Below are 72,089 nucleotides of genomic sequence, written 5' to 3'. Positions count from 1 at the left end.
ATAAATATATTTTTCTCAATAGCTAGAAAATTTATCATAAAAACACTTCGGAAGGTCCAGTCTTATTTCTATACTTAGTTCTATTCTGGTTTTATAGAAAAAATGTAAGCTGGTTCTTCCAGAAATTACCGTTAATATGGCAATAATTCTTATACTCTCTGGTCTCAGGAGAGCAGAAAGTGATGGTAACAATGTCACTCTTCCTCTGCTGCACTGATGTCAATCAACCCTTTCACGTGATCACTGATGTTTCACGATTATTGCCCATTCCTTCGGCATGTTCCTTTTCCACCTACTTATATGCACCTAAACACCCGCAAACATATGTATGGAGACATGCTGTCCCAATCTGTCGCCTGTTTGTCCACATATAAAATTATTCTAAAGTTCAAGTCTGAATCTGCAATGTCTCCGTCCAATTTTTCTTTTTCTATCTCTAATAAATGTAATCTATCAACCTCACCCCTATCTGAACTCATTATCTATAAATAATGGCCTTTCCCAAACCACATTAGTACTTCTCTAGGAATGTTGCCCTTTTAGAGGTCTGATTAACTAGACAAACAGGGCATGGAACTCTAGCCACATTTCCAACATGAAAAATAGCCTTTTGTTTTAAATTATGATTTTCTCTAGTGAAAACTGAATATGACTTATGATGACCAAGGCACAGTTCCTCAAGGCAATGATGGAGTAACATTTTTTCTTATTCTGAAAGTCAGACTTTTTGAAAAATCTAGCCATCTTGAACACAGATACGAGTGCAGAAGTAAGTTCGGCATTACTGTGGAAAAATCCATATTGTTAAGTCAGACTGTATTCCTGACTTTGTATTCATTGAGTCAGCTGCTTATGGAGAATGCACCAAGCATGTTTATGCCCAGTACTCATGGCTTTGCCCTTGCAGTAAATCAGACAGGAGAAAAAATTACTTTCAAATAAAATGCCAATTCAATTAAGAACAAGTAAGGCTTTAAGGCAGATTTAAACTAAGACACTAGCCATAAGTCCACAGAAAGTCAGCAATATAAAAACATGTGGATGCTGCCATTCATTTGAGATTGAGATTCCTATATCATTAAAAAAAAAAAAATGAGCAAAAATGTAGGCAGCACTTACCAAGGACCTGGCACTATTAACCCCATTCATCCCCACAGGAACCTCCTGGGGTAGATGCTATTTCATCCCCATTTTACAGATGAGGTCAAGGGTGAGTAACTCAGCCAGGATAATCAGCAGTTAGAATCAGAGCTGCACTTTGTTTTTTTTAAGATTTTTTAAATTTATTTGACAGAGAGACAAACAGCTAGAGCAGGAACACAAGCAGGGGAAGTGGGAGAGGGAGAAGCAGGCTTCCCGCTGAGCAGGGAGCCAGATGCGGGGCTCGATCCCAAGACCCTGGGATCATGACCTGAGCCGAAGGCAGACGCTTGATGACTGAGTCACCCAGGCGCCCTCAGAACTGCACTTTTAACCGACTAAGTGAACCCCCTGAGTCTGTTATTCACCCCTACACCATCTGCTTTCATGAGCAGGAGAAATAAATCTTTTCTTTCTGCCTGGTGATGTGGCTTTTTGTAAGGACTTTGAAGTGTTAAAATATGGTATGCATGTTGTTCCTTTCTTAAAAACACTTCTGGTCTTATGTTCATGAATTTATAGTTTATATTCAGGCAAGCTTCCCTCCTCTGCTATACAAGGACATGAGCTGAGTATTTAGGACAAGTCTTACCATCAGGCAAAGATGACAGTCCTCCCTTCAATGGGATTTAAGGATGTCCACTTCCCCAAAACCTCTCTCCCATCCACTGATTACACTGAGTAAAATTGCATCCCCAGAAAACGTGTGGAAATGGCCACATGCTGACAGTTTAATGTAAATGTGTCTTCCACTTGATTTCTCCCATCCCAATTACTCTGTAGCCAAGGGCACTGGGGGACGACGGGATGCTGTTGCAGCTGTGGCAGGTCATAGGTGGTGTTCCCATCACCACCTCTTCAGCCCCTGGTAAGGAAGGAATTCCCACCTGAGAGTTATGCAGGTGGCCAAACACGTGATGCACAACACAGACCAGATGACAGCAAGAGCGGTTTCTTAGTCACACATATGCACAGCCTAGGGAAGGAGGACACCACTCCTGCAGGGTACACAGGGGTGGCACTTGGGAGCAGAATAAACAAGCAGAGGCTGCAGGAGCCTGACTTTGTAGTAACAAGGGGGTGAGGTGGCTCTTCCCTCCCAAGAAGGTGTGATGAGCTTGTTTGATAAGTCTGTGGACTGGCAGGGAACGCAAGCCTTCCACTCAGAGATAAGCAGGACCAGTGCAGGTCTTCATGATAAGGACTGGCTAGGGCACCCTGCTCAGGGCAGCAGAGAGTAGGGGGCGGGGGGAACATGCTGTTTGGCCCTTCAAGACACTCCCAGTTTCCCCTAGATATGGAGGCAACACATAATACTGGGCCTTAATTTTAAGCCTTACTCCACAGATGGACAAGTATGGAGGGAAATGGAAGAGAGATGAGAGTAAGGAAGTTAGTAAGGAAGGAAGGAAGTTAGGGCCTTGAAACTGCAAGACTAGATGATCCGAAGAGTGGGCGGGAAGCAGCTCCTAGCAAACTCTATGGAAGACATCTCAAGGGCGGAGTCTGTACAGAGACGTAGTGAGTGGTGTGTTTCTTCTTAATCACTACTTCCGGGCTGAGGAGCAGTAAGTTAATGACAAAGCCAGTTAAAGGAGGCCTTTGATAATATTTAAAAGAGGATGATGTGCGATTGGATTCATCTTTCACTTTTCAACTGATAGCATTAGCAGCTTAGGTGCGAGAGAAATGATGTTCAAGATAGCACAGCCCTAGGGGCGCCTGGGTGGCTCAGTTGGTTAAGCGACTGCCTTCGGCTCAGGTCATGATCCTGGAGTCCCGGGATCGAGTCCCGCATCAGGCTCCCTGCTCAGCAGGGAGTCTGCTTCTCCCTCTGACCCTCCCCCCTCTCATGTGCTCTCTCTCTCTCAAATAAATAAATAAAATCTTAAAAAAAAAAAAAGATAGCACAGCCCTAGACGTGTCCATTGAGCACAGACACAGTTCATTGTTGATAGTTTGGTCATTGTTTTCCATGCAGTGTGATGTCTGCCCTGGAGATTGGCAAGATGGTGTTAGGTGCTTCCGAGAACCAACAGGAATTGCACAGTTGTTGCCTCTTCAGTGTTCTTCAATCCAGATTAAAGGCAGGTTAAAGTCCCAGCTCAGTAGCTAGGTCTTCGTCCCATTCTAACTAACAGTGATCTTTCTTGAGCCAGTGTGCCTCTCATCCAGAGCCAGCAGCAGCCCACATTATTAGTCTAGAATTCAATTGTCTACTGTCTTCTGGTATCTCCTATTTATGGCAAGTTAGAACGATTTTCCATTTTGATAGTGAAATAAAGTTTCCTTTTTAAATAAATACACCTCAGTAGAAATAAATAAATCAGTAAGCAAATTTAAAGAGAACATTAAATCAACAAGCCCAGGTGTTACATGAATACAGCAAAATTATGAAGTTTCTATGTGAGTAACTGAAAGAAAACTTTGAATTAGAGACATTTTTAATATATGTACACGTGTGTATGCATACATATCTATTTATTACATACATATATATCCTGATCAGTCTCAAATCTTCTTAAGTCTAACAAAGGGTAGCTTTTTTTTTTTTAAGATTTTATTTATTTATTTGACAGAGAGAGATAGCGAGAGCAGGAACACAAGCAGGGGCAGTGGGAGAGGGAGAAGCAGGCTTCCCGCCGAGCAGGGAGCCCGATGCGGGGCTCGATCCCAGGACCCCGGGATCATGACCTGAGCCGAAGGCAGGTGCTTAACGACTGAGCCACCCAGGCGCCCCGCTATGAGTTATCTTTAAATATACTTATTAACTGGTGAAGGTAAATATGCTAAGAAACTTCTTCCCATCTCTATCTTCCACCTCTACCATTTCTTTTTTTTTTTTAAGATTTTATTTATTTATTTGACAGAGAGAGACACAGCGAGAGAGGGAACACAAGCAGGGGGAGTGGGAGAGGGAGAAGCAGGCCTCCTGCGGAGCAGGGAGCCCGATGTGGGGCTCGATCCCAGGACCCTGAGATCATGACCTGAGCTGAAGGCAGACGCTTAATGACTGAGCCACCCAGGCGCCCCCCACCTCTACCATTTCAAAAAGGTGAAAATTCCCTTATACTCAGCAAACCTATTATCAGAAATACAAGTGGGATGAAGAATGGTGCACACAGCGGGAGTACACATGTTCCCACATGTTCAGGAAAAGCCCTGGAAGGTCTGGGGAGAAGTTAAAAGCTTAAGCATATATGGCTGGGTGTTTTGCTACATAAATCACAAAGATCTTTGATTTTTGACTTTGTCTACTGACTGAGTGCTCAGGTGGGTTATTAGCTTCTTCCTCATTTGATTTATTAGTTCCCAGTTGGCATGCTCATTTCTGGGCCCTATCAGTTTTTAGGCATCTGTCCCATATACAACGCTGACCCAAGGGCCTTGGGCTTCCCAAGTCCTCAGAGATCACACAAGACTCTCTTCTAACTCTTTCATAAGCCCAAACTGTCTCAAGGAACAATGCAGAGCCATAGTCTAAGATATAAAAACGGAGCCAAAATTCAAAATACTTTTAGGATCAACTCAACAGAACCATCTGGATCATCAGCAGTATTTTGGTCTTTTCTTGCTTTTGAAAGTTGTGATGGCTTATAGATGGTATGAAATCTCTCCTAAGTATGAATTTGCTGTTGCTTCAGAGACTAGGGAGAGAGAAAAAATTGGAAGAATTTGATTCGAGCATCAGAAGGACTTCGTATGAGTGAATCTGAACTATGGAATATAGATGGTTGGGTAGCCAAAAAAATGGGGGCCTTCAAAGAAAGTAACCAAGATTTCATCAGAGTTATAGACCACTGACAGATCCAGTTATTTCCTTGAAGACCAAGATTATAAGACAATATCAATCAAGCTAGGTAGCATGACTAGCCAGAATTTCTCCTGAAAACCAGATGCCAGGTTACATGAAGAAACTACCAACATGAGTGTTTTGTTAATTAGAATAACCCATGTACTTTGCAATCTTATACAGATTGTTTTCATTGTATCAAAAATTTGATCATTGAACAAGCTTGAGTATAATAATAGTATATTTTTAAAGTGCCACAGAGGTGAATGAAACATCTTTTTGCATGATTTGTGTAAATGAAGAATAGTAAGGATTTTTTTTCTAATTACCAAAATATAATGAAGATATAGGTAGATGTGTAGGTATAGTGTGCTAGTGCATGCTATAATTGATGAAAATTATGAACACATTTTTTCCCATTAGGAAAAAAAAATACCATGATTCATAAAAAGAAAATCTCAAAGAGAATCATGTGTATTTCCACTGGAAGTTTACCAAGTCACCATGCATAACATATAGAGAGAAGATAACATTTATGTTACTTTACTATAGGGATTTTGCCAGAATAAACTTACTTTCTAGTTATTTAAGAACTTTAATAGATTGATTATAGACTTGGTATGTAAACTCCCAGTTCCTTGTTTTAAAAAAGATAAAGCTATTTAATAATTATTAGTGGGTCATTAGAGAGGCTTAGAGAATTAAGTAAGAAAATACCAGCTCTTCTAATCAGGCTAGAGCAGCCCAATGAACTTCCTATGGGACCTTCAGAAAAAGGCTGAAACTCAGACTCTGAAACAGATGTTTCTAAGAACTCATGAAGAACCCAACAGTAAATGTTACTTTGTCCAAAGAATATTAAGCAAAATAAAGGCCTTGCTTATTGCTTTTGTTTTATCCAAATTTAAATTGAGTAACAGTATTTTCAGCAAGATCGCTATAAGGACATCTATTCAATGACTGCCCAATCCCATGTGAAGACTATTGGAGATCCATTGGAATCTATTCAGACATATGAAGCTTAATGATGCCATTTCATTCAACATCTCCATAAAATAATAATGCTTGGCTTCAATCTGTGAGTCATAGATGTTTTTCATTTATAATATTTGAATTAGGACAAGCACTCACATTCCTTCTTTTCCAAATATGATTTACATTTTAAAATCGTTAATAAGATAATGGATTATGTTGCTATCAAACACAGGATTGGCTACATTAATTGAGAGAGTCAAAAATGGCGAGGCATGACACAGTTTCAGTGGTTCTAGGATGATCTTCATTAATAATACTGCCCTACCCACCCAAAGTCACCCCACTCTTCCCCAAATATCTGTTTCTCCTCTGCCTGACCATTTACCTGAAATTCAACAATTGAGAATCATTTTTACTTAAAATTATTTTATCTCATTTTAAAAGGCAAATAAGACCGGGAGAGGACATAGATGTCATATTACATAAATCATTTACATCTCATCAAATATTTTTAAACTACTTACTAAGTGTGAGGCAACATTCAAAGTACTAGAGATAAGGAAATGAGAAGAAATGTCCCCGCCCTCAAGTCACTCAGCCTAGTGGGGAAGAATCACAGGGCAGTAAGTCAATGTAATGTAAGTTGAGGTTGGCTGGGAGGGAGCTGTCTGCCAGCGACAAAGGGACCTCCCAAGTTGTTATGCTCTAGTCTTCTTGAGTCAGAATGAGAAGAAACCTATAGGCACTGGGTGGTAGGGGGTGGTGAAGGCAAGAAACACACAGAGGTGGGGACTGTGAAGGAAGAGAAGTCCAGGCAGATGCAAGGACAGAGCAGTGATAACAGGTGAATTTGAAGAAGTCCAGTAAACCTGGAGTTTAGGGAACATTTCACGAAATAGGACGAGACAACGCTGCATATTTTCTTTAGTCCCTTAGTAGGTTCCAGGTCCTGTGCTTTAGATCCATTATGTGATTTGAGCTTGGTTAGGTGATATTATTATTCCCATTTTACAGATAAGGAGGATGAAGCACTAAGAGGTTAAGTAACTTGCCCAAGGTCCCTGAGCTCATAAAGTCTCAGAGATAGGCTTCAAACCAGGGGATCTGCCAGCATCTTCTAAATGCAGTTTGGGAGAGAGGGAAAATCAAGAAGCAAAGTTGACTGGAAGTCTTCAGAGAGATTTCAGGTGATCAGAACAGTGTGCGTAGCCCAGATTCAAAGCAGGTTCACCCACCTGGGCTTTATTTGAGGTCCAGCCTGCAAGGTCTACTGAGGAAAAGTAGTGGATATCTTAGAGAAAATGAAGGGTTTCTTCCTTTCTACTCATTCGGGTAGCATCTAATTCCAAGAAGTCACCACCCACAGCGATTCAGGAACAGAATTAGTCACCTTTCTACCCATTGCTTGGAAAGACCTCACGCCAGGTCTTACGAAATAAAACCAATGGCCATTAGGGCCAGAACTCACCGTCCTCAAAGGGAGTGATGGACCCTGATCTCCATCTCTCCTCTCTAGTCATCAGCCAAAACCCAATGGTCAGCTATCATGGGTTCCCTCTTGCTGCGACTGCCTCACCCCCATAATGCATTTTGCTTCCTTGCCGCAGACTTAGTTTGCTTCCCCCCCACTCCTCCCAACCTCTTCCACTACATGCCCTCAACTCCTTTTTACCTCAACGCTCTACTTAGAGCACCCCTTCTACATCCCTGCCTTAACGGAAGCCACTGGGCACGTGACATGTGATATACACAGAATGAATAAAGACCACACCAGACTTAACCCATAAAAATATGATTTTGCTTTAAAAGATAAATTGATCATAAAAATCAGGGTGAGGGGAAGGATGAAATTGCCCCAATCTTCACTGTCACTCGTTCCGGAAGGAAATGCACATCACAGTAGCGCATCCATTTAATGAGCATTTAGGTACTAGGCACTGTGCTAAACATGACCTTCATTTCTCACCACTAGCCCCTGAGACAGGAACATTCTCTACTTCTCAGATGAGCATTTTCTGAGGTTCCAAAAAGTTAAATCTGTCCCCAGGTCACAGAGCCGCCTGCATATAGAGTTGGGACTCCAATGACTTCATCTGCCATACACCGAGGCAATTTGTTCTCTCTCCTTGATTCACACCTTAGCTAACTCTGTAATGTAATTTGAATATTCTCAGGAAAACCATCTTGAATTCTGCTGCCCCTCCCAAATGGTTTCCATACATCGTATATGTGTTTTATTCTTTTCCTACAAACAAGGCTGTCTTCTCTAGGATAATCTGGGTCTCAGTTCCATGGGTATTGCCTTTGTATTTCTAAGGAAACATTAAGAAATGTCTTCCCATTACATATTCCTGTGTAATTTAAATAGACAATCAGGCCAGAACTTATGATCCTAGCCTTTTTAAGGAACTGAAACCTCTGCTATGGTTTATGGAGTATATCTCATGAGCTGGTTACTCCTAGGTTGTACTGAAAATATTCACATCACAGCAACTCTATTGTTGTTATTTTTTTTTTTAAAGATTTTATTTATTTATTTGAGACAGAGAGAATGAGAGACAGAGAGCATGAGAGGGAGGAGGGTCAGAGGGAGAAGCAGACTCCCCGCCGAGCGGGGAGCCCGATGCTGGACTCGATCCCGGGACTCCAGGATCATGACCTGAGCCGAAGGCAGTCGCTCAACCAACTGAGCCACCCAGGCGCCCCTCTATTGTTGTTATTATTCCCTTTTTTTTCTAAGGAGGTCAGGGAGCCTCAGGATGTTAAGGAATTTACTTAAAATGAGAGTATAAGCCACAAAATCCAGATTTTAACCCGGTGTCTTTGCAATCTTGTGGAAGTTACACTATCAAAGTGAATCCCCAAAGAAGGACTTTACAAAACTCCTCCTATCCCTCCACCTTCTGTAAGAACTACCGAATCACAGTCATGGCTGGGGGCCTGGAAAGTTTTTATCTCAACATCCAAGAAGAGTTTATGTAACCAGGTTGTATGGCATCTAGGAACCACTGCCCCACCTTCTGGAACAGAGCTTCTTGCGGTGTAACATTCAAGATGCTCTTTTAATAAGCATCCTATGTCAAAAACTATTTCAAATTACCTTGTATCCTGAATGTATCCTCCCAATCTCCCTGTTACAGATAAATCGGGGAGTGGGGGCAGGGGGAGAGAGATGCGTAAAGGACGGGTACGTTCCAAGTAAACTTCTGAACCAATGAATATAAGGGTCATGCAAAATCAAAAAGAACAGTACACTTAAAGTGTATTTAAGAACTACACACTTAAAGGAAGGTGGAGGGGGGTAAAATGGGTGAAGAAATGAGGAAGAGACACAGGCGTCCAGTTTGGGAATGAAAACGTCACAGGCATAAAAGGTACAGCAAAGGGAATATCGTCAGCGGTATTGTAATATCCTTGTATGGTGACAGATGGTGGCTACACTCTCCGTGAGCAGAGCGCAGCATACAAACTTGTCAAATCACTTTGTGGGACACCGGAAACTAATGTAACATTGTGTGTCAACTATACTTCAACAACAACAAAACTACACATTTAAGATGTATGTCATTTTTATCGTTCTGGCCCAGCCTGAGCCCATGTGTCAAGGGAAGGAAGTAAGGAGGGAAGGAGTGGGGGAGGGAAGCGGGTGACATTACCACTTTAGAATTTAATTAGCTGACAAAAAAAAAAAAAAGGAGAAAATTTGACGGGAAAGACAAATGCAGAGGAAACAGAGTAAGGAGGGGAGGACAAAAGACAAAAAGTTATAATGAGGTTCTGACTAGCATCAGAAATGTAAGCAGCTCTTTTTTGATGTATTCTAATTAGCTTGTCTCTGAATTGTGTTATTTTAGGTTTTGTTCCTTTTACGTGTGTGTGTTTTATTTTAAAAGGTAGAATTTGCTCTGAATGTCAAGGCAATTTCAACTGCTGCAAGAGACAGCAACTGCATAGGGAGCAAGCAAAATACAGTCTCCATTATACTGGGCTAAAAAAAAAAAGAAAGAAAGGAAGGAAGGAAGAAAGAAAGAAAGAAAAGCAAAGAGAAAGAAAGGAAGGAAGGAAGGAAGGAAGAGAGAGAGAGAAAGAGAGAGAGAAAGAAAGAGAAAGAAAGAAAGAAAGAGAGAGAGAGAAAGAAAGAAAGAAAGGAGAAAGAAAGAAAGAAAGAAAGAAAGAAAGAAAGGAGAAAGAAAGAAAAAGAAAGAAAGAAGAAAGAAGAAAGAGAGAAAGAAAGAGAGAAAGAAAGAAAAAGGAAGGAAGAAAAAAGAAAGAAAGAAAGAAAGAAGAAAGAAAGAAAGAAAGAAAGAAAGAAAGAAAGAAAGAAGAAAGAAAGAAAGAAAGAAAGAAAGAAAGAAAGAAAGAAAGAAAGAAAGAAAGAAAGAAAGAAAGAAAGAGAGAGAGAGAGAGAGAGAGAAAGAAAGAAAGAAAGAAAGAAAGAAAAGAAAAAGAACCCTCCGGGGATTTGCATACTAGTCAGACTTCGGTGAGCTGCAGTGGGTGGTTCCGGCTGAGAGGCAGCTCTATTCTTAGATGTCTGAGCTGAGACAGGAGGATGAAAACTGGTCACCGCTGCTCCAGGACCTTCCGTCAGTTCTCTTAACAGGGTTCACCTGTCAGATCAAATGCCCCAAACCTGCCTAAAAGAGCGTTGTAATCAGACACATCATCCCCTTCTTTTCACAGCGAATCTCAAAACAGGGCTGTTTCTATCAGGAAAGTACTGAAATGTGGTCTTTCCTTTGCATTAATGATTGTGCTTTTTTAGGAACTGGAAGGTTTGGGGTTTTTTTGGTTTTTTTTGTTTTTTTCATTTCTCTTCCCCATTCTTTTTGTTAACAAAATTTTATTACAAGCAAATGTATCTTCCTCAAGGTAAAAATAAAATAAAAAAAAAAGGTGACTTTTTCCTTTAAGTAACAACACGATGGGCCTGGCTTTCTGGTTGTGTGGCCCTTAAGTACAGTCCAAGCGACATTAAGGATTAATTTATTCTATTATGAGGCAAGTCTTTGGTGCCTCTTCCAAGATATTTTCTACTTCAAGACATTCGTAGCTTAAAAAGCCAAAAGAGAGTGAGGTTGCCAGTAATAAGCCTTTCTTACTAGTGATTGGAACTCAGTCTTCAACATATTTTTCTTTAATTTATCAGAATATTTATGAGGTTTTAAGAAATAGATTTCTTTTTAAGTTTTAGTTTATGTTTTTTTACACCCATGGCTTCAGGGAAGCCTGTAGCCTACCAGGCTTTGCTTTCATTATCTGATACTCTGCCTCAGAATTAAGAAATAGATGTAAAATCATATTTAAGATGAGAAGTCCCCAAAACAGCATTTTTCTTGAGGGCCCCTTTACTCCTACTCTCTTAAATCCTGGGCTATCTAAGCAAAAACATTTGTGAAGAAAACAAATATGAACACTCTCTAAATGATTCTAAATCAGTGCATATTGCTTCATCATTTTGTCACTTGACAATTTAACACACTGGCCTGAGAGAGCTAAAACAAAAGCAATGGATACATTATATGAGGCCAATTAATTTATAAATGAGTGATATTAAAAGTGAACTTTCTGGACTCAGAGAGAAACTCAGGAGAAACATAAAACTATCCTCAAAGGAAAGAAAATGAGGAACACATGTTATATTTGGACCTTAAAAAAATACAAAGGTCAAGTGTACATGAGATAGAGATATATGATACTGTTATTTGATTTTTCATTTTGGTGTATACAGTTACACTAAGAGTATTCTTTCTAACGATCACAGTTCTTTTCCAAAAAGATATTCCCTCTCTTTACTTAAGTCTCTATGTAGGTAGAAGAATACAGTTTTAGAAAGAAAATTGCTCTTAATAAAATGAAGACTGAGAAAGAGTCAGAGAAATGTTCCAAAACAGTGGTTTCTGGGACTTCGAGATTTCATACATCAATAAAATCTTTTTGATTAAAAAGGCATGAAACAGGGGCGCCTGGGTGGCTCAGTCAGTTAAGCATCTGCTTTCGGCTCAGGTCATGATCCCAGGGTGCTGGGATAGAGTCCCGCATTGGGCTCCCTGCTCAGTGGGGAGCCTGCTTCTCCCTCTCCCTCAGCAGCTCTCCCTGCTTGTGCTCTCTTGCATTCTCTCTCTCTGTCAGATAAATAAAATCTTTAAAAAGCTGGGGGGGGGGGCATGAAACTTACAGGCTCAGGAAAAGGTATAGCTTTTTTTTTTTAAACCAAAGACATATATCTCCATGAAAACTCCCTACATTGTCCTTTTCACTTTTCCAGTAGCAGAGAGGGTAAAAAAAAAAAAAAAAAAAAAAAAACAGTAAAATGAAATAATAAAAAATAAATTAAAAATTAAATTTAAAAAATGAAATTAAAAAATTGCAGTCCCTGAACTAAATGTTTAAAATATTAACTACTTGGCAGACCAAAAGCAGTGCCAGCTAAAAATGAGGCAAATCTTGCCTCCTTTTAAAGGATGCATATAAAAGCTCATCTGGTTTCTCTCACAACTATTAGTGATGGTGTTATTTGGCATATTCTTAACATTACCCTCTGAGCATCCAATTTTCAGTATTGAAGAAATTAGTTAAAAGTAACAATCAAAAGAATGAAGATTAACCTCATCGATTTTGAGACAAGAAGTTGATCACCAAAATAGTAAATTTTATAAATAGCATAAATGAAACTTGACTGAAATCAGTCATGTGTCTGTCACAGCCTTCTATCTGTAAAGAAGCAACCTAAGATGGGTGTCCCAAAGCCAGCTCTTGACGGTGGACATTAAGGGATATGTTGTATCTATGTTTCGACAAAGATAGTGTATTTCAATACACCATGATGTTTCATTGAGTGAAAATTAAGGATTCAGGATGCCTTATGAAAACAAACTTCATGTAGCTGCTGGCCCTTACCAATTTACCCAACTCGGGCAGCCGAAGAATGTCTAGATCTTGTCAGCACCAGAATTGGCCACCAATTCCCTACTGTATGCTAGACCTTGGGTCTGGACCCCACTGGAAAACTCTCCAAGAATAGTGAATCGTGTTCCCGGATGGATCATGGCCATGTGTGACCTCTGCTTCAATGGACAGGGCCAGGCTGAAGATGATCTTCTCCTAGGGTTGAGGCCAGATAGGGCCACCCTGGGATGCCTGGTGCACCCCTGCTCTTTGGATTTGGGTCCATTTCCATCATGCAGAGGCAGTGTCAGCCCCTAGACAGGACCTTCAAGATTGGAGGGACAAAGCTGGTAACCTTGGACAAGTTCCATTCTTGTGCTTCCCCTGTAGTGTATGCCCATTAGGTCCCCAACAAGTATTAGACCCTGGAACCCTTCGTTCTTCATAGAGGTTGTACTCATGTGAGTTAATGGGCCAAATAGGTGGTGAGTTCCGAACAGTGCTGACTTGCCTGTCAAGCACAGCCTGTGTATTGCATTCTCTTCAGTTTAGATTGTTCACGATGCGGGTACAATCTAGGTTAATCCAAAATTAACATGGATTGCCCAATTGTTCCCTTCCTGGCTGAGCCAATTACTCCCACACATACAACATTTTCTGCTCAATATATGATTTCAGACTACATCTTAAGTTTTCTTGAGTATGGTAGAACTGAATGTCATGAACCATAGTTAGGTTAAAAGTCTGATTTAAATATTTTGGTGACCACATTTATGACTGTCTTTAATTGCTTGAACACAATTCAAAGAGTTAGAAAAGAGGACATAAAATGAATACTTGGCTCAGATTTTAATTCTCCTATATGCTACCCAACAGGTCTAAGGGTAAGTCAACGGAGAAAACAATGTCTCTTTAGTTTCACTTATCCCTAAACAGTGATTTATAGTAATAAATACTAATCCAGGAGGCTGATTTGATTGGGGTTTTTTTTTAAGATTTTATTTTTAAGTAATCTCTACACCCAACGTGGGACTTGAACTCACAACCCTGAGATCAGGAGTCATATGTTCTTTCGACTGAGTCAGCCAGGCACCCCCGATTTGATTGTTCTAATCACCAAAAAACCCAGTGAATTTTTTAACTAAAAGAAGGGGATGAAAAGACAGTGAATGTATAACATATTACTCCCACCAATCACATTTACCTGTAAGAAATGTACGGCATTTAAGATCAGTAACCATATAAATGTCCTCCACGGCTCACTGAATCTGTTCTCTCCCTCTCCGCAACAGCAACCTGCCCCCAGGCTATTTTATATCTGCCAGGACACATCCTGAACAACCTGGACATTCCTCTGCCATTTTCCTTACCTAAAACAGGTGCTTGGTGGTTAAGGTGTTTACATATTTCTTGTATGCTGTGCTTTCAAGCATTAAGTATTCAAATTCATTTCACTATAGAAACAAGAACCAAAAGTGCCAAAAGGTGATGACAGACATGAATTGAACCCACAGGTATATCTGCCCAGTATTCAGTTTGACCATTACTTCTCCCAGCATTACCCACTGGCAACATCTTAGACGTGGTATACACTACAGACCACTCAGAGGTTAACTGGAGACGAGTTCTTCAACCCATAGGAACAGGACCAGGTTCATTTGCATCCCCTGTATCCCTAATCTCTCTTTGGGAATTAATTCCAGTGTACTGACCCTTCACAAGTTCTACAGAAAATTTTCTATGTTAGGGTGTGAAGCTGTATTTATTCCTGATTAATTACCACCCAATCCCACTCCCCGCAAAATCTGTCATTTATCTGATTCAATCATGAGAAAACTTTTTGTGGCTAGAGCTGAGTTCATTTTAAAGGACTTTACATTTGAGATTTAGTTTCTAGAATCCAATTGGAAAAGACCCAAATGACTACCAAGAGATCCAAGAGACAATTTCTTCTTTTCTCGTGTTCCAGGTCCATGTGCACTCTCAGTAAAAGTCACTGCTTATCCGGGTTCTCCAAGCTCTTCCCCATCTACAGAATATATGGGATCCGAGCACCCTCAAAGAATGGAGGTAAAGTCACATCTGTCGGTGCGCACCTCTCCATCCTATAAAATTATCACCAGGCATACACACAAACTACTACATACTCCAAAGTGAAAGGAGTCTTTCCTTAGCGATCATAAAGGCTTCACCCTCTTGTAGGTAAAGCATGGAGGCCTGGAGGCTAAGTGACTTAAAAGCCATACAAGTCTATTAGTGGCAAAACCAGGACAGGAATCCGGCCACCACGAAGCCCAGTTCCATGCTTGTTCTCACAGTGCTGTTCTCACTGCCTCCTCATGGCCCTTGGGTCCCCTTTCCAGGCTTTGCATGAGTATGACAAATAAAGGGATCACACGATCATCAGTGGTCTCACAACGTACATACATAGGATATTTCTACAAGATCTTCTAATTCTCTTTCCCAGCCTTCAAGATCAACTCCACCTACTGCCTCGTTTTATTCAAAATATTTGTTCTAAGTAAATTAATAACACCCATTTTTAGAGGGTGCATATCCATAGCCAAAGTCAGTTTTCAGTTTAGCCTCTCCAAGATAATGGATTGACACTGATCCACCAGCTAATTCTTTTTAAGATTTTATTTATTTTTTGAGAGAGAGAATGAGATAGAGAGAGCATGAGAGGGGGGAGGGTCAGAGGGAGAAGCAGACTCCCTGCCGAGCAGGGAGCCCGATGCGGGACTCGATCCCGGGACTCCAGGATCATGACCTGAGCCGAAGGCAGTCGCTTAACCGACTGAGCCACCCAGGCGCCCCCTGCCTTACACTTCTATGGAAACGTCACCAGGAACATGTCCAATAGAGCACTCTGTTCTCTACTGAGGTAATTACCAAGGAGGAAGGGGTGGTAAAAGAAAACCAACAGTCTTCATTATTTCGTTTTAATTGTTTAACTTTATTACTGTTGCACCATTTATACAATTACATATAATTTCAATGCATCCATTGTACATTTTTTTGTTTTTTGTTTTTTTTTTCATTTTTTTCCATTTCCCAATGAGTGGTGTGTTGGTGTCTGTGACACAGAATGGAAGAGAAACCGGAACTGCAATGAACGCAGACTTTTTTTTTTTTTTTTTTTCATTTCCACTGACCAATAAACGGAACTACAGGTGCACCCAACCACGGACATGCATTAACTCGTCATGAGAAGTCTAGGGAGGCTAAGTAGGATGAGAGAATGTTTGTTACTCCCACGAATACCCGGGGAGGAAGAATGGAGTATTGGCATCGAGATAGATACACGTGGACTGGCTAAGTGGGCTGTCTGAAAGTTGGCATTCATCCACAACATTAAAAAAAAATATCAAAGTAAGAAAAGCAGTAGACTAAAAAGGAAACACAGAGAATACTGCTTTCGTAAAGATCTGCTTGCCGTGGCACAGGCCGTGCGGGCAGAAGCCAGCGCATCACTCCCAACCCCCTTGCAGAAGGCGACCTTCGGGCTCCTCGCGGCCGTCAGGTGCAGGTGTACCGCACTTCCAGGCGCGATCTTCAAAACCCAGGACTGACTGGTGACGCTGGCCGAAGGTATATTAGGTATTTCCCCACAAAAATACTATTTGGATTCTCCCCGCCCCCTCCCTCCCTCCCTGGGACAGCATCCTTTTTACCTATGCATCTTTTAGTTTCCTTGGGATACGTATCATTACTTCCAGTGTGAACGCGTTAGTGGAGGAGAGGGAGACAGAGGGAGAGACAAGGGACAGAGACGGGCGGGGTCGGCGGGACTCGGGCTCCGGAGGCTGTCCGTGTCACTCTCTGGCCGCGACGCTTTGCTCGGCGCAGGCGGCGGGCGCCTCGGCGGCGGCGTCTGCGGGGGCGGCGGGGGCCGGGGCCTTGGCCGCCGAACTGGGGGCTTCCGTGGCTGCCGGGCTCTCCTTGGGCGACGGGGCCGCCTCGGTGCTGCTGGGTTTTGAGTCTGAAGCCGGGGCCCCGTCGCTTTTCGTCGCCTGCGCGGCAGGAGCGGCGGGAGCCTCAGTCTTGGCGGCTTCCGCGGCGCCCTGGCCCTTGTCGTCCGCCTTGGCCTCCGCGGGCGCCTCGGGCTGCGCAGCCGGGGCGCCGGCCGCCGGCTCGGGCTCGGCCTTCGGGGGCGCGGCCTCGCCCTCCGCCGGCTCGGGCTCCGCCTTCGGGGCGTCTTCCTTGGCCGCCGCGGCCGGGCCCGTGTCGCGCCCCTGGTCTTCGGGCTTGCCGGCCGCCGCGTCCGGGCCATCCTTGCCGGGCTTCTCCTCCTCGCCCTCCTTCACCTCTGCGGTCTCGGCAGCCGCCTGGGCCTCGTTCTCCTTCGGGGTTCCCTCCTCTTCGGTCCCGGTGCCTTCGGCCTTCTTGTCTTTGTCCTTGGCCTTCTCATCATTCACGTTGTACCCCTTCTTCTTCTTGCTCAGCTTGCCTCCCATCTTGGAGCTCTGAAACAGAGCACAACGGGACACAACACAAGAGGGAGTTACTCGTGGCTCCGCGAGGGACCCTCCGTGCCCCCCCCCGCCCCACTCACGGGCTGAACCCCCCCCCAAGGTGATGGCACTAGGTGGCGGGGCCTCTGCGAGGTGATGAGGCCAGAAAGGTGGCGCCCCGCGGTGCTCGGGCCCTGGCCCCCAGGTGAGGCGCAGCCAGAAGGCCGCCCAGCACCCGCCCCCAGACACCTCCTCTGCCCGCACCTTCACCTGGGACTCCCCAGCCTGCAGCACCGAGAGAAATAAACCTCTCTCTCTAAGCCACGCAAGTCTACGGTAGTTTGTTTTGGCAGCCAGAACGGGCCCCGATGCTTCGAAGCATGAAAACTAGAAGAAGGCTACCGTTCACGAAGTAAAGAGCTCAGCATGCCACTTCACGACGGTGACCAGGGTGAAGTTCGTGTTACCTGTATTTGGCCACAATCAAAAATTCTTAAAAAGCGCATCGTAAAAAGTAAAGAGCTCCATTACACAGTGTCTAGTCGCAGCAAGGGGAAGAAATAAACTGAGACCAAAGACTCCGTGATTAAATAGCAAGCTTGTCAATGGTGAAGAGAAGTGGAGCATTATTTTTTCTTAAGTGCTTTCTGATGAGCAGCTCAGATACTAAGTACCGAGCACTTACGTACAAAATGGCAGAGGCAGCCATTTATAAAAGGCTTCACAATCTTGAAATACTTCCCAGAGAAATGGCACAGCTGTTGATGAAGCACAAATCACAAATTTCTAGAAAATAATCTCCAACTACAAACTCCTTTGAAACTCCATTGTTCATATACATGCTCATATAAGCACGTGTATCTTCGAAGACCGAAGGCAAGTAGTGGTTGGCCTATCTCCTTAGTATAAGCAGGACCAGTTAAAAGAAAACTATCACCCAAGAAATGAAAAGCCTAGAGCGTCTCTAGTTATATCTAGCTTGTTAGTTGTGTCAGACTTGCATTCATTGCTTTTTGAGATGATTTTGGCTTCAAAGAAATACTCCACAGCAACGTAAAAATGTCCCTCATGGTCAATTGCCCGACTAGAATTCAAACTAATTCAGTGCTCATTAACAGAATTTTTTACTCCAGGTGAAGTCCCCAACTTCTCGGAGGCCTTTGATTCTGACATCAGAAACTACAATTGTATTTGAATCCTTAATTTTTCTCCTCTGGCACAAAAATGAATCCAAATACATGATAAATTATAAAATTATAAATAATAAGTTCAGTCTAGAACCACTGCCAGAACTACACAGGCATGGTATTTTTATTTTCAAGTTCATTTTGATGCCATCACGTTTATCAGTGGGAACCGAATGAAACTATTGCTCTTTAGAGGAAGATCAGCTGCTTCTCCTTGATGAACATGGAAGAGATCCAATGTCAATACTCTTTAGTCCCCACAATTAAGACAAGTCTCGTAGAGAGAGCCTTGCCCTGGGCCCCAGTGGAGGTTTATAAAGTACAGATGACAGACGACCTGGTTCTGTCCCAGGTGAAGGACGACTCTGGGTTTAGTTAGAAAGTTCTTGTTGATCAGTCCCCCCCCCCCTTTTTTTTAATGTCATCCATTTGGAACAGAAAATTTTATTCCTTATACTTCTCGAACCATGACTCACGAGAGTGAAATATCTACATTTATCTCTAAAAGCTGGGTGTTACATAGGAGAGCGCTATTCTTCAGTGAAAATGTGTCTCTATCTGCTAATTTCCACCCCATATGTGAATTTCCTGTCTGGAATGCCTTTAATGTTGGAGGAGGAAAAAAGCAGTGAGTTGAAAGATGACCAAAATAATGTTCCTAGTCTGAAGGAAGGCCTTTATTATGTTCTGAAAGAATTTCTCTTACATATCTCTTTTAAAAAAAGGAATGGTTTTTGGTCATAACCCACTTCAGACACCCAATGGGTTCTATTTGACTTAATTTTTGGTTATTTTTCCCTCAGAAGTAGGGCAAATACATATGGTAAAATATAATTAAATACATTTTAATCTCATAAGCAATCACAAAGCAATAAATGAAAATATAAAGAAATAAACTGGACCAGTGTTTTAAATAGAGTTTATAGCTGAGTTCTTAATTAGCCAGTGTGCAGGAATGTCAAAATAATTTCAGCTCTGATATGTTGAGATACATTAGGTTAGAGCTAAGAAACAGGAAACCTGACAGCTCTGCTTTTTTCTATATATTCTCCAATTCTATAATAGAAACCCATACACCAACTTAGAAATTACAGAATAGAGGACAAAGTGTAAATGCAGCCTCTTTCTGACACACACAGCATGAAATTCTATATAGCTATCCCCAGAGGCTTAAAGTCATGTTGGTTTACAAACCTAAAATCTGTGTTACTAAAATTGGTTTTCTGAAACACAGTTAGGGCCACTTTCTATTCTTTAAGCCCAGCTGCGATTCATTTCTGGGTAGGAAATGAATGTACATCATCAAGTTGTAAGTAAGAAAGTCTCTATCCCTATTTGTTTTTCAAACACAAAGTTAATAAACACCCCTGCTTTTTGCTAATTTTCTTGTGTAAGTTACAGTGGGGTATCAGAGGAAGGCTTAGAGAATCCATTAGAACCCTGGAAAAGCAGGGTAGTCTGGTTTTTCCCAAGAAAATATGAGTGAAAATCCTGCATATACGCAGGGGTAAATTAAAATTAAAACTTAACACCTATTAATGGTTTCCTGAGTGTCAAGCACTATCGTAATCCTAAACACATTACTAAATTGTTTTATTTAATCTTCTCGACAGTACCATAAGGTAGTAAATATACCATTAGCATCCTCCTTTTACCAAATGGAAATTCCAACTAGCTGAGTTCATGGGGCAGAACTATAAGCAAAAGGCCAAATCCAACAAAATTAAGTAAGGCAAAAAGGCACCATCAGGAGGTCAAAGGGAACGGTCATGAACAAGCTGATAACTGGACAGAGCTCATCTCAGGAATGTTACCCAGCCTGGGTCACAAGGTTGGTGCAGATGTGGGGTGACTCAGAACTCAGGATGTCGTCAAGGTAATGATGAAATTCACAACTTCAGGTACTCTCTGCCCTTAACCTTTTCCTTGCCCCGTTTATCACTGGGGCTTTGTACTGGTATCCTTAAGAAATAGGAGAGCGATGGGCATATATTTTAATCATTTCTCTCGTATGTATTACTTCTAATTTTGAAGGAAATTAGTTGGTGTAAAAAAACCCAGCAACAAATAATCCACCTTGGAAGTCACTGAAACCTAAATCTGAGCTACAGTGAAGGCTAAGACTACCTTTGCATTTCTGCACTGCACATCTGGGACGCTCACTAGCCATTAAAAACTCAGACCCATGCCGATGGAGTGAACTAAGCTCCATGTGTTGATACAATAACCAAACACTTAAGTTGATCTCTTAGTTAAAACATGTCAAAGGAAAGCAAACTCCAGAGCTGTCCTTTAAAATTACAAGAGAATCTGATGCCACAAGGGCCAAAACTATAGACTTATGGCTTCAGATCGGCACAGAAAATAACTAACAGTCAGCAACAATAGAGAGAGAGCTTCACTGTGTGTAATCGGGAAAATTCTGGACAAGAATTATTTCATGGAGCGTTTGCATGTTGCGTCATGGTTGACTCATAAGATGTTGCTATGAATCACATTTCCCCGGTGCCCCTGCCCTGAATCCTTGGGCAGGTTACTTAACCTCATTGTCCTTTCATTCCCTGTCCGGTAAAAAATGTCAACCTTAAGAGAATTTAATGTGAGGCATCAGGACAATGTTTGACATGTCATGGGCCTGCAATAAATGTTAACTACTTTCCCCATCATTTAATTTTGCAATTCTTAGGTAGTTCTATGCTTGTAAATTCCAAGAGAATAGTAGAACGTGGGCTCGAAACACACAAGCTCTACCATGAGGCCTGAGAAGCGCTGTAATTAAAAGAGTATCTAAAAATATTTTTAAATGTCATCAAGAAGATTTTTGGTATGTGTTTCAAGCTTGCTCCTGCTGACTGGGTGTATGTGGAAAAGAAGCTGGTGCATTTATATGTTGTCACCATTCTGTCACCATGCTGCTAATAGTAAATTAGTCTACTTCAGACTAGTCACCAAATCTACTTCCTCCAAATTTGAGCTCATACGAGAGCGACCATAGAAGAATTACTTCCTTCATCTTCCCACTACCTCTTTCTTTGTTCCAAGGAAACAAGGGAAAATCCATTTCAGTCATCAGGATGAAGACAGAACCCAAATTCTGCAGTTAAAACTCATTTACCGCCTATTAATTACGTGAAAGGCAAAAAACTTGATCTACGCCTTATCTCAGCTAATAAGCTAAACGTCAATTCCTTAGGAGGGAAGGTAACACTGTCAAATGCCTCCCCCCACCCCTTTTTTTAACTTTCTGCAGAAGAATTTTTTTCTTTTATAAAGTACCAATACTTTTAATACTTTGAAAGTCCTAACGTAGCGTTTGAAATCTCCCACAGCTGTCCCGAACTTATTCCCCCTATCTTATAAAACCAAACTTCTGTCTAGTTCATCAATCCCACTGGGCTATAAACAAATATTCCAGAAGAATTAAAGTGCTGCTTTTTGATGAAGAGAGGAGATAAAGGGTCACTCTAGCACTGTTTGTTGATCAAAGCAACCTGGGATGGGAAGTGGGAAGCCAGAGGGAGGCCATGAAAGGTTACAGGAGGGACCAATGGCGGTGTATTCTCTAATGGTTCTCTTGGCCTCACCTGCCAGGAAACTCCGAGCCCACATCCACACCCACCACTCATGACACTGACCTCACAGCCCAGTTGTGAGCTTACACTACACACTCATTTCTGATACAATGTGCTTTCGTTTACTGGCAGCTAATGACTTTTCCTAATAAATGATAGTGTGTATTCATGAACTTTGATGAAAATTCCAAAGGTGTGTTTCTCTAACATCTTCAGGCGCAGGAAGGCACATAAAAGAGTAACTCCACAGCGAGGCAGGCAAGGGGAGGTGATGGGCTTTGGCCTCAGAAATAAGTACATGAAGTAAAGTAATAAATGACCTAAAAATCAGGTTTTAATTCTTTCTCCAAAGCAAATATTTTGTTGAGCCTTAAAGCTGACAAGTACTTTTTTTAAAAAAATATTTAATTTATTTATTTGAGAGAGAGAGATAGCAAGAGAGAGAGCACGAGCAGGGGCAAAGGAAGAAGCAGGCTCCCCGTTGAGCCAAGAGCCCAACATGGGGCTCGATCCCAGGGCCCTGAGATCATGAACTGAACCAAAGGCAGACGCTTAACCGACTGAGCCACCCAGGCTCCCCAAGTATTTTTTTTTCCTTATAAAACAAAATCCTGTTTACAAGCTAATGTTAGATTCTATCTATTATCCATCTATTTATATAAAGAAAACAATGTGATCCTATATATCACCACTATAGAAAGCTAAAAAAATGACTCTTGAGCACTTAAATTTTACATAAAAAATTTCTTCGGGGGATTAAGGGCAAGAAATCATTTGCAAGATTATGTTGTAATCAACATACTCTAATAGAGATGATCTCCCCCACAAAGTTCTTCCAATTCTTTTTTACTTTCGCTCTAGGAAGGCTGTCAAGGAACATGGAAGATGTTTCTTAGCCACTGAAAATCATCTAAGTCATATTTGTTTTGTACACACAACCGCCAGGATACACAGGGGTCGAAATCACCTCTATACAAGCTGAATTCAATCCAGAATTTCATTAAAAAACAATTCTTGCAAACTCGAATGTGATCAGCTCATCCAAAACTTTCCTCTTACACACTTAAAATTTTCTTACCTTAAAACAAACCAATCTATCATCAGCATAGCCTCCCGAATTAAAATTTAGTCTCTCATTTTGAGAAAATAAAGGCAGAAAGGCAGACAACAAAATGTCATTTAGAAAAAAGTTAAATTATGAATCTTTTAAGACGTGTCAAAAACAAACCACCTAGCACTCAGTATGTCGTCTGCTAAAAATGGCAAGCACGCTGAGCGCTGGTCCCAGCTGTAAATAATTTGCTTAAGACTGAGCAAATCATCTTCCCCTCTGGGTCTCAAATTTCCTACTCCACAAAATGAAGATATTTAAAGTTCATTCTCAGGGGGGGGGGGGGGGGGGATGTGTGTGTTATGTGCGTGGGTGTGTGTCTTCTGAATGATACTAACAAAATGCTACGTATGTGAAAAATGTGTTATGATCAGTATTATGGACTGAATGTTTGTGTCTTCCCAAAATTCGTTAGGTTGAAGACTAAGACTGATTAAGGAATCTATTTCCTGTATACAAAAAGCATTTATAGGGGCTGTTGGGTTGCACAGTTGGTTAGGGTCCCAACTCTTGATTTCGGCTCAGGTCATGATCTCAGGGTGGTAAGATGGAGCCCCGTGTAGGGCTCCACGCTCAGTGCAGAGTCTGCTTAAGATTCTCTGGCCCTCCCCTTGCTCTCTCTCTCTCTGAAATAAATAAATAAATATTTTTTTAAAAGCACTTGTAAAACATAAACAAACTTGCACAATGTGGAAATTATTTTCTTGCCATCATCCCCACTGCCTCATCCAGAACTAGCTGATACCAACGGTGTTTGCAAATCCTTCAGGAACACTGCTCAATGTAAATGGAGGATCTGCCTTCTTTCTAAAGCAAAATTATACTGTTTCATAGGACACTCACACTAAGCGCTTAGTCATGTGTGGCCTCCTGACAAAGTCTATTTTGTCTGCCAGAAACCAGCTTTCACCCACTTGCTACGGGTGAGAAAAATGATCTAAGCAGTGATTAGATTCACTTCTTCTTCAGTAAGTGCTAAAATTCTCAAGCTCCTATCCACAAAATCCTTCATACCCGAGAGCTGGCAAGAGGTATTTAAACTATACAAGGCAATTTTGCTTATGCCTAGGCTGATCTTCTCATGGAAAAAAAAAAGGATCTTCAATTTTATGGGAAAAGGTGGATTTAATTCCTGAGACAAAATAAATATTAAGATGGTCCAGTATCATAAAAAGGGTCTAAATTTTGCCAAAGTTGAAGGTTTTCACTGAGGACTCATTCTCTTTTCCTTCCTTTGAGAAGTCTGAAGAGTTTAACCATAAGTACTACGATCATCAATCAATTATACCACTTACTTTGGGTAGAACCATTTTTGTTTGTCTTTAATTGAGCACAGAAATATGGAACATTTCTTCCAAGGAAAAAATTCAATTTGTTCATAAAGGTCCGTATCTTTCTAGATTCTCTTATAGGTTCAGAACTTCATTAAACAGTTTTATCTAAGACATCTCTCATGAATAGCTTTTTTTTTTTTTTATCAAGGGATAATTCATTTCTGCATTTATTGTCATGGAAAAGCTATGCAAGAAAACCAGTACATATCACCATTTTAACAAAGCTATCAGAAAGCAACATTTTACATTTTCTTTGGAGTCTGTTAGTTGAGAAAGAGTTCAGGCCAGTTACAAGTATTAAATGCCAACTCTGCTTTGGGAATATCAGCATCAGGTCACGGTGACTTTAAACACAGTAAGGGCAAAGATTCATTACCTTCACGTAAAAGAGAGCAAGAGCGAGAGCGAATGAGACAGGCAAGAGAGAACATTTTTCGTTTTGAATCAAGTCTCCCTCCACCTTCCGTAAAATGCTGCTTCTGAAAATCTACTCCTCCATCAGATCCAGTCTCTTTCTGCATTGTTTAACTTACGGAAACTGAAGCCAAATATGCTCTCCTGCAAGCTTCTCTAACACCTTCAGGGCACGTAAGAACGAGAGTATCTAGCAGTCCACGATTTGTAACTTGGTGCCCTTGTGCACCAAAGCTATGGCAATGGCTTTCTCAATCAGGAAGCCCATTAAAATAGTTTCTCTGTTCTCTGGTGCTCAGAAAGGAGCCCAATCTGGCAGACGCCAGTTGCTGTGGTGAGTGGAGCCCTTGATCTGACTTAGTGCTCAGTAGCCTCCGTAGATAGAAGACCGCTCTCCCTCTTCCAGAACTGAGGTTCTCAAATCCTATATGGCTGCTACTAAGTGAAAACACATGGCTTCACCCCAACTGCCTTTGATTTCAGTCAAGAAAACTGCCAGTGTTTTAAAACAAAGGCAGGCACAGCCCTACTTACCTGGAGAGCATCGATCACTATGTTAGCCATGATGGAGTTGTTCCTACAGCTTCCCAAACTTGTCGGGTTTCTGCGAGCTATCATTTACACTTTCCTGTCTTTAGTCCCTGAAATAAAACACTCACTAAATAGTCTGGCTGGGTGCAGGTGAACAAGAAAAGGAGAAATGTTGAATCAAAAGGAGTTTTGAATAGAAGAAACCATAGCATTGTCATGACCAGCTGGAAGATTTCAGTCCTTTGAGGCAAGTCTAAGGAACCAGCCACCCCAGAAGAGTCCTTCTGGAGACCTGGGTCATCCTAACAGCTTGCTTGCCTTTTTTTTTTTTTTTCTTTTTTCCAGAACACTCTTCTCACCCGCCTCGTCCCACTGCCATCAGAACAGACTTCAGTGATGAGAAATGGAGAGGAGGAGGATTTGAGGATTCTGCGTGTTTTCAGGGTAGCACTGAGGAGTCTGCTTCTATTTACTACCTGTGTTACCTGACGAATTCCTCTTTCCCAAGCTTCACTTTCTTCCTCTACGTAGTGGGGGACCCTTCATATCTATTTTTCTGGTGCTTTAAAAAAAATTTTTAATTGAAAAACATTTTTTTTATGCCTCATGGTTCCCAGATTATTTTTTTCATTGTAGCTGATACACAATGGTACATTTCCAGGTGTACAACATAGTGATTCGACAAGTCTATATGCTATGTTGTGCTCACCCCAAGTGTAGCTGCTGTCTGTCACCACGCAACGCAATTAACAATACCACTGATTGTATTCCCTATGTTATACCTTTCACCCCTGAGACTCACTCATCCTGTAACTGGAAGCCTGTATTCCCCGCTCATTTTTTACCTATTTTTGCTCATTTCCCACCCCCTCCAAACAGCTTTCAAGAATCCATCTGCATCTTGGTGGCAAGCAAAATTATTGGTAGTTAAATGTTAATATTTATCTTAGCCCACGTACTGAATTTTAGATGTTTTAATATGCAGAGAATCACCACTTGTGATTTTTGAATCTTTATTTCAGTAGCGCTGTGCTGGTTATATCCATTAGTGATGCCCAAGTCTTTGGAACAAAAATGCAAGCCCCAACAATTACAGTATTGTCCCTCTTCAGAAAATGCAACCTTGCATAATGACATAGTTTCCAGGCATTAACTACCTCAAAACCATGGGGGATTACATGCACTGTATTCTTTCTACAATTACTACATACTCCACGATATCACCCAATTCCATTTCTTACTAGCATATTTTCACATTTTTGTTACTCTGTCAGTGAACAACAACACAATTCTAGGACAATGGAAATCACTGGTATACTTAACTGGTATATAAAGCCAAACAAAAAAAATACGACTAATATAAAATTTCTCCCATATGATCCAAAAGTTACTATATTTGCAACTTCACATGCTATTCCTATTTATGTCTTCTTTTTCTGCACTAGTAATATCTAGGCACCTCCTATGTAGGACAGTTTGAATCATACAAAGGTCCCATCCATTGCCAAGTTTTTATTTTGAAAATGCAAATCTGGATTAACTAACCATTTCACCTAGAACCAGGAGGAAAGAGTTTTTAAGGATGATAGCAAACAGATTACAATGAAGACGACGACCACCTATATAGCAAAATAACACGAGTACGCCACAGTATGCGTCAGAGACGGGACTGCTATTCCTGGTTTGACTGCTGCTTCATGATGTGATTAATACGAAACAGTCTCTTTTTGATTTTGTTTCCATTTTATAATCAGAAGAAAATATATCTGCTTCCAAAGATGCTGAGAATGAATCAATGTTTCCTGACAAAGGCAAATGTATGGCCAGAGCATATGAACTGTATCCTCAAACAAGCAATTGCGAATTCAGGGCTGCAAAGCTTCAACGGGTTTATAAACAAAGCAATCCATTATTGATTTTTTTAAAGTAACCTATAAAGACAGAACCGACTTGTGAATTGCATTGGCAGACAAATTCTTCACCAGACCAACTGGGTTTATAATGACTCTGGCCACAAAAAAAATCCAAGTTACTGGCCAAACCCAGCTGAAGCAAACTTTAGGGTAAGAGAAAAGAGGCTGGGGGGAATGACCTTTTAAGAGAGAATTTACAAAGAATGAAGAAACACAACAAATTGAAAAACTATATTCAATAAGAAGAGAGGAAAGAAAGCATTTGGTTATGTCCAACAATTTCTAATATCAACAAATGACTGTTCCTTTTCTTTTAAATAGTCATAATTTTTATTCTAAGAGAAAAAATGAAATAAAGATCCTGTAGCCTACGTGCATTTTTGGTATTCCTACCACAGTGTGCTTGGCCACAGTGATTTGCTGTGAGGTTTCATCAATGCCTGATGATAATTTCCATTGTTGGAATTATTGTTCTCAGTATCTGGTTCAGTCAAAGCTTCTATTCAGCAACTGTAACATCACCACCATGGAGGGGATGGGAATGTCCTTTGGGGAGGGAACCGTAGCAAGAATTGTCAACCTATGTCCAAGTTTCTAAAACATTTAAGACAATTTATTTCCTTGTCGTAACAAAAAGCACTGTGAAAGTGTACTATAAAAATGTGCAAGAAATATTTGGAAAAAAGGATAGACACACTCATACTTCTACAACCCAATTTTCCCAAAGAGTTTATTAAGAAGAGTTGGATCTACAAAATCAGAAGGGTCTCTGATACAAAAGAAAATGAACCACAAGTGACCTCTCCATTATTCTCCTTCATGAAGTACAGACTAGCCCTGCGGAAGCATCCTCAAGCTATCTTTGGAAATCTCACATCAAAAATCCAACAGGTAGGGGCACCTGGCTGGCTCAGTCAGTGGAGCGTGCAACTCCTGATCTCAGGTTTGCGACTTCTAGCCCCACATTGGGTGCAGAGATGGCTTAAAAATAAAATCTTAAAAAAATAATAATAATTCAACATGCAGAGAGGCCTCAAGAACTTCAGATATTCAGAAATTATTCAGAAGAAAAACAGACTTGATTTTAATGGGAAAAGAACTTTTTTGAAGTACACACAAGTGTAAGAAGTCATGCACAGGGACAAGTGAACAAAATGCCTCCTCTACTCTAGCCTGGCAGGAGAGAGAAGACACACAGAGACAATTAAAATGAGAGGAAGGGAAGTGTCAGAAGAGAGTGCAAAACAACAGTTTTCCCCAAAGAGATAATCTTTGGTTGGAGTCGGGGCACCAGGAAAATTTTATAGAGAAGATGGGGTCTGAGATGGCAGAAATATTGAAAGTACTTATACACACAGTACTTACTCTGCCTAGGACTCTTACTATTTAATTTTTATGTGTATGAACTCATTAACTGTCTCATCAATCCCAGGAAGAAGGAATTATTACTACCTCCACTTTACCCTGAGGAAACGAAGGCAGGCTGCAGGTAAACAGCTCACCTAGGATGATTATATAATCCCTGGCCTGGACATGGTGTTGAACCCAAGCACGCTGGCTCTTACCTGAGGTCTCAGCCACCATGACAAACGGCCTTGAAAGTTGGCTACGCTACCTGTAGATAAAGATGGGAAAGTAGAAAGTACGTATGTGAAAAACAGGAAGGTCCAGTCGAGATTACAAGAAAACCCTCTTGAGATTTAGGACAGGGGAGGATGTATTTACCTGGAAGGAGGGATGATGGAATATAAATCTATAAAGGTTGTCTAATAGAATAGTGGTATTTAGGTGGCAGAAAGTAGAAAACGAGCTCTTAAAAGGAGGTAGAAAAGAAGGGAAAGTGTCTCAGAAAGCAAAGGAAGAGAGGATTTTTAGGATGCAGCCTGGAGGTTTTCTTCACTACTGCGAAAAGGTTAAGAGAGATAAGGACAGAAATTGTGCAATTCGATCTGGTGACGAGTTGTCAGCTGCTGACCCTGGAGTGACCCAGGTAGAGGGGTGAGGACATATGTCTCTTAGGAAGGACTCAGACAGTGTAGGAAGAGCCAGGGACCATCCACAATGGTCAACATAAAAGAGTGTTGTTTAAGTAAAGGCAAAAGTCAAGATGAGAACTTGCAATTTTGTCAAGACAGACTTTACAGGGACTGGAAAGAATTGCAAATACATATGGGGAGGTGGGAAGAGACAAAGAATAAAGAAAGAAGCTAAAGTAGAAACAAGAAGGAGAAATCACTGATAGTTAAGGTTCTGGAAGACTCAGAAAGTCAAAATCAAGTATGGTAAAGCTTACTTACTACAGAGATGGGAAGAAAGAGAAAGGAGTGAGGGCAAACAAATCCAAGTCCAACAGTGTGCCCGGACTCCGCATCCACATCACTTTCTTTCAAGTGAATATGGTCAACTCTGATTTATTCCGGAACAAAGATTCGCTAAGATCTCTCTATAGTAAATGTTAAATCATAAGCATTTGAAATAGTTGTTTATCTTTTTAGCATTTTAGGTCTGTATTTGTCTAGTCATCTTATCACTTAGCTTCTTTCTTATTACAACATTTAGAATTTCTCAAGTGCGAGGAGGAAAAGGACAGACATTTCATCAACTAAAATGCTAAAGGATGAACACAGTGACCTCTAAACCTGGAGAGGTCTTACTGTGAAATGATTTGATGGGCAAAAGTAAGGCAAATAGGCTCCCTGCATTATAAAAGGGCTTGAGATAAGGGAATGCACAGTTGGTCTCTAGACGCTAATTCTCCATGGAGATATAAAAAGGACTACTTTACTACACTTATTCTTTCCTGATCATGCAATCTGGTCTTGGGTCTTTAATAAGCCATCCACCTGTGGTATTTATCAGTAGCATCCTTGCTTAGCTCTTTTATATTCTGTTGTATTGTGTAGGGAGTTTTAGCAGTAAAACAGACCTAGCCTTACTTGAGCATTGACCTGAAGCCTTTCTTCAAATTTATTCAACATATATCTGAAAACCCCAGAACAAAGATTTTTAGGTTAATTCACGATGGGTTCTTGATAAATATTGCTGACTTACTACACACTGAAACATGCAATTTTCAAATTATAAACTTATAAAATGAAAGAACCATGAGTGTAAATTCAATTATATAAACTCAGCTTTCACTTAGAAGTAGAAAGAAGTATGCTAAATTATAACTGAAATGCCATTCCATTAAATGAGACATGGCCAAGTTCCAGAGATCATCCATGATGGCAAATTCTATGGCGCTAGGACTCACCACATAAAGAGGAGAACACACAAATCACTGCAATAATATTGACCAGGTATCTTTGAAGTTGCTATATGCACATTGTAGAAACCAATTTTTCAAAGTCTACCTCCTATCGATTCTATAAAGTTTAACCATAAAACCGAATTGATGGTGGTTCTATAAATATAACAGATGACAGTTAAGCTTGTCTTTGAATATAAAGTTAACCAAATGCAGGCCTTATGCAGAGGGCTTTTTTTCCTCCCGTTTAAAACATCCTGCCACATGCAGCAAACACTATCAGAAATCATGTATTATTCATTCTCATCAATAGTTAAGTACGTTTTCTGAGTTGGCTGTGTGCTTATATCATTATTTATGTGCACTTAACGAGTGGTCCTTTCAAAAAGCCCTATTTCCAGCATTCTGACATTTGACTTTATAGGAATCACCTGTTCTTTTAATCGATAAAGCTAGTAAGTGAACCACAACCAACTCAGGAAATGCAACCTAAAATCACTCCTGAATCACTCCTCCCATCCACAGACCCGGGAAACTAGTATGTCCTATCGCTGCAACTAATTTAAGACTCTCGAGACAGAATTAAATAAAGCACAGGGGAAAAACAAAATAAAAAAGCCTTCTAGAAGCTGAGATATTTTTGCAGCTTACTGGTGAACTAGACAGACCATCCTGGGCTTAGAGCCATAACAGACTCATTCAATGTAGCCCACTGGACACTGACTGGTAGCCAAAGAGAAGGGAGGAGGGCCACCCACTCAGGGTATAACCGCAGTTTTATTTCCAGTATTTTCTATCTCCAATCATAAAGGGCTGGTTCACACTTTTTATGACCACTTAAAATTGCCACATATTGACATTTTAATGTATCCTTTGGTTCTGGCATCAATAGTGAATGTAGTATTTCCAGTCCTGAAGCTAGTTCATATTTTAATCATTTTCAGTGGAAACCATTCTAAAATACTGTATACATGTCCTTGATTTTTCAACAAAGAATTTGCTTTTTGTCTTGGTGTTAGGCTTCGCGCAAAACAAATCAGGGTTTAGTAAACCTTTCCTGAATTAAGAAAGAATATTAAATCCACAGGTGAACAGGATACTCTGGGTCTATTTTCAAGAGGCTACTGCAATGTTGAGTTTATTTATTTATTTTTAAGATTTTATTTATTTTTGACAGAGAGAGAGAGAGCACAAACAGGGGGAGCGGCAGGCAGAGGGAGAAGCAGACTCCCCACTGCGCAGGGAGCCCGACGCGGGGCTCAATCCCAGGACCCCAGGATCATGAACTGAGCTGAAGGCAGACACTTAACCGACTGAGCCACCCAGGAGTCCATGTAATGTTGAGTTTAAACAACATAGTGCAACATTTAATGTCCTTTGTAACCTAGCACCGCCCTCTTACAAATGGCAGTGTATCTCCCGAAATTTCTCCACCCACCCCAAGCTGTCTGTATTCCCTAGATCTTTTATCTCCAGACTCTTGTGAAGATAAAACTGACCTTTCCACAAACTGACCTGGTAAAGCTGAAGTCAGTGGCTCAAGGGCCACTCATTGAGCAATACAGACAGATGGAGTCGGCAGTGACGAGTCAGTGAAGGTTTTTGCATCATCTGTATAAACTGAAAAATGAAAATCCCAAAGACCAGCGTGATTAGGACCCCTAGCTGGGTCTAACGTAGAAATAAGGGTGGACAGAACAGGGTGGCGTCAGCCCCAAGGAAGACTCAGCAACTACTGAGCCATTTTATCTGAGTTCTCTTTGTGCTAGCAGAATCACAAATACATTAGAATTATCAGGACTTAATCTCCCACCCAGAAACTCCCCAGCAGCCAATTGACCCCACCTCCTCTACTACCCCCCCATTGCCCCCCACCCCACTGTGCCACTGTCTAGCCACAGAAGGGGCATCTCCCAGAGAAAAGCAAGGTTCCTGACCCAAGAGCAGGTTTTATCAGCTGCAGAGAAGCCCCCAGGCCTACGCCACGCCTTAGGGCGTCCTTTGTTACTCCAGCAACTTCTGTCACAGGTCGGGGAAACACAGTCCAGTAGCCAGAGGGCTCTGTAAACTCCCTTCTTTACTTAACTCAGGCTTCAATTGTGGTTCAAGGTTTGCAACCCTCCCTCTGAGACAATACTGTTTTCAGAAGCATCCATTTTATGTCATTAGAAAACAGGTTTTCCTCTTTTACTTCAAATGGACTTTGATGGCTGGGCCATGAGTCTTGAGCCCTGATCCGATATATTCTGTGGAAGAAAGCCCATGGGCAATGGGGTCAGCAGACCAGGTTCGGCTATGTGAACTTGGGCAGGGAAGTTAGCCTCGGCAAACTCAATCTCCCCTATGAAAGATAAAAAAGGGGTGGGGGGAGCTTGTTCATAGTTTTAACTGGAATATTTGCAGGACACAATACAGTCTGGCTCATGACACAGAGTAGGGATTCAGGAAATCTTCCTTTACCTTCTTTTACCTTGTTAAAAAGAAAACCACAGGTCCCAAATTGAGTCACTTATGCTAGGCCAAGTCGCCAAACCAGGGCTGAACACCTAAGCTAACTGCAGTTTCAACCTCCCCTAAAAATGTGGGGTTACCCAGTCAGCCAGGAATTTTCTGATCAGCACCAATGAGGTAATCTGTCACATGGGCTCTCTCCAGCCTCAAAGGAAGATGAAGTAATCCACAGGACAGGAGCCCCTGCTCTCCCCGCAACTTAGGGAAGGTGACCTTGCCTGAAACAATCCTCTTTCCTTTTGCTAATAACTTCCTTGCCCCCTCCTTCCTATAAAAACCTTCATTTTGTACAATTCCTTAGAACTCCCCCCTTCTTGCCAGATGGGATGCTGCCTGATTCGTGATTAGGTTGATAAAGCCAATTAGATCTTTAAAATTTTGTGCCTAAAACCACTTCTCTGCCCTGTTACTAGGTAACCTTGAATTTTAAGATTAAGTAAAAGACAGGTGGATCAAAGTACTACATTCAAAACAGGCAAACGAATGGAAATCGATTCAATTATGATCAAAATAATCATTTTCCTTAACATTTAAATCCTAGGTTACAGCCTGCAATAATCATTTTATAATCCGTAGATTTTAAGAGCAAGTAAATGTTACTAAAAGTGCAAAATCTTACAATGATAAGAACAGATGCCTCCTGCTGAGAAAAGATGAATGCCAACTAGGAACACCAAATGACTAAGTGAGCCCAGTATATACCGGAAAATGTTCCAGAAAAAAATCAAAATGTCTTTAAAGCAACTTCTGGGAAAGAGAGAGTGTTTTCCAAACTATATTTCCATCTTACTTGCTTTAGGTAGATTGAGAGGTTGTGGCAAAGGGCCACGCATAATACTCTGTTTTGCCCATTTCACCTGGAGTTCAATAATAGTTTTAAAATGGAAATATCAATAAAACCTTTCTCCTAGGAATATTTTATTTTCCATCTACAGCTATAAAATAATATATTCGAACACAAAGTAAGAGAATTACCAGATACCCTTCCTGAATCTTAGCATAACATTCAGGCAAGAAGTCAGCCATTTCTCTATTTTTTCCCCATAGGTTAGAAAAAAGCAAGTCAAGAAAATAGACTGCCCAAGTTCATGAGCAGTTTTCTTGGAATTAGGGAGCCACTAGGGAATGAAGTATTGCATTCCAAGCCACACCAAGAGCACGTCGGGACTCGCCTGCTGACCAAATGCTAAATACCATCCCAATATGCGAACGTAAAACCAAGCACCTATTCAATGCCTCAGGAGAGCCCGTCTCCAGGTGTTTAAGCCACAAAAAATTCACCCCAATCACTCTCCTTAGAAAAGGAACTAACACCATTAATTGCATGATTTTGTGAACTTGAATCTTTAAGCAACATGTGTTCAACTTGGGTTTGAATTTCACTATGGCCGATGTGGAGACAAGGTAAAAGAAATACAGAAAAAAATGAAACTTCCTTACAATTTACAGCCCCTCGACAAGGGCTTGGGATAGGCAGAGTGACCTTCCTCCAGGAACTCAAGTGCCTCCACGTTAATACTTTGCTAAGGGCAAAAGGCAACCTTAGCTTGACATTAGGCCCGACCTCCAGGATCCTGTCAATCTCCTTTAACGTATGAAAATCCCTTTGGAAACTTCCTTTATCTCCCTCCCCACACGCACAAGATCCATGTTAGCAATCATCCTCCACAAACACACGGCTCACATCTTCCATACATCTGAAGGTCTCACGACTAAGGTTTTACTAGACTGTAGTACACGACCCCTCAAGGTCCTGGAAACCTTGCTTCCAAATTCCTCAGAAACTTGCACTATTCCTAAACCCCTCCCAACTTGCAAGTATATAATCAGTCACTCCTTACACCACCAGTGCAACTTTTTCTGCCCACGGGGCCTGTCCCTGTGGCTTTAACAAAATGACCCTTTTTGCACCGCAAGATGTCTCTCTTCACAATTCGCTCTCAGACTCCCAACATTTCACATCGATGGCCATGAATAGCTGTTTATGTCAAGCTGTTTTTTAATTCCCCAAGGCCTGGTTATTTCATTTTTGGTATTAGTGACTATCATTGTATCCCTCAGGTCTATAATTTTTAGACCTTTGTACAAATGTGCAATAACTGTGTGTGTATTGGATGAGATTGTACTGAGCACTCAAAAGCACTTTGAGAACGGCCATTTCTTTCAGAATCGCCACCAATATCCAGGCACAGTCCTAGGTTGACTCCGAGTTCCCAGAGGTCTCGCTGGTCTACATCGCAGGAAAACTATGCCTCTTAAAATGGTCAAAGGTAACAAGCAAATGAATGCTAGCCTGGGGCCTGGGTTCTGACAGTATGGCTTAAACAATTTTAACAAGTACACTAAAATAAAAAATCAATTATTTTGCAAGAGTTAGAGCAGAAAATGCAGAGGCAGTGGCCCAAATCTTTCCTAACGAGGCTTTCTGGGCTCTCCTAGGGATGCCTTTCAAATTTGTTGTGCACTGTCTGAGATGGGGAACAAGGTGGGAGCCGCTAAAGTGGGGTGCTAAATAAAGGCAAGGACGGGAAGTCAGGCTGATCCCAGACACGTGAGCATTCACTCAATTAGGCACAAATTCCTTCTGATGAACAGACAAAGGATCCCATCCTATGCACTCAACCCATGTCTTCTATGTGGGGTGTCTGCAGTTCCCTGTCTATAAGCCTACTCCGGTCTGGAGGACATTGCCAAATGGAACACACAGTGATGGGGGGAGTCTTAAGCAATCCTGAAGTTTTGACAGATGCGTTCGAGGAGAGGTAGTACTGTCTTAGTAAGAAAGTCAAAGGCAAACATACTGTCCATTTAAAACAGAAGGCAGAGTGATAGAGATGTATTTAAGGTGACAAAATCGATCTGACTGATACAAGTTGGCAAAACTCAGCCTCAGAAAAGGTTCTGAGACTTCCACTACTCACTCCTGCCACCGACCTTGCATTCCCACAACTTCCTACCCTGTAACACCATCCAGAGTAGTGGCTTACAAACTGCAACATTTCCTGATTGACACTAGGCATCGGTGTTGGGTAAGAGATTTCAAAACCCAAAGCAGCCTTAGGGTGACACAGTACCACGGATTCCATGGGACTCTTAGACGTAAGGAGAATACAGAAGAAAAGCTGGGAAAGTAACACTCAACTATGACTCATGAGTCGGTTTTAATGGAGAAAATCCTAGCAAACTTATTATAGTATTAAGTGGGCAAATTATTTTACTATGTCATGAACATGAGACCTAAAATAGATTAAGTTGAATCAAAGGGAAAGAGAATCTTGGTTAGGACAGCACCCCTGACCCCTGGTGACTGGACACCTGGTCCCACACCTCTCTGGACCTACAATGTTCTTCTATAAAACAAAGGGACTGAGCTACTTCATCTCTAAAATTTGAGACATCTAAGACATCGATACAACAAATACCAAGAGAGGAAAAATTTGCAGGTCCAAAACTATTTGCATGTTTGGAACAATGGGTCCAAATAAATAAATATAGAAATAAAAGGTGAGAGTAAATTACCATGGAAAATACAGGAAAATCAAAGCTGTACCTTCAGTCAGTTGGAAGGCTGAAAAGATGTACAGCGTGAACTAACATGACCTAAGACCACCCATAAAAGACGGAGCATTCATTAAAATAAAGATCAGTTGTCAGAACACTGTTATTTTTTTTATCGTCAACTGAAACAGGCTGGCCAAGCATATATGAAATGAAGACATCCAGCAGAGAGAGCGCTTTAAGATTTATTCTCTCCACCTTTGGACGGGACCTCTTAGCTAATGTAAACCTGAAATGTCTTTGGAATCAGTACCAAGCATGGTGTATAGTAAAAATTCTTTATTCTAGATCACATGACTCACACTTTGTGACAACTCAAATGTGGGATTTACAATTCAACAAATTAAAATCTGAGAAATAAATGTAGTTTCTTCAAAACTGTCACTGAGTTATTGCCTATCTACTGAAGATTCATTGCAAATTGAACAGTTTACCGGAATTACTTCACTTTACTTATTCACACAGATTGATTCCACTCGTAACGTGGCACTGAAAGTAGAACTATGCTACAATCCAAACGATCCTCTAAGCCAGGCAAAACGGAGTCTTTTTATTTAGAATTAGCGAAACTTGACTGTCCTGCGTGATTATCATAGACTCTTAGGATTCCCCACACCCAGTCTTCTAGCTCCTCCAGCCACTCGAACTTCAAGAGACTTTTTGCACAAGGAGAAAATATTTTATTTCCTGTAAGTCATGAAGAGAGCCAAAGGTCACACAGATACTAGCACTCAAAGGCCAGGAGAGGGTACGTGTGCTAAAGATTCCATCCTGTTATGGGGCACCTGGGTGGCTCAGTCGGTTAAGTGTCGACTCTCGATCTCCGCTCAGGTCATGATCTCATGGGTCCTGGCATCGAGCTCAGCAGGGAGTCTGCTTGAAGATTCTCTCCCTCTGTCCCGCCCCCAGCTCACTCTCGTCCTCTTTCTCTCCCTCTCTCTCTCTCTCAAAATAAATAAACAAAATCCTGAAAAAGAAAAAAAATGCCATCCTGTACTTAACTGCAATGCATGCAGCCTGCCTGGGAGGGACAGGGCACTTTTAAAGAACACAAAAGGTGAACTATAATCATTTTAGCAAAAACTTGCTTTCTCTATTACAAATAAATGAGAACTAACAGCTAAAAAGAATGAGAATCTGCTTATGATTCTTTACAAATTAATTATGCTCATTTGTCATAATCAGCACTGATTTGCATACAAAAGGCTAACGTCCTCTTAGTTTGTTCTTTTATGAGAAAAAGATATTTCTCTCAAAAATCTAGTCTAGGTCACATTACTAAAAACTCTCAGCGAAGGTACAAATAAAAGATTTGCGATTGGAACCTACTGTAAAAGGACCACCATGCGAACTGCACTTTACAATGCTTTTCTAAGAGAGCTATGTTCATCTGCATAACACAAATCAAAAACACCAGATGAACTACTGTTGGAAGGATTTTTCTGTTCTTTGAAGCCTCCTGAACACACTAGTGGTCTGCTTATCGCTGGGGAATATAAGGCATGAAAATTTGCCAATAGTGTGAGTATCCAAGCCTCCTCTTTCCAGTCTATAACACCACAGGTGTTATCGGGGTGCAGACTCAAAAGTCTCAGTTCGGTGATCAAGGCTCTCCGCGACTTAGGGGTTGACTTGAAAGATATAGATTATTTTGAGCGATTTAGAAGGACCTTGGTAGCTCAGAATTCTATCAAGACTACGCAGGAGAAAATAAAATCGCAAATAAGATGAGGACTCCAATTTCCTACTTTGCATTTGTTCTCCCAGAACTACTGTCATTACACTTATAAAAGATCATTGCAGAGATAAAGTCAATTTTAAAAACAAAACTAGCTAAATATTTTTTGAGTTCTGGAAATAAGAAAGAATAATTCATTATTTTCACAATTTTGTCAAATGATTTTACTTGCAGGATTAAAAGCAGAAATTGTAGAATTTAGCGTTCTTCCAGAGCAGTGGTCAGCAAACTGGGTCGCCTGCTTGCCTTTGAAAATGAAGTTGAATTAGAACATAGCCATGCCCATTCATTTGCACAATGCAGCTGCTTTCATCCCGCACAAGCGGGGTTGAGTAGTTGTGACAGAAATCACATGGCTGGCAAAGCCTAAAACATTTACTATCTGGTCCTTTGGGGAAAAGTTTGCAGATCCCTGTCTAGTCTTAGATGAACACACTTGACCAGTGACTCAGTTCCTACTATCAGAGGAGGGTGTGATTCAAGTCTGAAAGATGCTGCAAAGATAGATCAGGCTCTTTTTGGTTTGCAATATTATTATCAGTAAAGAAGATGGTCACATGGGAATGTTTTAAGATTGGGAAACAAGATAGTCGCCATTGTCCTTGTCATCTTTTTTTTTTAAATTCTCATCACTTACTCTGTGTATTCTGAGCACTGGAGAGCAAAGAAACTTAGGTTGTAGTATCAATACAGCACTTACCAGGTCAAAAACCTCCTCTCAGGAGGCATGCATGGGACTAAAGCACAAAATCCCGACCAGAACCAATAAATGCACTTGGCTTCCAAGCCCCGGTTCCATTCCTTTCTCCTGCATGGCAAAGAGACAGTTGCCTAACCTCTGTAAGCCTGTTTTTCATATGCATAAAATGGGGATAATAATACCTTTAACGTGAGAGAAGATTTATTGAGAGAGTATCTATTAATAATTAAATGAGACAACAAAGACTTTAGGGCTCTTCTTGAGCAGACAGCGTGGTCTTGTGGTGCCCTTCGGATTATACCACACCTAGCCTTCTTTGAAGTTAAAAAGTCAAACAATAGTCCAATGGTGAAAGTGAAGCTAAAAACAAAAACAAAAACAAAAACAAAAAACACAGCCATTGGGGCGCCTGAGTGGCTCAGTCGGTTAAGCATCTGATTTTAGCCCAGGGTCGTGAGACTGAGCCAAAGTTGGGCTCCACGCTGGGTGTGGAGCCTGCCTAAGATTCTCTCTCTCCCCCTCTCCCTCTGCCCCTCCCCACCCCTCTAAAAAACAGAGGAAAAAAAGAAAACACAGCTATTGTTTCCCTCTAATTTTCCACAGACCTGTCTTTCTCATCTTCAAGCCTCAACCTTCTTCTTCTCTCTTCTGTCCATGACTTCCTTCAAAGGTTCACAGAAGCATCACTGTTAGTTCTCATCACTTGAGCTGTCTTGCTTTTCCTGAGAGAGTCACCCACTTGCACAGTCTCAAGAGCCTTCTGGGATGCTGGGGGTTCCTTTGTCTCGTGTCGACAGCCTACCCACACTGTTCTTTCCTGAGCTACAAATGCAGCCATGCTGTGGTATACCACTGACCCAACACGGACATCCCTTGGGTACCTCAAACCCAAGATTTCCCCAAGTGAGCTCATCACCACCTTTCCCACCTACCTGAACCTCCTCCTTTTCCTGTGTTCCCCAGCCAAGAGACTAGAACCACCATCCGCCCCACTGCCCAGGCAGAAATACTGGGGTTTTGTGGACCAACCTGCACCACCAAGGTATCCAATTGCTTGTGTCCTTCTTCTACTTAAAATAAGTTCATAACTCCACTATTGAGTGCTGGCAAATAAAATCCAATCTAAAGTATTATAGGTACTTCTGAAAAAAGAGAGCTTGGCACTCCAGCAGCCATTTTGATCATGAGGGCAGAAATCAACGTGGAGAATGAGCTGAACTGCCACATCAGCCCTGGAGCCCATCTTTGGAATTTTATGTAAAAGAGAATTAAACTCCTCTGTCATTTAAGCCATTGTAATTTAAAATTTTCTGCTCTATCTATGCAAAAAAATCTAATTCTACCAGAGTAAAATTTCTCAAAACCACTCTTTAAGCAGCAAAAATTCAGGTTAAAATATCTCAACACATTTGGCAATAACATTATTCATAGGACTCCCTCCCCACCATGACCATCTCTCAAAAACATACATTTCTCAACAATTAGTGGTTGGAATATGGTATCACCTGAAAATACCAAATCTGCTAAATGAATTCACCACATAAAATATTACTGATGCTGTGAAAAATAAATAGTAACAAAAATTAGGTTGATTTTTAATACTGTAAAGTCAATGCAGCTAATGTCACAAAATAGATACATTCATCAAAGAATACATTTTCTATAAAATGCAGTTTTTATGAAGAATAAAGTGATGTTTAGTCAAGTGGGACAAACATCAAATTGACACTGGTGTATTTTAGTACGGATGGAACAAAGAGCACTAGCAAGAGTCTTAGCAGTAAGTAAAAGCAAAATGGAACCCTCAAAACACGTTCAAATGAGAAGCCTTAGGGACAGTCAAAAAAAAAAAAAGAGAGAGAGAGAGAGATCAGACTATGGGTTTAAGAAAACGTAATGAAATAAGAAGATGCAAAGCAAAGATATAGAAATGTTAGTATGGGGGCGCCTGGGTGGCTCAGTTGGTTAAGCGACTGCCTTCGGCTCAGGTCATGATCCTGGAGTCCCTGGATCGAGTCCCGCATCGGGCTCCCTGCTCGGCAGGGAGTCTGCTTCTCCCTCTGACCCTCCTCCCTCTCATGCTCTCTGTCTCTCATTCTCTCTCTCGCAAATAAATAAATAAAATCTTTAAAAAAAAAAAAAAAAAAAGAAATGTTAGTATGTGCAAAAAAAAAAAAAAGCCATTTATAGAAAACATTAGAGAGTCTACACCGAAGGCTTAAAAGGGTAAAGAAGCTGTGTGTCACCACTGATTTTAAGTAGGGTTTAAAAAAAAAGATGATGAGAACTGCCTCACCACTGATCGAACAGGACCAAAGAAGTCTCTGGAACTAGTAACTGAATTTGGCTTTGCAAATTCCACGTTAGTGAATCACATCTATGTAGACTTTTGCTAGCCCCACGGCTCAGGAGGGAACAGAAGACCCTGAACTTTGTGACCCAGGGAGATAAAACTCTGACTTGCGGCCACATGCACGCACCCAGCAAGAGGAGCAGACAGCCCCTTACCTTTAATCTTCTTCGGGCTGAAAAACAAGGCTTTGCGAGTCTGATACCTGACATGACATGGTCGCTCGCACAGGTCAGACCCACCCAAGAGGTGAGGCAAGGCCAGGCCAGCAACAGGGAAGGTTCCTGCGTCGCGGGGCCCTGCAGACGTGGGGCAAGGGTGTCAGCTCTCAAGGGCCCTGTAAAGTCTGAAAGTTTTGAGATCTCAAAGAAATAAAGCAGAGCCTCCAAAATACAAAGAGACTTTAATGAAGAAGTCCTTAAGTGTGGTTACAGACAGAACGCTTATTATGCCCCCCACCAACCTCGTATGTTGAAACCTAATCCCCAGTGTGATGGTATTTGGAGGGAGGGCCTCTGGGAGGTGGGTGTTAGGTCACACCGGGGAAGCCCTGATGAATGGGATCAGCGCTCTTTCTCAGATGGACCCCAGAGAGGACCTGGCCCCCTCCACCCCATGAGCCGAGGGCAAGAACACAGTCCTCGATCAACCAGGGAGAGGGCTCCTACCAGACCCCGAATCTGTCAGTGCCTTGACCCTGGCCTTCCCAGCCTCAAAGCCTAGGGAAATTAGTATTTATTGCTTAAGCCACTCGCTCTCGTGGATTTTGTCAGAGCTACCTGAAGGGGCTAAGACAAATGTTTACAGTAATAGTGATGTCATCAAGCTTCTACAAATCAACACATATGGATTTATCAAACACATATAGATTAATGCAAAATACACTTAATTTGAGATGTGAGCGTTTTAAAGTTTAATATGATGTGTTATAAGCCCTCCATAATTAAGAGACGCTAAAACTTGTGGAATGGTGGTATGAGACTAGGAAAAAGGTAATCAAGGAGCAACAATATGGGAAAGCACCTTACGAGCTACAAGAAAGCACCATTGCAATGGGGCATGTATTTTTATCCAGATGTTAGGGTGCCATCCGGCCCTCTTATTTAATGTGGGCAACCATAAACATGCTTGTTTTAGGACATCGTGCTACCCTCTCGGCTGAAAGCAACTCACATCCTACAGTGGAATACGATGTCTCCTCACTTCTGAGTTTGCAAGAACACCTCTGACTGAACTTGGTCCTCAAGTGCACACAATGAGGATGTTCCGTCATAGAAGACACACTGCACTATCCTTATGGTAATGATTACTAAACACCACCATTCCCCAGAGTAATGTCCAACTCGAGCTGGAGATACTTTTAAATGATTCTACTGAAGGGATCCCCCCCCGCCCATCACTGAGATACAAAGAGCACAGTCAACCACAGAATTAATGCCACATATGCACTGAAGTTCCAAATTTTGTAGCCTTATCCATCACACACAGCAACAGCACATGATAAAAAATAACCTTTTATTTTAAAAAGTATAGCGTAATTGCTTTCACTTCAAATCAGCAGATGAAGGTCCCAACAGAGGCTGCTCTGATAGGCACACCTATTGGTCAATTTCTCCAGGTAACAAACATTGTTAGATAGGATCTTGGTCTTTCCATCACATCAGTTTACAGTGGCTAAATGTAAGTGTGTGCCAGACTGTTGCATTTACAGCTGAAGGGAGAATTCCAACAATATGCTACAGGAAACCATCTAAAATATATTTACCAGAAGAATATTATTTATTTTTATACATATACATATTTTTTTTAGTGAGCTCAACACCCCATGTGGGGCATGAACGTATGACCCCAAGATCAAGAGTCACATGCTCTACCGACTGAGCCAGCCACGCACCCCACATTACTAGAATACAGACTAGCATGAAACCATCTGTTCACTATCCCAGGTCTGGAATATCTCAGACCTGTTTGAACTGAAACAATCATAAGTAAGTGAGAACAAGACAAACGAAGACGCATGACCCTAGGGAACTGGCCAGCCCATGGCCAAGACAGCCCCGTGGTGGCCCAGATGCAGAGATTCACAGTTTCTCTGATCATTAATGCCTTTTCCCCCAGGAAACACTGGGGCACTGTTAAAGAGACCACAAAAATGCTAAATATTTTCCAAATCCTCTGCAGTACATTTATCCCGATTCTCATAACACAAAGTCTACCAATTCTTTTAAGTTAAATCTGGGACATACGAAGTGGGATTCAGATGGCCATTTTCACGTGCTTAATTCCAGCCACTGTCTTATACTGAAAGAGGTACAATTTCTTAAAATTAACTGAGGAGTTATTCCATCAAAGGCCAGCTTAAGTGCTGGGCCAGGAACTTTATAGGCCACATCAAAGTTGACTCCCAACCATGCACACCTTTTGAAGGAGTATTCCAGATAAGAGTTACAACTTGCAGATCAGAGTATATGGAACACCCACCCACTGGGCAGTCTGGTATTCAACTGTTTCTTCCATAGTTGAATGAAGACACAGTAACATTTATATTTTTCAATCCCCTGCACCAAACGAAAACATCACTATAACTTAACTTGTATGTATGAAGAATCCACATCCTTTAGAGCACCTGTGGAACCCTCCTCAGTCTCTGGCGCCCTGGATCAAAAGCCTCTCAGATCCATGTTTAGAAGTAAGAATTCAACACTCAGAAATTGAAATGATTTTTATAAGGTGAGACAGGATGACTGACAGAAGCTTAGGTGCTTCTCTTCAATGGTTACACCAGAGTTCAGATCCCCAGAGACTCTGGGGGTGCAAAAAGGCAATTTTGATAAAGGTCTCTTATGGAAGGGCTTGTAAAGCAAATTGTGGAAATGGGCAATTAGGGAATGAGGCCCCTCTTTCAGATTCCTCTAAGTTACAAAGACCCTCATACGCCTGTGTCTAGTTACAGAAACTGAGTTGATCCAAAGCATAGTACCATTTCTCTAATAATAAGCTGTGCTTAACGGAATTCAAATTAAACAGCAATAGTTGAAATAATAACCAGAACCCCATTCTAAATCTAAAAATCCCCTTCAAGTTCACCAGCTTGCATGGAGTTTGGCCCCTGGCTCAGATTTTTCTCCCCTGCCCGTCTAACAACACTGCATTGGAGAGCTATAGACTCGGGGATCTTGCCACTGCCTTGTTAGTATTCACCCTTCGAGGAAATAACAGTCCCACTGGCTCCCCAGTGCCATCATGGGGGCTCAGTTTTCAACCTAATTTTCAGGGTTGTCGTGGCCACTGTGATCTAGAATTTCTACCTTCCCAAAGGTCTTTTACGGGAAGGGCTTGGTTCTTGTCAATATAGTTGAGACTGTCCTCTGAAGAGGACTAAGCCCATCCTCAGAGCTGAGACAAGTTGTGGTAATTATTTCTGGCTGAAAGACCTTTCCCAAATACTTTTTTTTTTTTTTAAGATTTATTTATTTGAGAGAGAAAGAAAGAGAGCAGGAACAGGGGGAGGGGCAGAGGGAGAGAATTTCAAGCAGACTCCCCACTGAGTGTGAAGCCCAACACGAGGCTGGATCCCAGGACCCCGAGATCATGACCTGAGCCAAAATCAAGAGTCGGATGCGTAACCAACTGAGCCACCCAGGTGCCCCATCCTCCAAATGCTTTTGAGTAGGATGGGGCTCTACAATGAAGCCATCCTCAAGAATTCTAGAAAAATTCTAGAAAACATCTATCCCTTTCTAGAGTCTTCTTAACATTTTTTTCTCTATCCACATTTCATTGATACTATCCACTCATCAGTAATTCACTACATTTCCCAGTTTTATGTTGACTCTACGAAAGCAAACACAAGCTGAGGCATCACACGCACATCGGTCTGAATCCTGATGCTTTCAAATAATCCATCCTGATACCAGCCGAGCTATCCCACACAATGAATTTATTCCCTACGATCTCAAGTCTTTCTTTCTCTCCTTTTCTTTTCTTCCCTCCCTTCCCCCTTTCTCTATTTTTGTCTTTTCTCACCCCAGCAAGTTTTCTCTGTATTTTTCTTTTTTTTTAAACTTTTTTTTTTAAAAGATTTTATTTATTTATTTGAGAGAGAGAGAATGAGAGAGAGAGCACATGAGAGGGGGGAGGGTCAGAGGGAGAAGCAGACTCCCTGCCGAGCAGGGAGCCCGATGCAGGACTCGATCCTGGGACTCCAGGACATGACCTGAGCCGAAGGCAGTCGCTTAACCAACTGAGCCACCCAGGCGCCCCTCTGTATTTTTCTAATAGTTAAGGAGATACTCTGCCGGGGGTGGGGGGTGGGGGGATTATGTAACTTTCTATGCAAGGCCTAGTAATTTCTAAAAGCCTATAAAATTATACAATTTATTTATCATTAATCTCAGAATTTCATATATTAAAGCGCTGAGGTGAGAATGTTTAAAAAAGAAATAGAATTAATCATAGAGGCAAAGTGGTATTTATAGATTTGTACAGATTTATACACAAAATATATATTTGGTATTTAGATTTAGCACTTATACAATGTCTATTAACAATTAGAATATAATAGTGAAACCAAACAGTGTTAATGGAATAGCTCCACGGAGCTAAAAATAGCATCAACAATGATAAGATACACTCCACCTTCAAAATGAGAGCAAAAAATAATGTTTTAAAAATTCGATTTTAATTTTAAAATAACCTAATTTAATGTAATTTATTTGGTAGCCACTACAGGGGAAAAGGTCTTATTTCAACGTTGACATTTAACTATCTGTTAAAAAACTGTAATTATAGTGTCTTCAGTGCACATCAGTGCAAATATACATTCAATAATATACTTCTATCAAGTCCTACTTTGGTTAAAATATCACTTTAGGATCTGACAGTACCTACAATAGCAGTGTATGTGTGGGTAACTCAGAGTCCTCTACCATGAGTTCCCTCCTCCCTAAAATGGGGGTTGAAGAGGTGACCCCCAGGATTCAATATCAGACCCCAGCTTGGCAGGAGTTACTAACCACAACACAGGTCCCCAGATATTCAGATAAGATACTGCTCGGCCAGAATGTGTTTTCCTGATACTGGATAACACTCTTACATTTTATTCATGTTTAAGGTTCAGTATAATTTTTACCGGTACACACAGGGCAAAGCAAACAATAGTGACAACTATATAAAATTCAGTCTGAAGTTAAAGCAGATCACTCATAAGCATAAATCCAATTATACTGGCATGAATTAAATTACTTGTTAAACACACACACACACAATGCTGGACCAAACTTTCCTCTGGAAATGTGTAATGTACACATTCTGATCAGGAAGGTATATATTGGAAATACTGAATATGCAGATTCCCACAGAACAGAAATTTATCTTCTACTATTTGAGAATCTAAAATATCAATTAGAAATCTTGAACCCTGTTTTATGGTTTACAGTGTAAGCATCTATTTGCAAAGAATTAACTTTACCTGATTTCACATAGTACCCAGCACATCCTGCACTGGAGAAACTGCCTGATGAACATTCTGGCAAGAGCTCTACCGCTTTGTTCTCTGTTGGCAGTAGACAAATATTCATTGAAGACATATAAGGTACAGGATGCTGGAAAATGAGCCGTGCACAGAACACAGGGGGGCTGGTAGCAGAGTGCAGACAGGATAGGCTAATAAGGGAGACAGTTAAAGAGTCACACACAAATCAAACAACTTCACCAACAATACGATCATACAATAAGACACAGTCCACGAATAAGTAAGACAAAATCACAAGCAAAATAATGACAATCTGTCACAAATGCTCTAAGGAAACAGAGATCTAGATTGGAGCAGGGAAAGGAATGACAGCAACTACCACTCTTTCTTCAGGGGTGCTCCCTGCCTGGTTAATCCCTACAACAACCCCAATTAGACCTCTTTCGTATCAAATCAGACATAAAAGTAACCAAAGCTAAGAAGGTTGGAGGCAATGGCCCAAGCCAATGTAGACATAAATAAGGTGAGAACTGAGGATTTAAGTCCAGGTGGATCTATCACGACAGCCCTTCATCACCCAGGCCAAGGGACCGGGGGAGGGGGTGTCTGGGACACCAGGGGCCTTCAGGGGCTCACACGCACCAGGATGGCCATGGGCATTGGCTCTGCTCCAGTTGCAGGACAGATCTGTGTGAGCTTCGGAATCTAGTTCGTTTCCAACAAATGCAGTTCATGGACAGCACTTATTTAAAGAAGTAGAATAAAAGTTACCCAAATTAGAAGCAACAAAGTAAGTTTTTCTGTTGACTGGGACTGCTTCCGGCAAGTTACTAGCATGGAATGTGGGCCAAGAAGGGCTAAGTCACACTGGCTACATAAACTCTTATTTCCCTGTGTCAAAATTTCATCATCCGTACAATGGGATTAACAACAGTGCCTACCTCATCAGGTTGCTCTACCTTAAAATGTCAATCTTTGGAAAGCTTGGAACACTGCCTGAGTGTAAGCCTGTGTTCAGTAGGCCAAAAGGCTTTATTTTCTTATATTGCAATATATTGCAATTAAAAGAGATTATAAAATGTGGCAAAATACCATTGAAAAAAAAAAGAATCTCTACAGAGTTTTGTCTTCCCTGTAATGATGGTTTTACGCTGTCACCTTAGAGTCGAAATCACAACAATCCAGGCTTTTTATTTAGTAGTCTTTGAAATTACATCTCTATTAACAGTTCCAACTATAGGATTACAGACTGAAAGAGGAAAGGCAAACGCCACCACACTGTGGGAGTGACATTTCCAAAGACTCCACCACCACCATGGTAGTTAGCAGTAAAAAGGATTCTAAATAAGTACATATTCACAGATTTGAGGGGAATCCAGACAAGTTTTGCCTCACTAATTGGAGCATGGATTTTCAACCCTAAGAGGACATTATGAGATGCAAATATGCCACACGTATCTGAAATCCCGGATGGGTCCTAATGAGAATCAGCCTTGCTTTGCCAGGCCGTGGAAGGGAGATACATGAAGCTGTAATCTGGACTGATAGCCCGGGCTATCTAAACACATCCTCAGGACACTGAGGCCCTCCATCCCAGGATGAGTGTGAGGTCAATGATTATCACCAAATATACGGTCTTCTGTTACAGGTACCAACACTGACCTATGTATTCGGACCCCGAATTTGGTGGCTTCAGAAATGGTTTACCAAGAAAAAACAAAGGGAATGAGAGGACTTTTCATATATGCCATATCTTCTTCCAGAAAGAGCTAAAGGTCATGTGCAATATTTAGTCGCGTGTTGATGGATTATCCAGGTAAGAAGGTGTCGAGTGGTTTTATCTGTCAACTCATTTATATATTCTATTGGATGAAGCCAACTCCACTAACCCAATCCTCCTTTCCTAGGCATTTATCAGAACTGGACACTCCTCATTTGAGTGGAAAGATACTTAAAAGTCTACCAAAGATTACCAAAGTTGAACAGAAAGCAGGTGATTAACAGTTTACACTCAAACAGAAATTTCCACGTATTCTTTGAAAAGTCATTGTCACAACAATATTTAAATGCAATTCATAATGAGTCATGTTTAAATAGCAATATCGCTTATGTCACACTTCAGATATTTACCAGAAATTACGAATAATTCCCGGTGCTAGGAAATAGGATGACAAACTAGAGATGGCATGAGGCAGTCAGAGAGACGGCAGGGGATGAAGAGGAAAAGGTGAGCCAACGTCCAATGAGAAAGGGCTGTGGCTACCCTCCAGCACATTCGTTCGAGACCAGGGAGGGGCCAAGCAAGCATTTTTCCTCCTCGCTTTCATAGGTTCCACAGAAACCCCTGACACAGAGCATCAAATGCTCAACACAGAGTATTAAAGGTTTCTGCACACCGTTCTGAAGCTTGACATTCTTCTTCATTTACATTTAACTACACGTTTCATCAAATAAACATCAAATTATTCCCAATATAAACATTGGTAGGTGTTAGTTGAAAGGGAGAGATGGGAGGCTCAAGCTTCTGCAGTTTCTTTGAAGTTTTATTTTGGTTTCAATAAAAACTAGGAAAGCCAGCTATGTAAATTGAGTTGGTTGAAAACAGCAACCACTTTTCCTGTGTAAGAAGGCTGAAATGGCAAGAACCAAATGAATCCGTTAAGATTTTAAGGAGAAAGAAAAGTACAGTGCTGTTCTTTAAAAAAAAAAAAAGGCAATTTCAATAAAGAGAAAACAGAAAGGCATCTAGACAATAAATACAATTCACAAAACATGTTTCAAGTCAAAAACCAAATAAAGTGTCAATGGAAGTGCCAAGCTGAAAAGACAATGATCCCCCAAAAATCACTTACATAACTGCACAGACTCTTCACACACACACACACACACACACACATACACAATCGTGTTGCACCCAGGTTGGGAACACGAGTACTCTCACTTGAGAAAGCAACATCAGGGAAGACCTAGCAAGAGTCAGGTGACAGAATCCTCATTGAAATACCTCATTCCCACAGGTCCACACCTGTAATGCCTGAAAGTTCAACCACAGACTTCGGCAGTTTTCCTTCTCCAAAATGAAAACTAATCCAAGTCACCAAGGTTAAGGACTATAGTCTGTGTTTTAATTCAGACAAGCATTCCAGATGAGCTCAAAGGAAGGTTTTTCAGGTCCCTAATCAGATAGCCCTATCAGTCTTTCAGTCTTTGTTTCAACACTTTCATGAGGAATCCTTGGGTGTTTACTGCAATGTGCGCTGGGAGATTCCATTAACAAGCTTTCAAGGTCTACAGAAAAATTCCAGCTTTTGAAAATTTCAGGGGAATTACACAGTAACACACCAGCTTTTTTGATACACAGAATTGGGATCTATTTATATCAAAACTGCCTATTAACAATTTTTCTTAAAATATGGACTTAATTAAAAGTGTGCATTAGGGCGCCTGGGTGGCTCAGTTGGTTAAGCAACTGCCTTCGGCTCAGGTCATGATCCTGGAGTCCCGGGATCGAGTCCCGCATCGGGCTCCCTGCTCAGCAGGGAGTCTGCTTCTCCCTCTGACCCTCCCCCCTCTCATGTGCTCTCTCTCTCCTCTCATCCTCTCTCTCAAATAAATAAATAAAATCTTTAAAAAAAAAAAATTTAAAAAAAAGATAAAAGTGTGCATTAATCATATTTGAACTACTCAGCCTCTAGATATCAGAATCTATGAGGACTTCATAAAAATCTTTAATTCCTGTTATTAAAATATTGGGTTTTTTTTTTTAACAATGACATGAAAACTAAGCCCATAAGACATACTTTCAGAATATATTCAGCAGCCATTTAACTATTTAGGACAGAACATTAACACAAAGGGAACACTTGATTTCCTATTTACCAGCCAGGAAACTAGTTCTCTGAATTACCTGCGCAAGATCACCACCCATTATACACTGGTTTAACACCTGTAATAAGTCATTTTTGCTTTTCTCCTTGAAAGGTAGAATAATCTCAAGGATTAATGCATTGATTCACACTGAGGAATTACTCTGGGCCACCTACTGCCTGAAGTTCTAGGAAAACCATAGTGAAGCAGACAGGGTTCCAGTGAGAAATAATCATTTGTCAGCCATTAGAGATGGCAGGTAGTACAAGGCTAGAGGCTTTATAAGAGATTGGTTACCAACCTTGCCCTAACTTTGTTGAGATTAAAAAAAAAAAAAAAAATGTTCGAGAGTCTCAGCTACTTCTGTAAACTATTTGCAATTTAGGAGTCCAGAGAAACCAGCACTTTAGGGCAAAAGGGACTAATACTACATATGGAGGGAAATAGAATACCCGTAACAAAATATTAAGGGCAAAATGATCTGTTGTCCACCTTAGCACTGCAAACTTACCCAATTCATAGAGAAGCTCTGAAATTAACATTTTCCAAAGCAGACTTAATCCCAATAAAACGTTTTCTTTGTACAGAGATCAGCCCCTTTTCATGTGTAGGTCATGTGTAATTTCAGAGTTGTTTCCATGCATGCCCAATTTGTGTTCCTAGGGATTACATCGCTCTCTGGAATAAAGGACAAACACCACTTATACCTTAGATTCAAGAAGTTAGCTTCCCTAGAATAAGGATTTGTAGGATCCTGCACACCACCGTGAGCTCATCTTAGACTCTTGAAGATGGGAGCAACAGAAACTCTTCCCTCAGTTTCTTCAGCCAAGTACCCTGTCAGTGTGGTTAGACTTACAGGAGAGAGCACCTGCTGGGGACATTTCCCCAAGAGGTCCTTCAGGCACTGTAGGGTAGAGATACAAAGTATATGCTTACTGTGTTTTAATTACTAACTATTTTTGGAAGGCTCTTCCTTCCATTTCTAATCCTTAAAATACTTTGTTTTTGATGGAAATGTAAGATACATACATGTCTTTTCTATCTGGTAATTAAGACCTTTAAATGAAACGAAATCAATCCTGAATTCCATATTCTCAAAGGGATATTCACATAAAGCTCTTTCAATCGTTGCCAACTGAACTTGGAATATCTCACATGGCTTAGTCAAGTAAAAGAGGTGGTACAGTAGAACAGAGAAAAGACAGAAGCAATGACTGTCCTGTGTATGTAGAGACCAAGACTTGTCTCACTGTAATTGCTGGTGTGCTTGTTTGCCTTCCCCAACTCTAAGCTCCTTAAAGGAAGGAAACGGTCTTTGTATCTCCCAGCTCATTCAATAAACAAACATTAATTCTGCAATAGTTTAATGTGGTTTGTATTTTCCCACGTTGCCTTTAACAGAGCAGAAAAATCCCACATTGGCTGCTCATTTGAACTGCTTTTAAAAAGCCTGGTCTCCACACTGATCTTTAAATAAAGGATACATTCATCACAAAAGCAGTATTTGTATCTTTTAACTATGTAATTTTTTTTTTTTTACTTATGACTGCGAATGTGTGAGTGTACATCTTGTGCATCCACCCCAATAACATGTTTATGAAGCAGAAATCAAATAATCTTCACAACTGAAGGGGAGGGGGGCAAAGTATGTGCCCACAACAGCCGAAGACTGAGGCCCCACATGAATTTCCCAGAGTTCAAAGACGACTGAATCTAAACATCTACAGCAATATTGCTTGGGCTTCCTTAATGCAAGTCACATCAGAGGGTTTAAGGAAAAATAAAGGATGGAAAATATCATCTAGTAAACTGCTTGGAAATACACATAAAAGGGGTCTCAGTCAGTCAGTTTGTGTCATAAATTCCTGCTCAACCATCGATACCATGTCATTCCAGCGAATCACATCTTCCGAGTACCTAACCTACAACGGGGCCAAGGGTTCCAAACAGCACGTGAAGTTAGGGAGACTAAATAGGGCCTAAGATAAAAAATGAACTGCAAAGAGTTATCACTGCCCTTTCTATTCTACTTTCCGACTTAAATCAAACTGGCTTGACCTTATGGATTAGCCAACTTACAGCTTCACTCTCTCTTTTCCTGAAGGCGCTTTCGATGTATAGAGAAGTGCCCTTCTGAATGCTGAGCTGAGGGGCATTAGGGGGCGGAGGTCACAGGTGCAGAGACCACCACTAACTAGCTAATTCATAAACTGAATTCATTTAAAATGAGACAACTTAAAGATGAAGTATTGATTTAACAGTATAAGTACCAAGTGCTTAGGGTATAAATCATGTAGATGGTCTCACACCCCAACTCAGCTCACAAATGTAGGCAATAAAGGCTATGATCATCTCAACTATACTTTTAATATGTAAAAAAGAAACCTATTACAAGAAAAATTTTGCAAATAAAAAATGTCAATATCTAGAAACATTTTAGAATGAGTAAACTGTTATTGTCAGATACAGGTTTACTGAAACCCTGTGTTACTATTTCTTAAATACAGATTGATTTGGAAATCCATTTTGTATCAATGTAAAAAACTACAAACTGTTTTTTTTTTTTTATTTAATAAGAATCCCATCAATAAGACTCAACTTGAGGAAACTAGACACAGATCTGTGAGAGATCTCAGAGTTGACAGTATTTATCGCTCTAATCATCTTAGTTCAAACTAAAGCACAACGCTCAGGGAGGAGACAATGACAGTTGACTGCTGGCCATCAAGGAGTGTATGAAAAGGAGGAGGGGAAGGGGAAATCACAAATGCCTTCTTAATTGTGTGCCCCCCACCCCCTAAAGGAAACACTATGTTTGCTAAAGGTTCATCACCAGCTGGTTCCTGGACTTGAAGGCAAAACAAGTAACATTCTGAAATAGGCCCTATTTGTATAGAATGATGCCAAATGGCCAAAGGAAACATGCCCTCCTGTGCATTCAGCCCTTCCCATGACCACAGGTTCTGAACTAGAAACTGACATCCAATGATGAATGAAGCAAGCTTCCAGCATGGAGGGATGTACAAGTTACAGTAAGTGGTTACAGCATAGAACCAGGGCTAAGTTCGTTTTTACTTTGTTATAATCAACTAATGTGTAAAGATTTAAAACCACACGCCATCTGGGGGCCTAACACGCCCAACTTCACAAAGGCTGTTAGGTAATGCATTGGTTAAGTTGTTCAGTCCTGACCGATCCAGTGCGGACCCATGATATCCAGTAACTTGGAGGAAAAGATGAGGAACGTACCTATAATATAATCAGCCCCAGCTTTCACTCGCTGTGGGTTTATTTCTGAAAAGATTCCATAGTGTAACAGTGTTTGTTTCCCACAAATAATACAGTTTCATTCTTCCTTGGAGACCCTTCCTGGGGAGGAAGCTTAGATGCATAAGCCGTTAGTACTAATTATTCGTAATGTCTCAGGGCTTTATAACAATTACTACTAAAGTTACTGCCTGGAAACAGGATAATTACACTAATTAGAGTTCATCAGCTATTCATCTTCCTAGTAAGCACAACAGATGAGGTGAAATTTAGTGTCCATAAATGGAAGCCCTTTCAGCTGCCCAAGGTGATTTCCAGAAGAAATATAATGTATGGCAGGCAACCTTGTACACTGCACAAACATGGAGTGCTTGGCACGCATCCGAAGTGTCCTAGAACACTGTTACGGGTCGGCGAAACCAATACATTCCTGCCTTCTGGTCTTTCCATCCAGAGGAGTAGAGACATTAAATAATCCTATCAGTTTTGATCAATGCAAGAACAAAAATGCCAAGTGCTACAAGACATGTGAGGACAGTCAGGAAAGGCATCTCTGAAAAAGTGGCATTTAACTGAAGAATACTTGGGCAGTGGAAGAAAGAATATTCCAGGCAGAAGGAATAGTAGGCAAGAGTCTGAGAGAACCAAGTGGGGGGCCATATGGCTGAGAACAGAGGGTGGATGAGAGAGAAGGATGAGGGAGTTTGAAGAGGAAACTAGAAGATGAGTGTGCAGGGACTTGTAGATCATCAAGAATTTTTGTATTTTATTCTAAGTGGACCAGAAAGTCATGATATAAAGTCTTAGGCAGAGGGATGCCATGCTCGGATATAGAAGAGTATTAGGGCAGTAATCAAGGAGAGTATAGAAGCCTCTACTAGGTTCATGGCTTAGAGTAGAGGGCATTGAACATACGGAGAGACAATGACAAGGTAGACTAGAGCTTTGTCACCAGGAAGAGCCCAGTGTTCAGGAATGAGAGGAAGAAGGACTGACCAAGAATGAGCGCTAAATGAGGACCATGGACATCGGCTTGAAAATAGATGTTGCATAAACTGAAGAGTTAAAATAAAAAATTCTATTACTTAAAGCACATTTTATGCAGAAAGTAATTTACCACTTATAAGTTTTTATAAAAGATACTACTAAATAGTACCAACTTCCAATTATTTTAGGGCCTGTGGATCTGCTGTAGTAAAACTGAACTGTTATATTCAATTTCGTGGTGGATTAACGAGGTAATATTTTTATTGCTGGAGTTAACACAACATGACGTGACCTGAAATTTGAAACAGTAAAGGCAGTGGTTGAATCACTCCAGAGGGCACCCTCCAACACTGCAAACTGTTTCAGAAAGAGTCTCTCCGAAGTGTTAAGCAGAAGCATATACCCACATCCACATCTGTTGAGAATGCCCCTCAAAAAATCCCGTAAGCATCACTACTTGTTTTATTGCCTGGAAAGACCCCAAATTTATGAGCCTTGATTTCTGCAGTCATCCAGACTTCATATGGTTCCTGACACTCCTTACTTTCCACCCCCTAGTGTCCCACTGTATGGTAAACCTTTCGTCACAACTCTACCCACTCCTCCCACACCTGCCTTTGTTAAAACCCCTGTCTTCCATCATCTCCATCCATTAAAACCTGCTCCATGGTAAGATTGTGTGTGGTGAATCCCTACCAAAAAGCCTTGATGCTAGAGGAGAATTACAAATTAGCCTATGCATCTGTTCAACTCTTTCATCTACAATAAGGTGTGTTTGCCATTTTCACTGTTGGTAGGAGCTTTTTAAAGAGGGCTTTCCTCAAATAACTCCATCTTAATATACTCAAGACTAGCTAGTTCTTTACACTGTCCTAAGTAAGTCTTTCTGTCACTTCCGTTGTTCACTCTCTTGTCACATTTGGGTATGTGGATATCCAAATGGGAAAGCCTTCAGGCAGAGGCAAAAAATCTTAATACAAGGCTAGAGTGAAAACCAGGTCTCACCACACGTTAATGCTCACCAGTTGGTGGCAACTGCTCAGAGCACTGTGTTGGGGATTCCAAGGCCTCTGGCATGTACCCACGTCCATGATGCGCCCAACAGAGGGGACAGTACCTGCCTACACCCTTTGCCATCCCCAGTACAACAAAGCCACAGAAACACGACTTTGAATCTTACACCAGGCTTGATATTTTCCAGTGATGTGAAACTTGGGGAAATTAACTTCTCTGCAACTCATGTCAAATGGAGGTCCTTATGTTTGCCCCCCATGGGTTGGTGAGGACCAAGCCAGGGGCTCAAGTACTATTGATTCTCTCTGCTCTCCTCTCAAGGGCAGGGACGAGTGAAGGAGCTTTCTGCACAAGACTTTCGAAGGTTTCTATTTCTTAATATCAAGCATGAATTGTTACAGGTTGAGCTGTGTTCCCACACAATTCATCCATTGGAGCCCTAACCTCCAGTACCTCAAAACGTGAATGTATTTGGAGACAGGGCCTCTAAGGTGAGATTAAGCTAAAATGAGGCCGTTAGGGTGGACAACCTTCATCCAGTAGGACCGGTGTGCTTACGGAGAGTAGGAAGAGACATCAGGGAGGGATGTGTGGACACAGATGCAGGAGGACCCAGCAAAAGGGTGGCCATCTACAAGCCAAGGAGAGGGACTTCGGAAGAAACTAAACATGCCGACACCTTGATCGTGTACTTCCAGCTTCCACAAACTATGAGAAAAGCAATTTCTCTTGTTTAACCCATGCAGTCTGTGGTATTGCATAATGGCAGCCCGAGAAGACCAAGACAGGAACAAAGCATTGGTGTCTTCTACAGTTTCCATTACTACATGTTTGTTTCCCCACCTCTCCTGCCCCTTCCCTTCCTCCTGTCACACAAACACCAGGAGGAGGAGGGAGCAGGGGGGCTCACTGACAAGAGGTCACTGACTGCGGACCTGGAACAGTGTAGTTTTGCTTACTTTCTGTACTTACCAGAAATCCTGCCCACACACAGGGAATCTAGACACTCCTAGAAACAGAAAGGAATAGTGTTCCCCTCTCTCCAGCCAGAAACATGGCTGCAAAATTACCAAATAACAACTTCCAAATACAGCCCCTTCTGCCTTTGCAGAAGCATTTTTACAAACCTCAGTATTTAACAAGGAATGCCACCGCACAAATGCGCACCCCTACCGCCCTCAAGATCAGACTACCATCAGGTAGGGTGATCGGCTAACATATTCTCAGAATCAGATTCAAATGGAAATGCCAATGAAACCTCGCACTCTCACCACAGTGCATTTTAGCATTCTAACACATTTATGTAAGCAGATAATTTCTCTACCAGGTAAACTATGCAAACAATTGCTAACATGCCAGGGCCTGCTGCTAATACTAACAACTGTCTAAATGCCCTAAGGGATTGGGTTTGGTTGGGTGGGTTTTGCAGATCTATCTCCCCCATGTTACACCTTCTTCCCATAGGAATCATGCCCCAACTCAAAACTGGCTTGGGGTTTTTTTTTGTTTTTTTTCACTCCCCTTAGAGACAACGGTCACATTTTTTGCAGTATTACATCACTCTGGACTTCTTTGCCCTTTATCTGAGATTCCTGGCTACTTCACTACAGAAAGTAATGACAAAAGATTCTCCTTTGGTAGAATGCCTAGCCAATTGAGATCAATACCAGAAGGAGAACTGCAAGTAGGAGCTCTCGGCTTAGAGCAGGCAAGTTAAAGGGAACATGAGTTCATCTGTCCTAATTTGCTAACTGCTCCCTCTAACCATTACCTGCTCTCCTTCCCATTGCAGTATTTGCTGTTGGAAGCAAGGATACAAAGACTGAGTTAGTACTGACAGCACTCAAGTTCAAAGTGCAACAAAGTGATATTTTATAAGCAGGAAGGGCTAATGAACAGGGCTTTTGGGGTGAGGCGGAGCAATGTGAAGCCTACGGACATTTAGATTCACTTTTACAAAAATTCACTTTTGGTGGGCACGTGGGTGGCTCAGTGGTTAAGCGTCTGTCTTTGGCTCAGGTCATGATCCCGGGGTCCTGGGATTGAGCCCCGCATCGGGCTCCCTGGTCGGCGGGGAGTCTGCTTCTCCCTGACCCTCTCCCCTCTCATGCTCTCTCTCACTCTCTGTCTCTTAAATAAATAAAATCTTTTAAAACATTCACTTTTGGTTACATTCCCTGCACTCAAAAGTTGGTGGAAAGTTAAACATGAGATCTTAGAAATACTGAGTACTCCTTTCCCGCCGAGTTTATTCCATTTACAACTACCACTCTTACCTTAGTGAAATCATGTGTTGTAATTCCATTGTGCAGTTACTTCTCTCTGCATTGTGGCCAGTTGGGGTCTCCTAGGATGACCACCCACCCAAGAGACTTTAGGACAGATGAAATAAAGCTAAACTCTCTGGGTGGTGGAAACAAAACCAGTTAGAACAGAAAGGGCAGAGGGGAATGGAGTGAGCTATTGGTGTTTTTGTCTCTTGCACCAATGAAACCTTCGGTGAGACTTTTCAGTCCTTAGTTAACCACTGGCTTGGAGGAGGGAGAAGAGTAACATTCAGATGGTAGTCACATGAAGAAACACATACCTGAGAAACCATTATGAATCTTGTATTAACAACCTTGTGGAGAACATTGTTACAAACACCTGTTACTATTTGCCTGAAAGCCAAGCCCTAGAAATTCTAGAACTGGGTTTCCAAAGCCCAGTTAGGTAAACCCTAGGAATTCAAGGCTTGAGGTCTCGACAAAAGATCACCAGGGCTACTGCGGAAATCTGAGTGCTGTTAACAAACCTCCTTGTCGACAGGGCCTTATTCGGTGAGGTCGGGTGAACCTCCTTGTCAACAGAGCCTTCCTTATTCACTGAGGTTGGGTGATCATGAGAAACCCCAGGAGCTATTGTCATCACCAACTGTTGAGATTCTTGCTTTTTTCCTTAGGAAAATGAGCCATTCAGACAAGATTCCAGACCACCTTATTTAATCATCTGAATATCTTTAGTAAACGCCCAAGTGGTCACGTAACCTCCCCCTATCTTCTTGATGAAATTCAGGATAAAGGAAAGGCACCTGGCATCTTCCCACCTATAGATCACTGATTTCTCTAGATTTGCCTTTTCCACAATCGTCTCAAATATGCCCAAGGCAAATACAGATGCTGCTCTTCTGTATTGAAACAGCTGAGAACATTTGTAAAGGTCAAAGACAGCAAATATTCCTCCAGCCCCTACTATTTTTGACAAGCTCAGAGAAGCTAAGACAGTACTCTACAAAGACCCAAGAAGACCTTTCTTCTATATATCCTGAAGTAATAGGAGTGTTCTTACAGTTACTAGGTGGGTTGCCGTTGTTTTCTCTTTTGATACAGTGTTTCCCCAACTAGATGGTGTTACTATTTAACCTGGTACTGTATGAGTCAATGTGGTAACGGTCAACAGGTAAATGAGGGGGGTCTGTTCAAAATCGGTTTGCCAAGCAATCCAGGAAACTCGTAATTTAGAAAGCTCAACCAGCAAAGGCCGGTCTCTATTGTCTGTTTCTTCATCAACTTAAAAAAGAAGTTTTCACCTGGATTTATTTTAGGAATATACTTCTGACCTACAAAACTGTAATAATTAAAAGCATTATAAAAACCGTGAAGTCACTTCTGTATTGCAGGTTTCCCTGGAAAGAACATAAATTCATCAAAGCTTATTCTCCACTTATTGAAACATCTAAATAGATCATTTTAAATATGAAATTAAAACTGTCTCTCATCAGAAGTAAACTTACCACAGTTTCTCCAAGTGCAAAAGCACATAAACAATTCACATTGCTAAAAGAAGTTTAAAATACCTGATTATTAAGCTTTACAAAGTGTTTTTAACAACGTAAGTACTTAAGTGCCGTATTTTCATGGCTGCTTCAGAAACCTGCAGCTCTTTTAAATACTCTAAATCGGCCCAAATACTATAAATGGCAATTCTGAAGAAAAACGATTAAATCTCGTGTTTTATGCAGCTCTCAAACCAACAGGCCAGATAACACTAGGAATTGGCACAAAAGCTGGTGTCCACCCTTCTCCACAACACTGCACACTGGATCTTCCAAGAGACACCTTGAGTATCCCTAGGGGACATTGCTGGACTGTTCCACTCACTTTACAGCCCCCAAATTAGTCTAAAGCCAACTGGCTTGCTTGTCAACTGTGTACCCTCCCCCTCCGCAGCCCCCCAAGCCTGCACCACAGTTCGTTTTAGGAGGAAAACAAAGATGTTGACGCCAAAATTTAGTTTTATGAGCAAAGTTATTTTACTGCATGCCACAAATGCTTTTATGATGCAAGAAGAAAAGAGAGAGAAGTTGAAGGGGAAAGAGGACATGTAGGTAGTAAGGCAACAGCAGGAGCTTTCTGCAGACAAGACGTTACCAGTGGGTCCATCAAAGGCAGGAGAGATTCTTTCTGCAGAAGAGGGGAGAGAGGGTAGCAGGGAGAGACACACAGGATCAGGACTGGATTTTCAAAAAATGGTACCAGGGTAAAAGAATGGCAGGAATTTAAGTTGCAGACATTGAGTAAGAGTTTGACTCAATTCCACAGAAGGGAGGGGCAGCAGGACTGTGGCTTTATTGGGAAATAACCTGGTTTTCCACTCGGCCACTAACCAGCTCAGGAGACTTTGAGTAAGCCACTAACTTTCCTAAGATCCTTTTCAGTTCCAAAATAAGTGTTTAGGTTCATGAGCTTTTCAAACTTACTGTTAGGATGACCCAAGTATTTACAAAAGGCTGAAGGTGTAGTTAGGATGGTATTTAAAAGCAGCCACCAATTTTCTGTAAATGAATCCTGCAAGGAGGCAGAATGAAAATGGGGTCACAAAGTTGGGACTCAGTTTGTTTCTCTCATCAGTCAACCCTAAGTACATAGCAGGAAGGGGGTCAAATAGTATCTCTGTAGTATCTCAAAGGCAGAATTACAGGTAAGGCATCTGAGTGCTTATTTCCACTTGTGAAGTGTAATGAGAAAAGCGAAGGGGCCAACCAAAGCCACATCCACCTAAGAGTCCTTATTAGCCATCATCACCATCATCATCACCATCCAAGAAAAGGATGACTTAAGGATATTAGCTCATGTTCACTGTGACAAGAAGCACTTCTAATCTATAGGTCACTTAATGTATTTACTGATTAAATATTTATTCTGCATTGTATCTCTTCTAGATAAGTAATTTTTCATTGAAGAACTTAGGAATTGAAGAACTAAAAGAATACTGAAGATACCAATATTTCAGAAGGTCACCCACTTTATCCCACGTCCATCTGACTTAAGATAAAATGGCCAAGGTTTACGGCAAGTACCGTGTAGCACTGGACAGCAGAACAGGGCCATCAGACGTGGATTTGAATTCTAGGACTTTCTATTAACTCTACAATCTCACATACATTATTGAGCCCTCCATTTTTCATTTATTCCTGGGTAAAATGCATTCTACAATTTGTTTGAGGGGATAAAATTCAATTAGAGCATATGATATACAAGAAATATCAACAAATGTCCTATCTCCTCCTTTAACTTCTCCAGATTAAACAGTAACAACAAAAAAAACAAGCTTTCACTGGGGAAAATTTTTAAAAGATACAACATCCATATCCAAAACATTTCCTACAGTGAATGCCTGACAGATAAAGCAAAATATAATTTCCCTCCTGAATCCCTAAGATTCAAAAGCTGTTTGAAAAAAACTATTGAGAAAATTATTTAACTAGGATGCCTGGGTGGCTCAGCCAGTTAAGCTCCTGCCTTTGGCTCAGGTCATGATCCCGGGGTCCTGGGATGGAGTCCCACGTTGGGTTCTCTGCTCAGCAGGGAGGCTGCTTCTCCCTCTCCCTCTGTTCCCCAACTCATTCTCCCCCTCCTCATAAATAAAATCTTAAAAAAAAAAAGAAAGAAAAATGATTTAACGAAAATGAAAATGACTTTACCTTCACCTAACAGCAAAACTCAAGTGTCCAGAAGGACAAATACAAATAAATCACTTGGGCAGATCCCTGAATTAAATGCCTAAAAGGGTCAAACTGATTCCAGGATCCTTCAAACCCAAATATCTGAAACTCCAAAGAACTTCCTTCTAGCTTTTAAGAAGCCAGGGTGACTAAGGTCTCCACGGGGATAATTCCAAAAATTCCGTGAACAGGTGACAATACCTTTACATTCCTGAATAATACAAGTTTTTTACTCTTTGGCATGGGGCAGTGGGGATGTGGGCAAGTGTATATACCACGTGTCCTCAGAATTTTAAATATCAAGACTGGTTTATATCAAGCTCAGTATTAATGACTAAGATACTCCTTTCAAATGCAAAGGAATGCATCTTGATTCAGGACACAACAAAACTGCCTACTTTCAGGAATCTGAATGAATTACTCTATTGCCCAGCAGGTCATACAGTTTTGCCCAGATCTCAACCTTATCAAAACCGTAAGCCCTTCTCTGAAGGTCTCTGAAGTTGCCAGGACTTTCACTTTTTTTTTTTCCATTTTAATATCAGTTCAATATGGGGGCTGGGTTTGTATCAATCGACCCACTACGGACTTTTGAAACTAGGACAAGTGCCCTGGCAACATATCCAAGGTATCATGGCTACACCCGGCAGGCTTTCCTAACCACACACTTCTACGTTCTACCAACTTCTGTCCAAGGCATCACCACAGACCTGTTTCTCGATAATGACCTCTTCCAAAGAAGCACGTAAATAGCTCTAGACATAGAGCAAAGCTGGTTCTCTCACTTTATGGTGAATGTGCCTTGTTACAAAGACGTGCAGAATATGTGAGACAGTCTGATGATTTCACTTGATCCTTACAAAAACTCTATATTGTAACCCCCATTTTATAGATGAGGGTTGAGGCACAGAGAAGCCAAGCAATTTGCCAAAGGCCACACAGCTAGTAAACAACCCAGTGAAGCTGGCTCCGAAGTCCCAACTCTACCACACCTAGCTCTTCAAATCATGCTCCTACACCATGTACAATGGCTAAAATATATATTTCAAAGAGGAGTTTAAGCAACTAACCGGTGAAACCCAGTCCTTTCTAAGATGAAGAAAAAATAATCAATTCAAAAACAAGTTCATAAAATGTTTAAGCGATAAGGAGGAAATATTGTGCAAATGCTTTGCCTTCCCCACTAAATGCTGTTTTTCTATATTATCTTGAAATGTTTTCTTATGCCCTGGGCCCCTGGTGTGCATGCAGATGGTTTCTATTTCTAAATCTCCAAAGCTTTCAGGAATTTATTCCTAGACTTTGAAACCTGCTCACTTGCAACCTCCCCTCACCAATGGCCTTAGCTAGTCAAAAAACTCTTTTTTGTTGCTGTTGTTCAAAAAAATCGACTCTCTGGAAAGCCTGATTTTTTAATTTAAATCCTCAGGTTGCAGAAGAAGGCAAATCCACTACAGGACTCTCTCTGCATCCATGTCGCCCATTTCTGACTTCCAGAGGGAAAAAAGAGAATGCGGTTTAATCAGTGTTGCAGTGTTGTTACTCTCGATGTGGTTCACTGGACACTTACCTAGATGTCTGTCTTAACAGTGATGGAGGGAACAGCATTTAACCGAACCTTCCTTTGGCAGGCTGGGAGCATCTGTGGCTTTAGGACTACCCCTCTATTTTCTCAAAAGAATGTATGTCACCTCCTGAGTTATATAAGCAGCCATGGGAAATTTAAGGAGGGTGGCTACCCTGACTCCATTCAATCCACTTTTGGGCAAATTCCCATACAGCGTCCCATTAAATTTCAAATATGTACATGGATGAGGACAGTAGTTAGCAATTGTGATATTTGAGCATCTCTGAAATTGAAATAATCTGATTTCTAACTGAATACACTGAAACCCACAGGTCCTGAATAATCAGCATGGGACAAAAATACAGCTCAATATACAGAAATTAGTTAGTGATGTCACTCACACGACTGTTGAAAATGCAGACTGAGAGGTCAAGAAGCCTCCGAGAGCTAGCTATTGTGCTTATGCACATTTTAGCCGTATGTGTGGTCCTTATTATCGTGAGAAAATAAGAATTATTCCCCCAACTTTACAACTGAAGAAAGTGAAATCCAAAGAGGCTTGAAGTCATTTTCCCACAGTGGTTTAGCCAGTGTCTATAGAGGTTTTTCAAACCCAATTACTTTCCACTGAGCTTAGGGAGTCTCCCCAAATGCACCTCCTCAAAACACACTGAAAAAAAAAAAATTCTGGGCTATTCACAATCTCAAAGCTATTTCTTGATTATCAATCTACCACAATTAAGCCAAAGAGTAAAGTTCATGTTGTATTGGCTTATCCGAAGTCTTAAGAAACTGGAATAAATGTAAAGAATTGGGTGGGTTGAGAAAACTTGATGAAATGCTAGATGCTGCACCCATTTCCCCCAAGAACAACTTGTCTACATCCTCCGTTTTTCCTCAGCCGTTAGGTGGCTTCCAGTTCACCAGCTAAAACGGTCATTAAGACGTCAACCTTTGATACAGAAGATGTAAAATGAGTAGGTATAACTCCATGTACGCTAAAGGCCTAAGCAAATCAGAGCATCTCTTTCCACAAAATCAGACACCAAAAGCAATTGCTCCTGACACACGATAGTTGACAGGCCTTTTCTGGATATTTTTCAAAATAAAATTTTAGAAGAGATCAGAAAAATAAGACAGAACAATTTTATTAAGTCCTTTATTTTGTAAGCATTGTTGATTATGGCTTTTTATTTCAGTGGTGCTTCGCGTGAGTTTTTAAGCCTGTAAATGAGCATCTTAATTTAAGATGTTCAAGGCAACCCATTTGTTTCACACTGCTAGAAATTGGAAATGAGTTTCTTAGGACACTTGGTAGGCTCCCCCATTCAAGTACTTATTTAGAAAGACCAAAAATTGATTATTTTCCAAAGACCAGTATTAAGCACTATAAAATAACCAATAACCATATAAAATTCTACACCAACTAGTTTAGCTTTATATCATTAATAAGATTTCATTTTATTGCCTATGTATACATAATGTGTATATATGAGCGTGTATTTAATGTATATACCCATGTGTATTTACATGGCACCTTAAAACATGTTTGGATTTTGCAGGTTTTTACAAAACTACTGTGTATAACACACAGACATCCATTTTACAGTGACCAAATCTCCCCCAAACCTAAGTTTTCCATACTTTGCTTATCCTGACCACGGAATGAAAAATGGTTTTTAAACTGTTCTTAATGTGAATTTGTTTAAAAAAAAAAACAAAACACAAAAACTAAAGAGGCAGAACACATCACATCTTAGACTATGATATGATGTTTTCTAGTAAATCCAGTAAGATTATAAAGATGCCTCCAAGGACAGTGAGCCAAAGCCCTTAGAGCTTCCTCTATTGGACACATTCAGATTAGGGTGGTCCAGTAGGAGAGAATATGCTCTTCTGCATGCCATAATGAAAGCATGAGCACCAGTTAAAGACAAGAATGCCACTGTTGGTATGCTTATTGTTGGCGCATTTTGTCAAAAGGCCCATTAACTCCCTTTCTCCACCTGCTAAGGACTGTCAAAAAACTAGCTGGATAAAAGAATAAGGTAACGGATGATTTTTTCAAATTCAGTTTAAAAATTACCTCGCTTAAAACCCTAAGACTCACTGAATTGGGGCATATTGGTATATATTTGTTATCAAAGTCCATCTACACTCCAACTCACTTTTCCCTCAAAAACATAACCTAAAGGGAAAAAAAAATGAAAAAAAAAAAAAAAAAACTGCTGATAGCCCTCTAAACCATAATAAGCCGCTCAACAGTAAGGAATAGAGAGGGTACCAGCCAGCTATCCTATCAAGTATAGGCCCTGATATATTAAATGTGATCAATATCAATATCCTTTTATTAAAAGGAACAAAAGAGATGACTTCCATTTGCCTGCTACATGTCATCCCACCAGGGTGTACTGAGAATACTAAACATAAAATTCTTAACGGGCCATTGCAAAAATATGGTATTTAGCTATTTTATATCCATAAGTCACCTTTTGGATGGTAGAATAAAGTAGCCCCCAAAGCCAAAAAGAAATCTAAATGGCCATAACCTAGATAATACACCATTTTTAAGAAAATCGACCAAAGGTATATGTATCATGGCTTCTGTTAGATAATGCCAAAAAAAAAAAAAAAAAAAGGAAGCATTATGAATTCAATCAACCATCTTCACCCCAACAGCCCTGGTTGCCTTCTTCCTCCTTTCTCCCCATCAGTGATTTCCATCTCCATGGGGCTGGCCTTTTGGGATCCCTAGTGAAACAATGAGGCAGGAATCAAGAGAAAACAGACAGGCTTAGGATTCTGACAAGGTAACCATTTTCTCTGCTCTGGGTTTCGTAGGCCATCTTGTTCCTATAAACGCCAAAATGTCTTAATTTCTCCCAAGTAGTGACACTAGGGGCAGATAGCCACTGTCAGTTTTTGAAAGCCATGTCCCTTCATTAAAGCACCAGCAGCAAAAATCTGTCAAATGGTTAACTGATGCAAATCGAGGGCCTCCATCACTGCGGTGCAATATGTTACAGAAAAAAAGAACAATGGACAGTACTAGAAAGGAAAAGAGCAGTGTTCGGCCACGAAAATATTTAATGCACAGTTTGCTCTCATCACCAAGGGCAATCTTATTTTTCGTCAGCTGAAATCGCTAAGAAAGCAAAAGACGAGAGGTAACCTGAAAAAGAAGAAACACACACACACGGGGGGGGGGGACTGTCATTTGTGTCCAAGGATTTCACGCCACATTTAGGGCAAACGCCTTTGTTCCTCGGCCTCGGAAGGGAGCGGGTGGGTGGGTGGGTGATGGAGAGAGATCAGATGGGGCTGCCGGGGCCCTCCACACCCTGCTCTCCGGCGCATGCGCGAGGCCGAGACAAAGGAATAGGTAATTACGGTCGCGATTCATTCATTTTGCCCGCAGTGCTGAGGCTCTGTTCGCCCCGGCTGCAATCCCGGGGAGGCTGATCCGCACCCCTGCAGCAAAACGACCGCCTCGATGCGACTGTTGGGTTTTAACCCCCGCCATTACACGTGCTCGTGGCCTCGCGGGACGCCGAGGTGTGTCAACCCTGTTCAAGGTACTAAAATACGCACCCGTGAGCGCGGTGCTGATTTCGGAAGGGTGAGGATTACACGGCAAAGGTTGTCCACGGAGTTCGTTTCCAGGCGGAAATGTCTCTGGGGAAGCAGATAAGGAGCCCGGCCGAGCGCTCGATGAATATGCATGCAGAGAATGCGGTTTGTCAGCCGCGCGTCGTGCGTGCGAACGGATCCAGGGATTCCGCAATTTTTATTTTTCGGGGGGGGGCGGGGGCGTGGGGAGGGAGACAGGAACCGGGCGTCGGGTTTCAGCGTTAGCGCTTTCGGCAAGACCTGCTAAGCCCCAAGCCTTCGCTCCCGGCGGGGCTGGGCCGTTGGGGACGGCGCGCTGTCAGGCTCAAGACCACACCCTCGCGGCCGGGGCATCTCTGGGCCCGAGCCTCGAAAAAGTAGCTCCGAGATGGCCCACAGGTTGGCGGAAGGCAATCCGGCCACGTCCGAGGCTGTGGCTCTGACCGGCTCAGACGTGCCTCAGGAGGCAGCTGCCGTGGGAACCTCGCGCCCCTTGGCCACCGCAGGCCACGATTCAGGAGTCCCCCGGGGCAAAGGACCCCTTTGAGAAACCAAAGAGGCGCCTCCCTCCTTCCGATCGCACCAGACCCCGTATCCTTCCCCCCCCCCCCCCCCCCCCCCCCCCCCCCCTCCATCTTCTGCCGCGGCGCCCCGCGCACCGAGCGCTTTCTTCCGGGCCGTGAGAGGTTCCGATGACAGACCCGCTCCGTTCAGCCCCACAGAACCGTCTCCCCGGGACTCAGGGCGTTTCAAGCGTTTCGCATTCGACAATCTCCTCCTTAAGGGCAGCTTCCCTCCCGCCACCCACCCCCAGCTCCGTTTGGCAGACTCGCCACCCCCACCTCCTTCCCACCCTCCGGGAGGCTGGAGCCACCCACCCTGGGCCCCCAGCACCCCGAAGGGCGACGGGAACCTCGCGGAGGGCCCCCACGCTGGGCGCCGTCTAACCAGGCCCGCAGCGCCCCCCGCCCCGGCCGCGGCGCGGAGAGAACAAAGGGCCTCGAGGTGGGGCGGGGGCGCACCGAGGCCCCCGGGCAGCCGGCGCCCCGGGTCCGCGGGGGCGGTGGGGCCGCCGGGGCGCGCCTCCTTACCGGCTCTGGGTGCCTGTGCCGCCCCTGGGTGAGCGCGGTGCCGCCGAGGGGCCCGGGTCGCAGGCGTCGTCCGGCCGCTGCCTGGCCGCAGGCGGAGGCTCTCTCCCCGGCTCGACGGCGGAGCCCGGCGCGAGGAGCGAGTTGGAGCGCTGCCGCCGCCGCCGCCGCCGCTGCCGCTACTGCCGCCGCCGCCGCCGCTGCAGCCTCTGCATTTCTCGCGCCCGCGCTCCCCCTCCCCTTCCTGCCCAGCGCCCTCCCCCCGCGCGTCCGCCCGCCCAGCCTCCCGCCTCCCGCGCACCCCGCCCGCCTCCCTCCAGCCCGGCCCCGCCCGCCTCCCTTCAACTCCCCTCCATCCCGCTCCCTCCCTGCGCCCCGGTGGTCCCCCTCCCCTTCCCCTCCCCTCCGCCCCCCTGCCCCTCCTGCCTGTCCTCATCTGCCCACCACGAGGGCTTCCCGCTCCCCCTCCCCTCCCCCCTCCTGTCCTTTCCCGCGCCCCCCAGCCCTGCGCCGCCTCCCCTCCCCCGCCGCGCCAGGGCTGTCTGTGGGCCCTTCTCTCTAATCTCTCTCTCTCTCTCTTTCTCCCCCCCCCCTTGGAATGGTTGGATAGGAAGCGCTCGGTCTTGCTCAGTCTTAAGGGGCTGCCTCGAGGTGAGGAATGACGCCCCCGCCACCTGCTACCCTTCTCAGCACCCCAGTCCCGCTCGCGCGCGACGTCCGCCTGAGATTCCGATACCTGGACGCGCGCTGAGGTTGAGGGTGACCTGGTGGCTCCCCTCAGCCCATCAAGACAGATGTCCTCGGGGTTGAGGGTGGCTGCTAACTGCAGGCAAGTCTGGGCGGCGCCCCCGCGGACCAGACGAGCTGGGCAGGCGGCTCCTTCGCACGCTGGGCTGAGCCTGGAGTTCTGCGGCTTGGGACTAGCGCGACCGCCGAGGTCCACCTTAGTGGGGTGGGCGGCGTCCCCCTGCAAGGATGCTCTCGGGACTTGGGAGAGGAAGGAGAAAGGACAAGAGCCCGAGGAAAGGAACCGTCGGTGTTTTATGTCTGTGCTTGAAAAGAGGCAGCCAGTTCCCGGGAAGACTGGGTTAGCCGAGGCAACCCTTACAGGGCTGCCTAGAAGCGCACAGGTCCAAGCCTTGGCCAACTACGACGTGTCGGGTGGCTTGAGGCACCGCCACTTTAACACCAGGACATAAAATAACCGCCAGGGTGGGGTCGTATGCCCACCTTGCTTCTCTGTTGGCAAGAAGCAAATGCGAAAAATAACGTAACATGACAACGCTTACAACGGCAGCACTTTCCTTAGACAAAAGCCGATTTTACCTTCCCGCGACCATCCGAACCTTTGGAACTTTTATTTGCGGCATTTTGGCGCCCTCTGGCTGTGCGTGGATTGCTTTTGATTGAGTTGCAAGATCTCCTTCAAGGTGGATCTGCGCTCCTGACCTGTGCGTGGATTTGCGGGTAGGGTTGTCCTCCAAAATGACCAAATGCCACCATAGTTAAAAGGGAGGACGCCAAAGGCAAGTGCGTCCGCATTCAACTGAGGAAAGGTAAGTCCATTTTCAGTTAACAGGAAAAAACTTATCAGAACTTAACTACATTTAAATGAAGCAGGGTGCCAATGTCAACCCAATACTGTATTTTGCTAGAAGCTATGCAGGGGAAACACTAGACTATCGGACTGAACGGATATTTACAGTTCATACGTGACCACAACAAATTAAACACGTGCAAGCTGGAAATGTTCACATTTTAACCAAAAGGGGATAAGAAAAAAAAATGGTGATTTTTGTTTCTATGTAGTTTTTTTTCCTTTCTTTTCTTTTCTTTTTTTTCTTTTTTTTTTTTTGCCATTTAAATGAAATAGCAAAGAAGTAAATATAACACAAGAACAGGGAAGAAAATTACAAGTAGGGTTGCCTCCAAAGCATTTTATATATTTGAACATTTATGCTCAATAATTTCATATGTTCAATGTATGTTCCTCATTCCAGAACAGCATCTATGAGGCTATATGCCGGTTTTCTCAACCTCCTGTTTGGGGCAGGTAATTTTTTTATTTTGGATGGGAGAGGGGAGGAGCGGGGACTGTCCTGGGCTCTGTTGAATGCTTTAGTCTCCCTGTTGGCCTTTACCCACTGGTCACCAGTAGTGAGTATACGCGCGTGTGCACACACACACGCACACACACATAGACACACACTCTACCATCACCACTACCACTAACATGACGCCAGTTGGGACAACCAAAAATGTCTCCAGACGTTGCCAAATGTCCCCAGAAATCACTGCAGGTTGAAAACTGCTGGACTATAAATTTTAGGTCATCTTGAGCAAGCCTCCAAGTTTTTACTTTATCAAATCAAATGATCATTTGCAATTTTATTAAAGCTCAAGGCATTTACTGAATGTATTTATTAAGACATCTGAGTAGTTATTTCACTAATATTCAGTTTTTAGCTCTGTGATCTTTCAGACATATCCGTCATCTGAAAATTAGTAAATGTAAGTTCCTATTGTGTTTGCTTGAGAAGCCTCTGAATGTTATCTTCTTTCTATTTTCCCTTTGTCCATTTTTTTCAAAAAAAAAAAAAAGAGAGAGAGAGAGAGACAATACAGAAAAAAATGTTTGTTACCTTCAGTGCTTCTGGCCAAATGTTCATGACGGAGAAAACAAGCCTTTCAAAGGTATGATTAGAAAACAGATCACAGGTTACCATAGAAATAAGAGGCAAAAGCTTACACCAATGAGACTGTGTCTCATCAATTTTATCTCCCATCAGATTTAGTTATCCTTTTAAAGGATTTCTTTTAGGAATTCTTCTTTAATGAAACAATGATGTAACTGGTTGATAGTGCTTTAATCCCAGAATTTGTAGACATGTATCAAATGGTGACCAAAATGTTACATCTCAATCCATTATTACATAAAATCCAATGTGGTGATGTTTTTAGTCTGACTTTTAGTCGTTCTTCTAACATCTTACATTTTTAAGGTGCATGCTCTTGAAAAATTTTTAAAAACACACACTTAGGGAATTCATGAATAAGCATTTGAAGCTCTGGAGTTTAAAAAACTTGTTAACATTAACTATTGTGGACATCACTAGCTGCTTAGATTATAAACTAATGGACTTGGATGCATACGTTAAAGGTGCAATTTATGACAAATTTAATTACCTGTCAACATTACACTCGTGAAAATAAAAACTGCTTTACTCTCCAAATGGAATGAATATATTTTAATAAACAAAGCTGCACTTCCTGGGTTGTAAAATGAATTCTATTGTCATTTTCAGTTGCCTGCATAATTTGCTTCAGTGAAGCATAACGTGCATTATGAAAATACTCAACAAAAAGACAAATTATTCAGTGACTACTGATTTTTCCTAAAAGATTTGCCCAAGAATTGCTTGCAATATAATGGACACATTGTCACTTAAGTTACTAGTCAGTTTCCAAGATCTTCAGCGTGTGTTCAGCTTTCCAAATTGTTATCGAGTGCATCAATGAAGGCGTCTGCAAGAGATTAGTGTCTAGACCTCATGTCACCTCCAACCCTCACCCACCTCTCCTCTCTCTGGGCCTCTGAAATCAGCCACCCAGGCCTGGCATCTTCCTCACTTCCCCTTCTTTTCTCCTAAATAGTAAAAAGGATTAAGGCCCCAAATAAAAGATATAGGCCAACGTGAGTGAAACAAAAGCATGGTGACATACTGTCACCCATGTTACCCCAGCCACCCTTGCTTGACATCTTTCTGGCTAGCTCCCGTTGAAGGCCACTGGGGTAACCCAAACCCTCGGAG

The 72,089-nt window shown here is 42.0% G+C and overlaps 1 protein-coding gene across 1 annotated transcript; it reads right to left on the bottom strand.

The window, feature by feature from the left end:
• Positions 1-15,919: 15,919 nt before the first annotated feature.
• BASP1 (brain abundant membrane attached signal protein 1) lies at positions 15,920-68,472 on the bottom strand. Its single transcript, XM_034998785.1, has 2 exons — positions 68,281-68,472; positions 15,920-17,262 (listed from the first exon to the last, which is right to left on the bottom strand). The coding sequence occupies exon 2, from the start codon at positions 17,251-17,253 to the stop codon at positions 16,612-16,614; it is 642 nt and encodes a 213-aa protein (XP_034854676.1). The 5' UTR covers positions 17,254-17,262; positions 68,281-68,472; the 3' UTR covers positions 15,920-16,611.
• Positions 68,473-72,089: the final 3,617 nt, after the last annotated feature.

This window comes from Mirounga leonina, unplaced genomic scaffold, assembly GCF_011800145.1.
Source record: "Mirounga leonina isolate KUSES-001 unplaced genomic scaffold, KU_Mleo_1.0 Mir_95, whole genome shotgun sequence".
In the NCBI taxonomy this organism is placed as follows: domain Eukaryota; kingdom Metazoa; phylum Chordata; class Mammalia; order Carnivora; family Phocidae; genus Mirounga; species Mirounga leonina.
The sequence above is the reverse complement of the archived record's forward strand: the minus strand, read 5'-3'. Positions and strand labels throughout refer to the sequence as shown.

Coding starts and splice junctions, on each gene's coding strand:
- BASP1 (XM_034998785.1), bottom strand. CDS start 17,253: ATGGGAGGCAAGCTGAGCAAGAAGAAGAAGGGGTACAACGTGAATGAT.